The 71593-nt window shown below is 45.1% G+C and overlaps 4 protein-coding genes and 1 non-coding gene across 14 annotated transcripts in view; all 5 read right to left on the bottom strand.

Annotated features, from left to right (window-relative positions):
• Positions 1 to 9398, bottom strand: part of LOC106595044 (conserved oligomeric Golgi complex subunit 1) — a 56027-nt gene extending 46629 nt beyond the window's left edge. Inside the window, exons 1-6 of one of the 2 annotated variants that reach the window (XM_082976262.1) lie at positions 9014 to 9398; positions 8235 to 8345; positions 7775 to 7908; positions 6439 to 6620; positions 2326 to 2502; positions 1524 to 1680 (exon numbers count right to left, since the gene is read on the bottom strand). In XM_082976262.1, the coding sequence (XP_082832388.1) occupies positions 1524 to 1680; positions 2326 to 2502; positions 6439 to 6620; positions 7775 to 7908; positions 8235 to 8345; positions 9014 to 9322 (1070 nt within the window). In that variant the 5' untranslated portion in view covers positions 9323 to 9398. The remainder of the gene's footprint in view (positions 1 to 1523; positions 1681 to 2325; positions 2503 to 6438; positions 6621 to 7774; positions 7909 to 8234; positions 8346 to 9013) is intronic. The other variant, XM_082976261.1, reaches the window with a different exon arrangement.
• Positions 9399 to 14181: 4783 nt separating this feature from the next.
• Positions 14182 to 35766, bottom strand: LOC106606241 (rogdi atypical leucine zipper). Its single transcript, XM_082976266.1, has 11 exons — positions 35566 to 35766; positions 34287 to 34358; positions 31194 to 31276; positions 27221 to 27275; positions 24392 to 24472; positions 21297 to 21392; positions 19659 to 19757; positions 19414 to 19527; positions 19224 to 19273; positions 18669 to 18795; positions 14182 to 18238 (listed from the first exon to the last, which is right to left on the bottom strand). Exons 1-11 carry the CDS (start codon positions 35638 to 35640, stop codon positions 18197 to 18199), a joined length of 894 nt encoding a protein of 297 aa, XP_082832392.1. The 5' UTR covers positions 35641 to 35766; the 3' UTR covers positions 14182 to 18196.
• A 3618-nt stretch (positions 35767 to 39384) lies between these two features.
• On the bottom strand, positions 39385 to 61956 carry LOC106606187 (cytokine-like nuclear factor N-PAC). Of its 7 annotated transcripts, none has more exons than XM_082976254.1 (16): positions 61851 to 61956; positions 61228 to 61264; positions 61019 to 61098; positions 60682 to 60829; positions 58097 to 58207; positions 56483 to 56578; positions 47517 to 47570; positions 45094 to 45144; positions 43764 to 43837; positions 42978 to 43098; positions 42643 to 42753; positions 42285 to 42386; positions 41928 to 42090; positions 41603 to 41782; positions 40519 to 40643; positions 39385 to 39558 (listed from the first exon to the last, which is right to left on the bottom strand). In XM_082976254.1, exons 1-16 carry the CDS (start codon positions 61886 to 61888, stop codon positions 39484 to 39486), a joined length of 1566 nt encoding a protein of 521 aa, XP_082832380.1. In that variant the 5' UTR covers positions 61889 to 61956; the 3' UTR covers positions 39385 to 39483. The 7 variants fall into 7 exon arrangements, with proteins under 7 accessions (XP_082832380.1, XP_082832381.1, XP_082832382.1 ...); XM_082976255.1 differs by having other exon boundaries at positions 39386 to 39558; positions 42999 to 43098; XM_082976256.1 differs by lacking the exon at positions 47517 to 47570 and having other exon boundaries at positions 39386 to 39558.
• LOC123743610 (small nucleolar RNA SNORD35) lies at positions 43516 to 43597 on the bottom strand. The gene has a single exon (XR_006770466.1). It is a non-coding gene; the product is annotated as a small nucleolar RNA SNORD35 (small nucleolar RNA).
• Positions 61957 to 68264: 6308 nt separating the features above from the next.
• Positions 68265 to 71593, bottom strand: part of LOC106606188 (periplakin) — a 51871-nt gene continuing 48542 nt past the window's right edge. For all 3 annotated transcript variants that reach the window (XM_045719570.2, XM_045719571.2, XM_082976253.1), the window contains one exon: positions 68265 to 71454. In XM_045719570.2, coding sequence (XP_045575526.1) covers positions 68788 to 71454 — 2667 coding nt within the window. In that variant the 3' untranslated portion in view covers positions 68265 to 68787. The remainder of the gene's footprint in view (positions 71455 to 71593) is intronic.

Below are 71593 nucleotides of genomic sequence, written 5' to 3'. Positions count from 1 at the left end.
ATGTGTAGCATGTTACTGTACAGCCACTGAGCTCTGACGTCATGTATAGCATGTTACTGTACAGCCACTGAGCTCTGACATCATGTGTAGCATGTTACTGTACAGCCACTGAGCTCTGACGTCATGTATAGCATGTTACTGTACAGCCACTGAGCTCTGACATCATGTATAGCATGTTACTGTACAACCACTGAGCTCTGACGTCATGTATAGCATGTTACTGTACAGCCACTGAGCTCTGACGTCATGTATAACATGTTACTGTACAGCCACTGAGCTCTGACGTCATGTATAGCATGTTACTGTACAGCCACTGAGCTCTGACATCATGTATAGCATGTTACTGTACAGCCACTGAGCTCTGACGTCATGTATAGCATGTTACTGTACAGCCACTGAGCTCTGACGTCATGTATAACATGTTACTGTACAGCCACTGAGCTCTGACGTCATGTATAGCATGTTACTGTACAGCCACTGAGCTCTGACGTCATGTATAACATGTTACTGTACAGCCACTGAGCTCTGACATCATGTATAGCATGTTACTGTACAGCCACTGAGCTCTGACGTCATGTATAGCATGTAACTGTACAGCCACTGAGCTCTGACATCATGTATAACATGTTACTGTACAGCCACTGAGCTCTGACATCATGTATAGCATGTTACTGTACAGCCACTGAGCTCTGACGTCATGTATAACATGTTACTGTACAGCCACTGAGCTCTGACATCATGTATAGCATGTTACTGTACAGCCACTGAGCTCTGACATCATGTATAGCATGTAACTGTACAGCCACTGAGCTCTGACGTCATGTATAACATGTTACTGTACAGCCACTGAGCTCTGACGTCATGTATAGCATGTTACTGTACAGCCACTGAGCTCTGACGTCATGTATAACATGTTACTGTACAGCCACTGAGCTCTGACGTCATGTATAGCATGTTACAGCCACTGTGTTCCAGTTTAGGGGTTATTCAGTGTTGAAATCTGCCATGTTCAACCCCCTATACGGGTAGGAGTGTAAAGCGCTACCTGTTACTGAGGTTTATAATGACAGGTTGTTGTTCATTTGACTTCAGGCTTGTTTTATTGAAACATGAAGTGAAACATGAATGACATCATTCAAGTCAGGAGCGTGTCCCCAAGTTGAAGGGTTTACCAACTCCCTAACCACTCTCTGGAAGTCACATATTTCAACCTGTGTGCCCTGATCGCGTCTGGTGTGGATGGACAAACATCAACATGCAGACCCACACGCGCGCGCCCCCCTTCTAGTCAGCATGGGAGAGTTCCATTTTAGTTCATTTGGTCCCCAGAGCAGATAGTTCCTGAAGAACCTGGATATTTTCTGGTCCCAGATCAGACTCTCCTTACTAATGGTATTCTAATTCTACAGCTGACTATGATCGATATTGAATATCAGTCGTTGAAATTAAGGGCATTGATTGGCTGAAATATGGCAGCTGTTTCTGTATGCAAAGTAAAGGGCATTGATTGGATGATGTCTTACGTGTTTATCCACTGCTGTAGGGTGTCTCTGAGCTGCTCTCTCTGGATTGGCTGAGCCAGGGTTCTGAGGGCGGGCTGGAACTCAGCAATGGAGGAGGGGAGGTACTTGAACCAGCTTCCTGTACTCACCTCCTCCTGAAGGACACGCCTCCCTTTACCTGGACAACAGGGGACAGACAACAGGGGACACAGGTGGGACCGGAAGGACAGATTACCAGAGATGTCAACAGTTCTATAATTAAGCAATAAGGCACAAGGGGGTGTGGTGTATTGGCCATATACCACAAACCCCCAAGGTGCCTTAATGCTATTATAAACTGGTTACCAACAAACATCTAACAGTAAACAAGTATTTTTGTGTCTTTACAATATACCCATGGTATATTGTTGGATATACACACAGCTGAAACACTGATTCAGATCATCAGCATCCAGGACCCAAACTCCTCGGTTTATAATTGGTATTAAATTCTCCTGTGTTGAAAGTCAATATCCCTCAGAGAGGATTTGATAGGTGTATGTAACATGGTGAAAATTCTACCCGGCCAATCAAAAGGTCAAAGTAGAGCTGTTACCATGTTGCTTATACAATCTTATATAACACGTCTATATAATCTTATCAAAGTTAGGGGCTCCAGATCAGTTTGGGACTAACATGGGATGAAACTAGGTTAGGCCGTCATTGTAAATAAGAATTTGTTCTTAACTGACTTGCCTAGTTAAATAAAGGTTAAATAAAAAGTAAATAAATAAAAAGTACTTTTTCTTCAAGCATTTCTTGCAAGGTATCATAGGTAATGTACCTGTAGGGGTGGTGGAGGTGACGTTCTCCAGAGTGGTGAAGAGGAGGCCGGAGCTCAGCCCTCCGTCCCCCAGCCTGGGACTCCCTTCTGGGGCTACGTAGAAGACAGCGTAGGCCTGGTACAGAGTGGTCACCAGCAGCTCTACCAGGCTACACACCTGGGCCTTAATACCAGCACCTGGGACACACAGACATGGCTGTTAACCTGAACCACACATCAAAACAGCACACCAGTCCACTGAACAGAGATGAGGAAATTAAATGGTTCTCCAAACAATCCCAGCATGATGAAAGTGTGATAACATGGCATGTTGACTTAGAGTACAAGTGTCAAGGCTGTAATATGTTGTAGAATGTTTGGTTTAACACCATGTCGAGGCTGTTGACTAGCTGAGATTATCTTGTGTTACGTAAGATGAGACGTTGTGTAGGATGAGATGTGTGTTGTATTGTGTAGGATGTTGTGTATTGTGTTGTATAGTGTAGGATGTTGTGTATTGTGTAGGATGTTGTGTATTGTGTTGTATAGTGTAGGATGTTGTGTATTGTGTTGTATAGTGTAGGATGTTGTGTATTGTGTAGGATGTTGTGTATTGTGTTGTATAGTGTAGGATGTTGTGTATTGTGTAGGATGTTGTGTAGTGTGTGTGTATTGTGTAGGATGTTGTGTATTGTGTTGTATAGTGTAGGATGTTGTGTATTGTGTTGTATTGTGTAGGATGTTGTGTATTGTGTAGGATGTTGTGTATTGTGTTGTATAGTGTAGGATGTTGTGTATTGTGTTGTATTGTGTAGGATGTTGTGTATTGTGTAGGATGTTGTGTATTGTGTTGTATAGTGTAGGATGTTGTGTATTGTGTTGTATTGTGTAGGATGTTGTGTATTGTGTAGGATGTTGTGTATTGTGTTGTATTGTGTAGGATGTTGTGTATTGTGTAGGATGTTGTGTATTGTGTTGTATAGTGTAGGATGTTGTGTATTGTGTAGGATGTTGTGTATTGTGTTGTATAGTGTAGGATGTTGTGTATAGTGTAGGATGTTGTGTATTGTGTGGGTGTAGTGGATGTGTAGGATGTTGTGTATTGTGTTGTATAGTGTAGGATGTTGTGTATTGTGTAGGATGTTGTGTATTGTGTTGTATAGTGTAGGATGTTGTGTATTGTGTTGTATTGTGTAGGATGTTGTGTATTGTGTAGGATGTTGTGTATTGTGTTGTATAGTGTAGGATGTTGTGTATTGTGTTGTATAGTGTAGGATGTTGTGTATTGTGTAGGATGTTGTGTATTGTGTTGTATAGTGTAGGATGTTGTGTATTGTGTTGTATTGTGTAGGATGTTGTGTATTGTGTAGGATGTTGTGTATTGTGTTGTATAGTGTAGGATGTTGTGTATTGTGTAGGATGTTGTGTATTGTGTTGTATAGTGTAGGATGTTGTGTATTGTGTAGGATGTTGTGTATTGTGTTGTATTGTGTAGGATGTTGTGTATTGTGTAGGATGTTGTGTATTGTGTTGTATAGTGTAGGATGTTGTGTATTGTGTTGTATTGTGTAGGATGTTGTGTATTGTGTAGGATGTTGTGTATTGTGTAGGATGTTGTGTATTGTGTAGGATGTTGTGTATTGTGTAGGATGTTGTGTATTGTGTTGTATTGTGTTGGATGTTGTGTATTGTGTAGGATGTTGTGTATTGTGTAGGATGTTGTGTATTGTGTAGGATGTTGTGTATTGTGTTGTATTGTGTTGGATGTTGTGTATTGTGTTGTATAGTGTAGGATGTTGTGTATTGTGTTGTATAGTGTAGGATGTTGTGTATTGTGTTGTATAGTGTAGGATGTTGTGTATTGTGTTGTATAGTGTAGGATGTTGTGTATTGTGTTGTATAGTGTAGGATGTTGTGTATTGTGTTGTATAGTGTAGGATAGGTGTATTGTGTTGTATAGTGTAGGATGAGGTGTATTGTGTAGGATGTTGTGTATTGTGTAGGATGTTGTGTATTGTGTTGGATTGTGTAGGATGTTGTGTATTGTGTAGGATGTTGTGTATTGTGTTGTATAGTGTAGGATGTTGTGTATTGTGTAGGATGTTGTGTATTGTGTAGGATGTTGTGTATTGTGTTGTATAGTGTAGGATGTTGTGTATTGTGTAGGATGTTGTGTATTGTGTTGTATAGTGTAGGATGTTGTGTATTGTGTTGTATAGTGTAGGATGTTGTGTAGGATGTTGTGTATTGTGTAGGATGTTGTGTATTGTGTAGGATGTTGTGTATTGTGTAGGATGTTGTGTATTGTGTAGGATGTTGTGTATTGTGTAGGATGTTGTGTATTGTGTTGTATTGTGTTGGATGTTGTGTATTGTGTTGTATAGTGTAGGATGTTGTGTATTGTGTTGTATAGTGTAGGATGTTGTGTATTGTGTTGTATAGTGTAGGATGTTGTGTATTGTGTTGTATAGTGTAGGATGTTGTGTATTGTGTTGTATAGTGTAGGATGTTGTGTAGTGTGGTGTGTGTATTGTGTAGGATAAGTTGTGTATTGTGTTGTATAGTGTAGGATAAGTTGTGTATTGTGTAGGATGTTGTGTATTGTGTAGGATGTTGTGTATTGTGTTGTATAGTGTAGGATGTTGTGTATTGTGTAGGATGTTGTGTATTGTGTTGTATAGTGTAGGATGTTGTGTATTGTGTAGGATGTTGTGTATTGTGTAGGATGTTGTGTATTGTGTTGTATAGTGTAGGATGTTGTGTATAGTGTAGGATGTTGTGTATTGTGTTGTATAGTGTAGGATGTTGTGTATTGTGTTGTATAGTGTAGGATGTTGTGTATTGTGTAGGATGTTGTGTATTGTGTAGGATGTTGTGTATTGTGTAGGATGTTGTGTATTGTGTAGGATGTTGTGTATTGTGTAGGATGTTGTGTATTGTGTAGGATGTTGTGTATTGTGTAGGATGTTGTGTATTGTGTAGGATGTTGTGTATTGTGTTGTATTGTGTAGGATGTTGTGTATAGTGTAGGATGTTGTGTATTGTGTTGTATAGTGTAGGATGTTGTGTATTGTGTAGGATGTTGTGTATTGTGTTGTATTGTGTAGGATTTTGTGTATTGTGTAGGATGTTGTGTATTGTGTTGTATAGTGTAGGATGTTGTGTATAGTGTAGGATGTTGTGTATTGTGTTGTATTGTGTAGGATGTTGTGTATTGTGTAGGATGTTGTGTATTGCGTAGGATGTTGTGTATTGCGTAGGATGTTGTGTATTGTGTTGTATTGTGTAGGATGTTGTGTATTGTGTAGGATGTTGTGTATTGTGTTGTATAGTGTAGGATGTTGTGTATAGTGTAGGATGTTGTGTATTGTGTTGTATTGTGTAGGATGTTGTGTATTGTGTTGTATAGTGTAGGATGTTGTGTATTGTGTAGGATGTTGTGTATTGTGTTGTATAGTGTAGGATGTTGTGTATTGTGTTGTATAGTGTAGGATGTTGTGTATTGTGTAGGATGTTGTGTATTGTGTAGGATGTTGTGTATTGTGTAGGATGTTGTGTATTGTGTTGGATTGTGTATGGATGTTGTGTATTGTGTAGGATGTTGTGTATTGTGTAGGATGTTGTGTATTGTGTTGTATAGTGTAGGATGTTGTGTATAGTGTAGGATGTTGTGTATTGTGTTGTATTGTGTAGGATGTTGTGTATTGTGTAGGATGTTGTGTATTGTGTTGTATTGTGTAGGATGTTGTGTATTGTGTAGGATGTTGTGTATTGTGTTGTATAGTGTAGGATGTTGTGTATTGTGTAGGATGTTGTGTATTGTGTTGTATAGTGTAGGATGTTGTGTATAGTGTAGGATGTTGTGTATAGTGTAGGATGGTATGTATTGTGTTGTATAGTGTTGGATGTTGTGTATTGTGTTATATAGTGTAGGATGTTGTGTATTGTGTTGTATTGTGTAGGATGTTGTGTATTGTGTTGTATAGTGTAGGATGTTGTGTATTGTGTTGTATAGTGTAGGATGTTGTGTATTGTGTAGGATGTTGTGTATTGTGTTGGATGTTGTGTATTGTGTTGTATTGTGTAGGATGTATGTGTGGTATTGTATTGTGGTACAGTGGTATATACTAGTACCATGTTGTGGCTGGTTGAGCAGCTGTTGGATAGAGGCCTTCCTAGCCAGGAGGAAGTCAGCCAGAGCCTGACGTGGAGAGCTGTCCTCTAGGAGCATGGTGGACACTAGGGCCTCAGCGATGGCTTGGTCGGACACCGCCCGACCACGCAGGACTGACTTACTGTCCAGCAAAATGGTGGACCTGGGAGGGGGGTAAAAGAGAGAGAGACATGCATTATTTTTTTGTTTTAGCTCAGCAGGATTTTGGGAGCACTGTGCAACTAGGAAAATAATTTCCCAGATAATAACTGTTGTAATGAAAAAAGCTTCAGTGTTTCAGAGTGCCCTGGAGAAGAAAGTGAAGATTCATTAGGGTCATGGTGGCACCATTACTACAGAGAAAACATCTCGCTTCTAACCCAACCAGGTCAAAAGATCTGACCCATTACTACAGAGAAAACATCTCGGTTCTAACCCAACCAGGTCAAAAGATCTGACCCATTACTACAGAGAAAACGGCTTGGTTCTAACCCAACCAGGTCAAAAGATCTGACCCATTACTACAGAGAAAACATCTTGGTTCATACCCAACCAGGTCAAAAGATCTGACCCATTACTACAGAGAAAACGGCTTGGTTCTAACCCAACCAGGTCAAAATATCTGACCATATTACCAGGGCAATATTTTTATCTTCCTATAGCGGATGCCATTTTACATTCATAAACCATGTCGTGGGCCGATCTAAAACGACTGGCGCATCATTAACCATTTGTTTACACTTTGTTCAGTCATGTTACCTCATTGGCCAGCTAGCTAACAACCTGGTAACTTTACCAGTGTATCCAAACATTTGGGGGACAGAAAGAGAGGAACAGCTTTTTTAGGAGATCAATGAACAAAGCAGCAATGAATGAATGACAGATCTCTTGCCTCTGACATCATCAAAAACCTGACGTTTTTAAAGAGACAGTGGACCATTTTCAATGCAATGCATCTCAATACAAAAATAGTTATTTTACACAATGAAGAAAGGTAATATTCAAAAAATGACTAATTTCAATGACGGGTATTTGTATAAATATTTTAGCTTTTATAATAAACTGTCTTTACAGTGTTACATATTTGTTTATAGGACTCAACATGGGCTTCAGAAGTAGATAGAATGAATATAGACCCAATATAGGCTGTATCTGAATCAATTTAAAACATATTTTCTGGTGCTCCTAAATTGATTGTGGTGCTCCTAAATTGATTGTGGTGCTCCTAGCCATGCTCGGTAGGCTCTTCAATTTCACAGAAAATCTAGATTTGATAATCGGCTCCCTCATCCAAAATTACATCACGAAGACATTCACCTGAAGTGTCCAGCAGCAGCCACCTGCCTGACCAGAATGGGGAAGCGAGCGAGGACGGGGCTGTACTGTGGTCCTCCAGCCTCCAGGTGGAGCTGTCTGTGCAGGTGGCAGCAGAGCAGGTAGAGCTGGGTGGCCTGCAGCAAAGAGGGTGGTGAAACCAGGGAGAGGCTATAAGGGCTTTTCTGACCCGCATCCCATTGACAGCCTGACTACCCAAACTCTAAAACTGACCCTAACCTAATTTTAACCAATTCTGAAATTAAATATTGGTTGGCTGGCCAGGAATGTCCGTTAAACCAAGAGTTAGCTCGTTAGCATTAGCCATGCCCTATGATGTGGGTTTACATACATCATTGATCATTGGCCATGCCCAGCTAGTATTAGCAATGACGGCTAAGTATGCCATGTCTTCCTATGGGAAATGCTAACAGTCCACTGTCTTAGTAATAAGTGTCTTTGCCTGCAGGTACTGAGAGGCCTCCATGGAACTCCAGATCCTCTCTGGGATCTCCAGCAGCAGCTTGATCTGAGAAGCCATGGTGTAGAACTTCTCCTGGGACTGCCTCTGGACCTGGTGTGGAGAGAGAGAGAGAGAGATTATAAACACATACAGACAGAGAGTATCACAGGGATAGACCGTGGTGTGGGACTGCCTCTGGACCTGGTGTGGAGAGAGAGAGAGAGAGATTATAAACACATACAGACAGAGAGTATCACAGAGATACACCATGGTGTGGGACTGCCTCTGGACCTGGTGTGGAGAGAGAGAGAGAGAGAGTTTCTAAACACACACAGACAGAGAGTACCACAGAGATACACCATGGTGTGGGACTGCCTCTGGACCTGGTGTGAAGAGAGAGAGAGAGAGAGAGAGAGTTTCTAAACACACACAGACAGAGAGTACCACAGGGATACACCATGGTGTAGAACTTCTCCTGGGACTTGATGGGAGAGCTGGCCTAAGACAGGCCTACATTACATACATAAGTAAAGGGACAGGCAGAGAGACAATCACACAGAGATATAGGGTGTAGATATTGAAACCCACACAGATATACCCATCATTGACATATACCATTCATCTCACAATGGGTGGAACCTGTCGGAGTCTAATCAAACATCATAAACTGTCCAGAAGGGATCGGGGAATGGTATTCTGCAGAACAGTTTGCTATCTAAAATCAACTGAACTAGTTAGCCATCACCACCGCTCGTTAGCTTCACAATGGAGCCACAAACCTCTTCTTTGCTGTTGCTTTGGGGGACGCTTTTCCCCTGTTTCAGCTTGTGGCAAAAGCGGTGCATGTCCTGGATGGAGGTAACTACGCTCTCCGAACACTGACGCATCTCTCCGATGGTGTCGGCGGCGTCGATCAAATCGCGGTACCGCTCGCCCACCATCTGACGAAGTTCCTCCTTCTTGTGCTCGATCTCTCCGCGGACTTTCCGCTCGATGCCGCGTATCTCCTCGGTGTTGTACCGCTCGAACAGAACCGTCGGGTCTCGGATATCCGAAACCCGGAGAGATTGAGCAGGAACCACGGCCATCGCAGCTGAGCTTCAGAGTAAGCGAAGTGCCAACCTGAAGGATCTACAACCCGGAAGACGGAGCGAAACTCACTTCCACGTAAACAATGAATCAGAGGTGAAAAACAGAAAATGAGGAGCCGGGAAAGTAACAGCGCCTCATATGGAACTAATATGTTACTACAATACATCATATGACCGCAACTCAACCTGACAAAATATTGCTATTCCTTGAATTATGTAAATCAGCTGGTTTACTATAGAAAAATACATTTATCATTTATCTATGCAATGAAAACACAAATGTAGCTATGACAAATCCTAGTTTTATATACATGCGTCACACATATGAATTGTTCTGACTTTATTTCCTCCAGTCACATTAAAAGTTTCCTTTGAAAAGACATTGGAAATGTGGAAATGACTGGTAATATCTCACATCCGGTAAGTCCATGGTCACAATTCTCCTTTAGACCTGCTTGAAGAAAATTAAGCAGAATTTAAACGACCTATCCTTGTCCCATGCAAATCATTATAAATAAGAATTTGTTCTTAACTGACTTGCCAAGTTAAATAAAGGTTACATAAAAAAAATTTAAAAATCAGTGTACAGTGACTCACACAGCGACAGGTGCGTCAGTCGGGCAGGTACCCGGAAGAAGAGACAGGTACCCGGAAGAACAGCCTTCCCTGTAGCTCAGTTGGTAGAGCATGGTGTTTGCAACACCAGGGTTGTGGGTTCGATTCCCACGGGGGGCCAGCACAGAAAAAAAAATGTATGAAATTGTATGAAATGTATGCATTCACTACTGTAAGTCGCTCTGGATAAGAGCGTCTGCTAAATGACTAAAATGTAATGTAAAATGTAGAAAAAACAGGAGCTTGTTCGAGTTACAGGTACAATGAACTTCGGAAAAACATATAGAAACTTGTTTGATTACTACCGAAAATATGAGTTTATTGTAATTGTTTATGTTCAAGTGAAGTCAGATATATAGGTAATCTTGGAATATTCTTTAAAAGTGAAAGTCTGAGGCTGTAATTCATCAAGATGTTAGTGTTAAAGTTAAAAGCAAATATAGTCATTTTTAGATGTAAAATAGAGTCTGTATTTGGCTAGTTGATCTATATCTCATCATAGTAGTCTATGTAAAAGTGATCAGGAGAAAAGTACTATGTCTAGGTCAGAGCAGGTACGCTGAACTCTGATCCATTTTATGAGGTACATTTAAAATGCAGCATGATCTCCTTTACAATGAAATAACATTGTTTCGTATATTTTAGGCCTACTTTATAGACCGACATAGTCTGCCAGTCAGGTGCATTGTAATTGTCTATAGAGAATTACCACAGTCTCTTCTCCCAGTGTGTCCTGTATTAACCCTGACTGCTCCAGTTATGGACCAGAGAAACCTTGTAGTCTATATTAGAACCATGTCTCTTCTCCCAGTGTGTCCTGTATTTTATCATCATAATAAACCCTATATTGTTCTTCTCCAGTGTGTTAACCCTTACAGAGACTAATTCTAGCCCAGCTATAGCCATGGACCAGAGGAACCTACAGGAAGAGTTTAAGGATCCGTTTACAGACGTGGTGTCCAGGCTGCAGTCTAAACAGCTGTTCCAGTCTGACTGGGACATCGCCTCCTTCGCTGTCTTCTTCATCTTCATCGGTAGGAACACACACACACACACACACACACACACACACACACACACACACACACACACAATTACTGTCCATCTTGATCCTTTCAGGCATGGTTCTGCTGCTTGTTGTCCTGGTTCTGATCCGCTGCTGCTGCTGCTGCTGCTGTGATGAACAGGTAATGTAGCAATCAATCAATAAAATGTAATGGCCTGTTTCTGTGAGAAATGTGTGGTGTGTATATAGTTTGGTCCCAGATCTGTTGGTATCTATAGCCTGGTCCCAGATCTGTTGGTATCTATAGCCTGGTCCCAGATCTGTTGGTATCTATAGCCTGGTCCCAGATCTGTTGGTATCTATAGCCTGGTCCCAGATCTGTTGGTATCTATAGCCTGGTCCCAGATCTGTTGGTATCAGATCTGTTGGTATCTATAGCCTGGTCCCAGATCTGTTGGTATCTATAGCCTGGTCCCAGATCTGTTGGTATCTATAGCCTGGTCCCAGATCTGTTGGTATCTATAGTCTGGTCCTAGATCTGTTGGTATCTATAGCCTGGTCCCAGATCTGTTGGTATCTATAGCCTGGTCCCAGATCTGTTGGTATCAGATCTGTTGGTATCTATAGCCTGGTCCCAGATCTGTTGGTATCTATAGCCCGGTCCCAGATCTGTTGGTATCTATAGCCTGGTCCCAGATCTGTTGGTATCTATAGCCTGGTCCCAGATCTGTTGGTATCTATAGCCTGGTCCTAGATCTGTTGGTATCTATAGCCCGGTCCCAGATCTGTTGGTATCTATAGCCTGGTCCCAGATCTGTTGGTATCTATAGCCTGGTCCCAGATCTGTTGGTATCTATAGCCTGGTCCCAGATCTGTTGGTATCTATAGCCTGGTCCTAGATCTGTTGGTATCTATAGCCCGGTCTCAGATCTGTTGGTATGTATAGCCTGGTCCCAGATCTGTTGGTATGTATAGCCTGATCTGTTGGTATCTGTAGCCTGGTCTCAGATCTGGTGCTCTTGTTAACCATGTTTGGTGTGAGTTGGCATGATAGCACACAGGCCCACATTTCTGATATGTCACCACCCATAGTGTTAATGAGGGAGTTGTATTTATTTGTTGTATATTCCAAGTCAATTCAAAATGAAGCCGTGTCATTCAGACTCTATCCTGTCATGTATCATGGTCATTCAGACTCTATCCTGTCTTGTATCATGGTCATTCAGACTCTATCCTGTCTTGTATCATGGTCATTCAGACTCTATCCTGTCTTGTGTCATGGTCATTCAGACTCTATCCTGTCTTGTGTCATGGTCATTCAGACTATCCCGTCTTGTGTCATGGTCATTCAGACTATCCCGTCTTGTGTCATGGTCATTCAGACTCTATCCTGTCTTGTATCATGGTCATTCAGACTCTATCCTGTCTTGTATCATGGTCATTCAGACTCTATCCTGTCTTGTATCATGGTCATTCAGACTCTATCCTGTCTTGTATCATGGTCATTCAGACTCTATCCTGTCTTGTATCATGGTCATTCAGACTCTATCCTGTCATGTATAATGGTGAAGACCCATCAGTTTGAGTCAGTCACATGATCACATCCTACAATAGAGGGTCTGTTTTAGACCAGATTTAGCATGGCTGTATCAAGGAGTCTGTGGTGAAGACCCATCAGTTTGAGTCATTCACATCCTACAATAGAGGGTCTGTTTTAGACCAGATTTAGCATGGCTGTATCAAGGAGTCTGTGTCAGACAAGAGTTCACTGTTTTTCCTCTGAATAAAGATGTCTTGAAAGATACATGATTTTCCCTCCTCTCTCTCTGTGTTTCCCAACAGCCTGGAAGACACAAAGTGGGTCATGAAAACTTTGGAATGGAGACCTGAAAGAAACTTGGAACAGAATTGAAGATTCCACAATGACGACACTTAGAAAATTGATTACCGCAATTTCCGGACTATTAAGCCCACCTGAATATAAGCCGCACCCACTGAATTTAACCAAAAAGTATTATTTTGAACATAAATAAGCCGCACATGTCTATAAGCCGCAGGTGCCTACCGGTACATTGAAACAAATTAACTTTACACAGGCTTTAACGAAACACGTCTTGTAACAAAAATAAATAGGCTTTAACGAAACACGGCTTGTAAAAAAATGAGCAGTAAGCTTTAGTTGTCTTTTTGCACTGAGTCAATTCCTCACGCTGCTGTTTCCAACGTCTTATCATCGACTCATTAAGACCAAGCTCCCGTGCAGCAGCTCTATTTCCTTTTCCAACAGCCAGATCAATCGCCTTCAACTTGAAAGCTGCATCATATGCATTTCTCCGTGTCTTTGCCATGATGAGGGTGACAAAATGACTACCGTAATCAGAATGATGGGAAGTTTGAGAGCGCTCGATTTAATCTAAACAAAAAAGTTGTTTGACCTTAACCCGTTCGGCAATTTCATTGGTCTAATGAAAGCTTCATGCCGCCCAAAAACTGAGCACGTCACAGAATGTGTTTTTTTTTGAGAAAAAAAAATTGAAAGCGGGAAAAATCCATATATTAGCCACGTCATTGTTTAAGCTGCGAGGTTCAAAGCCTGGGAAAAAAGTTGCGGTTTATAGTCCGGAATATTCACCTTTATCTGTGTGTCAAACCAAGAGTTGTATAACTCGTTTTCATTCTGGTTCTATTTACTCTGACTGGTGGAAAATGTTGCACTCCCTGTGGTAACCCGTTTTAGCTGCCGTCTAATGGTGGAAAGTCATATGAATCAGTTTGTTTACTTGTTCTCTGCACGGCTAGCGGTTGTTGCTAGGACGCCAGAAAGGAGAGCTCGGTGAAAACAGTCACTGAGTGTCACAACCAGAAGATAAAAGGGCTTTCACTAACGGTTCATGAAAAACTGGGCACCACTCTTTACGTAGTAGAATCAACGCGAGTTCACAAAGCCAAAGTTTTGTACTTCGTTTAACGTGTACTTTAAACGTAACTTCTTAAGCGTATGTAATGAGGAATCATAGATATTGTAGTAGTATTGATTCAATGTTGAAACATGTACATTGTATCATTCAAATGATTCAATAATATTTTGTATTGAATCTGTCCTGATTGACTGAGCGAACACTCCTATATAACATCTCTTCACTGCACAGATAATAGATCATATGGTCCACAACATATATATGTATAACATCTCTTTACTGCACAGATAATAGATCATATGGTCCATAACATATACATGTATAACATATCTTTACTGCACAGATAATAGATCATATGGTCCATAACATATACACGTATAACATATCTTTACTGCACAGATAATAGATCATATGGTCCACAACATATACATGTATACATCTCAAAATAAATTAAAACACTTGCAGTAATAATTATTTTTGTTCAGCATTGGAATGGATATTCACTTCACAGGGAATCATCAAGTAACAAGTGCAAAAATAAACAATTGAATAAATAAAAACATTAGCTAACAACACATACATTGAAATTAACTGATACAATGACGAATAATAGCTTATCGTTGAGGAGGCATGAAGGTTTACCCTTCAAAGCTGGGAATGTCCGTTTTCCTTTATACTTGACATAAAGCATAATTCCAAGGAATATAGAGTCACGGTAACACTGTTTCATGTCACAAACATATACTTCTGATGAGTAGCGTAGTCTACACAAAATAACAGTATTATTTACCACAGTATGACAATCTGCTTGACAAATGTTTCCAATACCTTTTCACACTGCTGAACAAACCAAGCTGATCTGGTTACTCATTAACCATAGATGCTGGAACCGTGTTTGTATCGGTCCCTACCCAAATAAACCATCAAATAAAACATATCTGAGCTAGTACAGCACATTTTTGGTCGCTATTATAGTGTGAAAAGGGTATAACTATGTGGAGAGGAGGAACGTTAGTATTCCGTAACAAGAGAAGTGTTTCAGACTAAAACAACAACACAAGCTGATTCATAACGAGGTCCAAGTTAGTACTATACAACAGGGAGGTCCAAGTTAGTTAGTACTATACAACAGGGAGGTCCAAGTCAGTTAGTACTATACAACAGGGAGGTCCAAGTCAGTTAGTACTATACAACAGGGAGGTCCAAGTCAGTTAGTACTATACAACAGGGAGGTCCAAGTTAGTTAGTACTATACAACAGGGAGGTCCAAGTTAGTTAGTACTATACAACAGGGAGGTCCAAGTCAGTTAGTACTATACAACAGGGAGGTCCAAGTTAGTTAGTACTATACAACAGGGAGGTCCAAGTTAGTTAGTACTATACAACAGGGAGGTCCAAGTCAGTACTATACAACAGGGAGGTCCAAGTTAGTTAGTACTATACAACAGGGAGGTCCAAGTTAGTTAGTACTATACAACAGGGAGGTCCAAGTTAGTTAGTACTATACAACAGGGAGGTCCAACCTAGTTAGTACTATCCAACAGGGAGGTCCAACCAAGTTAGTACTATCCAACAGGGAGGTCCAACCAAGTTAGTACTATCCAACAGGGAGGTCCAACCAAGTTAGTACTATACAACAGGGAGGTCCAAGTTAGTTAGTACTATACAACAGGGAGGTCCAAGTTAGTTAGTACTATACAACAGGGAGGTCCAAGTCAGTTAGTACTATACAACAGGGAGGTCCAAGTTAGTTAGTACTATACAACAGGGAGGTCCAAGTTAGTTAGTACTATCCAACAGGGAGGTCCAAGTTAGTTAGTACTATCCAACAGGGAGGTCCAAGTTAGTTAGTACTATCCAACAGGGAGGTCCAAGTTAGTTAGTACTATCCAACAGGGAGGTCCAAGTTAGTTAGTACTATCCAACAGGGAGGTCCAAGTTAGTTAGTACTATCCAACAGGGAGGTCCAAGTTAGTTAGTACTATCCAACAGGGAGGTCCAAGTTAGTTAGTACTATCCAACAGGGAGGTCCAAGTTAGTTAGTACTATACAACAGGGAGGTCCAAGTTAGTTAGTACTATCCAACAGGGAGGTCCAAGTTAGTTAGTACTATCCAACAGGGAGGTCCAAGTTAGTTAGTACTATACAACAGGGAGGTCCAAGTTAGTTAGTACTATCCAACAGGGAGGTCCAAGTTAGTTAGTACTATACAACAGGGAGGTCCAAGTTAGTTAGTACTATCCAACAGGGAGGTCCAAGTTAGTTAGTACTATCCAACAGGGAGGTTCAAGTTAGTTAGTACTATACAACAGGGAGGTCCAAGTTAGTACTATCCAACAAAATACAACAGATGACGCACAGAGAGATACATGCACCCAATCCTAAATCAACCCCTAGTCCCTACTTGTCTAGATCAGAATGCAGTGTTTCCCCTATATTCATTCCCATAGACTTCCAGTCATGCAGCATTTCCCCTATATTCATTCCCATAGACTTCCAGTCATGCAGTGTTGCCCCTATATTCATTCCCATAGACTTCCAGTCATGCAGCGTTTCCCCTATATTCATTCCCATAGACTTCCAGTCATGCAGTGTTTCCCCTATATTCATTCCCATAGACTTCCAGTCATGCAGCGTTTCCCCTATATTCATTCCCATAGACTTCCAGTCATGCAGTGTTTCCCCTATATTCATTCCCATAGACTTCCAGTCATGCAGCGTTTCCCCTATATTCATTCCCATAGACTTCCAGTCATGCAGTGTTGCCCCTATATTCATTCCCATAGACTTCCAGTCATGCAGTGTTTCCCCTATATTCATTCCCATAGACTTCCAGTCATGCAGTGTTTCCCCTATATTCATTCCCATAGACTTCCAGTCATTGTGCTAACGACCCCCAACTAGGGGAAACACTGAATGTATTGGATAGATATACCAATATGGTAGTAGCTCCACCATATTGCTTAGTCCTATACTTTCTTCACAAGTAGGGAGTGTAGTCTAGAGGTTAGGGCCTAGGGGTTGATTTGGGACTGAATTAAAGCAGCTGTAACACACAGATGGGCCCTAAACCCTGGAATACTAAACACTGGTAATATATATGGACTTTGATCCGGCTGTTCTCCTGTAAATTATACAAACAAAACCCACTTCAAATCAGACAATATTTTCAAGACATCCCTTTTATCTGGGTTGGTTGGTGTGAAGGATTTGGACAGAACACCTAGGCATTCTGACGGTCAGCTAGCGGCAGGAGGTTAGAACACCTAGGCATTCTGACGGTCAGCTAGCTGCAGGAGGTTAGAACACCTAGGCATTCTGACGGTCAGCTAGCTGCAGGAGGTTAGAACACCTAGGCATTCTGACGGTCAGCTAGCTGCAGGAAGTTAGAACACCTAGGCATTCTGACGGTCAGCTAGCTGCAGGAGGTTAGAACACCTAGGCATTCTGACGGTCAGCTAGCTGCAGGAGGTTAGAACACCTAGGCATTCTGACGGTCAGCTAGCTGCAGGAGGTTAGAACACCTAGGCATTCTGACGGTCAGCTAGCTGCAGGAGGTTAGAACACCTAGGCATTCTGACGGTCAGCTAGCTGCAGGAGGTTAGAACACCTAGGCATTCTGACGGTCAGCTAGCTGCAGGAGGTTAGAACACCTAGGCATTCTGACGGTCAGCTAGCTGCAGGAGGTTAGAACACCTAGGCATTCTGACGGTCAGCTAGCTGCAGGAGGTTAGAACACCTAGGCATTCTGACGGTCAGCTAGCGGCAGGAGGTTAGAACACCTAGGCATTCTGACGGTCAGCTAGCTGCAGGAGGTTAGAACACCTAGGCATTCTGACGGTCAGCTAGCTGCAGGAGGTTAGAACACCTAGGCATTCTGACGGTCAGCTAGCTGCAGGAGGTTAGAACACCTAGGCATTCTGACGGTCAGCTAGCGGCAGGAGGTTAGAACACCTAGGCATTCTGACGGTCAGCTAGCTGCAGGAGGTTAGAACACCTAGGCATTCTGACGGTCAGCTAGCTGCAGGAGGTTAGAACACCTAGGCATTCTGACGGTCAGCTAGCTGCAGGAGGTTAGAACACCTAGGCATTCTGACGGTCAGCTAGCTGCAGGAGGTTAGAACACCTAGGCATTCTGACGGTCAGCTAGCTGCAGGAGGTTAGAACACCTAGGCATTCTGACGGTCAGCTAGCTGCAGGAGGTTAGAACACCTAGGCATTCTGACGGTCAGCTAGCTGCAGGAGGTTAGAACACCTAGGCATTCTGACGGTCAGCTAGCTGCAGGAGGTTAGAACACCTAGGCATTCTGACGGTCAGCTAGCTGCAGGAGGTTAGAACGGTCGGTAGTTCCAGAAACTAGAGAAGACGGAAATCTAGAAGGAGGAGGAGAAAAATCCAGTTAATGTGTCATGGTAAGCCAATATAATAAAGACTTTATAATATAGGTCACAAAACAAGTGTCTTGGCTTGGTGTTGTACGTAAGCTTTCAGTTTGACAGTTTTCTGGGACATATGCCACAACTTCTCTGCTTCTCAGTCGATTTAGACTCTTGTTTCCAATGACCACCTATTCATACCATTTAGAACTTTTTCACAGAAGCAAAACAGCTCTCCCCGTCTTCTCTTTTCTGAGTCTGACATTTCTTTAGTTACGGACACACTTGAACAAGGTGAATCATCTACTTCATACCAACGGACCCAGCCTGAATCTATGCCAATATCACAGCTACTCATTCACTTCAGTGTATTCTGTGGACCAATGGAGTGTTGAAAAAGTGTCCTGCTGCCACACACGTCACCCACCTTGTCCTTGAGCTGCTGACAGAGCTGCAGGGAGATGGTGAAGAAGACCAGGGTGTTGTTGAGCCAGGGGACAACACACTCCACCTTGTGAACCTGGCTCACCTCAAACTTAGCATTGTTCAGCTCACTGGGGGAGACAGCAGGGAAAGAGTTCAACAATAAAACAGCAAAATAAAACAGTTGGGTGTATTGGAAATGGCACTGTATGTGTTAAAACAGTTGGGTGTATTGGAAATGGCACTGTATGTGTTAAAACAGTTGGGTGTATTGGAAATGGCACTGTATGCGTTAAAACAGTTGGGAACTGTGTGTGTGAAAGTATTCAGAAATGAGAGGACCCGTGGTAGACCCAACAAGCATCATTTACTATGCTGCTGACTAGTGACAGAAAATATATTTTTAAAACGGTAGTTAGTATTGTTAGAGGCACACTAATATCTTCACATCAATAAGATATGAATGGACATGAAAAGATCCTGTGTGTACTGACCACAGACAGCCCATCTAAAGTGTTAGTGACTGACACGATGTGAACCGTTATCAAACAGAACTTACAACATGGCTCCAGGGTTGTGTAACACAGAGCTTCCAGAAGGCCTGAAGTTCTGTTGAAACACCAGAGGTAGACAAACTGATGCATCTGCACAATACCACATGTGATTACAGAACTAACAGCTGTGATCTTGTTGTCTCAGGGCTGGATTTGATCCGCAGACTGTATCTGCAGGAGAGTGTGAGTGTGTACCTTGGTGGTGTTGGGCTGCATTGCGTGCAGCTGGTAGACAGTCAGACACAGCTTACTCAGGTTGATATAGAAGTTCACCATCACATCGCCTGGCATTGGAGGAGTGAACATTTTCTGGAGAAAGAGAGAGAGAGAAAGAGAAAGAGAAAGAGAGAGAGAGAGAGAGAGAGAGAGACATTGTGATGTAAATTGCATACAGTAGACGGCGAGACCAGTTTCTCTGCTATGACCTATGACAGACTCACCATGAGGCCGCTGGTGGCCAGCTCCGGCAGGGTCATGGCTGCTGGAGTGGTGAGGCGGTTACGAGCCCTGGTCAGCTGGAGCATCACCGCGTCCATCAGCTACAACAACGACATCATCAGTCATCATCAACTACAGTGATCAACTAGGAACAAATACAACCTGAGATATAGAGGAAATGATCTGGTGAAGAGATGCACTCTGGGATGGAAAAGTTGTTCTAGGTAATGAACAGGTACATGGTGGAGCAAAGTTGTAGTCTAATGATGTGTAGAGCAGTATAATGTGTAGCGTAGTCCAATGATGTGTAGCGTAGTCCAATGATGTGCAGCGTAGTCCAATGATGTGTAGCGTAGTCCAATGATGTGTAGCGTAGCGTAGTCCAATGATGTGTAGCGTAGCGTAGTCCAATGATGTGTAGCGTAGCGTAGTCCAATGATGTGTAGCGTAGTCCAATGATGTGTAGCGTAGTCCAATGATGTGTAGCGTAGTCCAATGATGTGTAGCGTAGTCCAATGATGTGTAGCGTAGTCCAATGACGTGTAGCGTAGTCCAATGACGTGTAGCGTAGTCCAATGACGTGTAGCGTAGTCCAATGACGTGTAGCGTAGTCCAATGACGTGTAGCGTAGTCCAATGACGTGTAGTCTAATGATGTGTAGCGTAGTCCAATGATGTGTAGTCTAATGATGTGCAGTGTAGTCTAATGATGTGCAGCGTAGTCTAGTCTAATGATGTGTAGCGTAGTCTAGTCTAATGATGTGTAGCGTAGTCTAGTCTAATGATGTGTAGCGTAGTCTAGTCCAATGATGTGTAGCGTAGTCTAGTCCAATGATGTGTAGCGTAGTCTAGTCCAATGATGTGTAGCGTAGTCTAGTCCAATGATGTGTAGCGTAGTCTAGTCCAATGATGTGTAGTGTAGTCCAATGATGTGTAGTCTAATGATGTGCAGTGTAGTCCAATGATGTGCGGCGTAGTCCAATGGCGTGCGGCGTAGTCCAATGATGTGCAGCGTAGTCCAATGATGTGCAGCGTAGTCTAGTCAATGATGTGCAGCGTAGTCCAATGATGTGCAGCGTAGTCCAATGATGTGCAGCGTAGTCCAATGATGTGCAGCGTAGTCCAATGATGTGCAGCGTAGTCCAATGATGTGCAGCGTAGTCCAATGATGTGCAGCGTAGTCCAATGATGTGCAGCGTAGTCCAATGATGTGCAGCGTAGTCCAATGATGTGCAGCGTAGTCCAATGATGTGCAGCGTAGTCCAATGATGTGTAGTCCAATGATGTGTAGTCCAATGATGTGTAGCGTAGTCCAATGATGTGTAGTCCAATGATGTGTAGCGTAGTCCAATGATGTGTAGTGTAGACTAATGAGGTGTAGTGTAGACTAATGAGGTGTAGTGTAGACTAAGGATGTGTAGCGTAGACTAAGGATGTGTAGCGTAGACTAAGGATGTGTAGTGTTGACATAGAAAATAGAGGAAAACCACTTCCCTGATAGCTCTGTTATATCTGTTAGCTCCGCTATGACACAGAAATCAGTTTATTTCTGACAGTAATTATCAGTGTTTTCCCTGGTGGAAACTAACCTCATTACCCTCAGCCCCAGTCTTAAAGTGGTAGCTGTGTGTGTGTTCCTACCTTGTTGACCTCAGCCCCAGTCTTAAAGTGGTAGCTCTCATCTCTACCACTCAGCAGCTGCAGAGCCTGATTCACATGGTTCCTAGCATCCTGGATCTGAGGGAGAAACGAGGACAGAGTCAGTATTATTAGATCTGAGACGGGGACAGTATTATTAGATCTGAGACAGAGTCAGTATTATTAGATCTGAGACAGAGTCAGTATTATTAGATCTGAGACGGGGACAGAGTCAGTATTATTAGATCTGAGACAGGGACAGGGTCAGTATTATTAGATCTGAGACGGGGACAGGGTCAGTATTATTAGATCTGAGACGGGGACAGAGTCAGTATTATTAGATCTGAGACGGGGTCAGAGTCAGTATTATTAGATCTGAGACGGGGACAGAGTCAGTATTATTAGATCTGAGACGGGGTCAGAGTCAGTATTATTAGATCTGAGACGGGGACAGAGTCAGTATTATTGTCAGTATTATTAGATCTGAGACGGGGTCAGAGTCAGTATTATTAGATCTGAGACGGGGTCAGAGTCAGTATTATTAGATCTGAGACGGGGACAGAGTCAGTATTATTAGATCTGAGACGGGGACAGAGTCAGTATTATTAGATCTGAGACGGGGACAGAGTCAGTATTATTAGATCTGAGACGGGGACAGAGTCAGTATTATTAGATCTGAGACGGGGACAGAGTCAGTATTATTAGATCTGAGACGGGGTCAGAGTCAGTATTATTAGATCTGAGACGGGGTCAGAGTCAGTATTATTAGATCTGAGACGGGGACAGAGTCAGTATTATTAGATCTGAGACGGGGACAGAGTCAGTATTATTAGATCTGAGACGGGGTCAGAGTCAGTATTATTAGATCTGAGACGGGGACAGAGTCAGTATTATTAGATCTGAGACGGGGACAGAGTCAGTATTATTAGATCTGAGACAGAGTCAGAGTCAGTATTATTAGATCTGAGACGGGGACAGAGTCAGTATTATTAGATCTGAGACGGGGTCAGTATTATTAGATCTGAGACGGGGTCAGTATTATTAGATCTGAGACGGAGTCAGTATTATTAGATCTGAGACAGAGTCAGTATTATTAGATCTGAGACAGGGTCAGAGTCAGTATTATTAGATCTGAGACGGGGACAGAGTCAGTATTATTAGATCTGAGACGGAGAGTCAGTATTATTAGATCTGAGACAGGGTCAGTATTATTAGATCTGAGACGGAGTCAGTATTATTAGATCTGAGACAGAGTCAGTATTATTAGATCTGAGACGGGGACAGAGTCAGTATTATTAGATCTGAGACGGGGACAGAGTCAGTATTATTAGATCTGAGACAGAGTCAGAGTCAGTATTATTAGATCTGAGACGGGGACAGAGTCAGTATTATTAGATCTGAGACAGGGTCAGTATTATTAGATCTGAGACGGGGACAGAGTCAGTATTATTAGATCTGAGACGGGGACAGAGTCAGTATTATTAGATCTGAGACGGGGACAGAGTCAGTATTATTAGATCTGAGACAGAGTCAGTATTATTAGATCTGAGACGGGGACAGAGTCAGTATTATTAGATCTGAGACGGGGACAGAGTCAGTATTATTAGATCTGAGACGGGGACAGAGTCAGTATTATTAGATCTGAGACGGGGACAGAGTCAGTATTATTAGATCTGAGACGGGGACAGAGTCAGTATTATTAGATCTGAGACGGGGACAGAGTCAGTATTATTAGATCTGAGACGGGGACAGAGTCAGTATTATTAGATCTGAGACGGGGACAGAGTCAGTATTATTAGATCTGAGACGGGGACAGAGTCAGTATTATTAGATCTAAGACGGGGTCAGAGTCAGTATTATTAGATCTGAGACAGAGTCAGTATTATTAGATCTGAGACGGAGTCAGTATTATTAGATCTGAGACGGGGACAGAGTCAGTATTATTAGATCTGAGACGGGGACAGAGTCAGTATTATTAGATCTGAGACGGGGACAGAGTCAGTATTATTAGATCTGAGACGGGGACAGAGTCAGTATTATTAGATCTGAGACAGAGTCAGAGTCAGTATTATTAGATCTGAGACGGGGACAGAGTCAGTATTATTAGATCAGAGACGGGGACAGAGTCAGTATTATTAGATCTGAGACGGGGACAGAGTCAGTATTATTAGATCTGAGACGGGGACAGAGTCAGTATTATTAGATCTGAGACAGAGTCAGTATTATTAGATCTGAGACGGGGACAGAGTCAGTATTATTAGATCTGAGACGGGGACAGAGTCAGTATTATTAGATCTGAGACGGGGACAGAGTCAGTATTATTAGATCTGAGACAGAGTCAGTATTATTAGATCTGAGACAGAGTCAGTATTATTAGATCTGAGACGGGGACAGAGTCAGTATTATTAGATCTGAGACGGGGACAGAGTCAGTATTATTAGATCTGAGACGGGGACAGAGTCAGTATTATTAGATCTGAGACGGGGACAGAGTCAGTATTATTAGATCTGAGACGGGGACAGAGTCAGTATTATTAGATCTGAGACGGGGACAGAGTCAGTATTATTAGATCTGAGACGGGGACAGAGTCAGTATTATTAGATCTGAGACGGGGACAGAGTCAGTATTATTAGATCTGAGACGGGGACAGAGTCAGTATTATTAGATCTGAGACGGGGACAGAGTCAGTATTATTAGATCTGAGACGGGGACAGAGTCAGTATTATTAGATCTGAGACAGGGACAGTATTATTAGAGTCAGGACACCCGTTTTAACGTCCCATCTGGAAGACGGCACCCGACGCAGGGCAATGTCCCCAAATGTAATCAAGGTTTGAAATGATTATGTTTTAGTCTAATATTATATCTGTTTAGGCTTCTTGTGGTCAATTCACAATCTATAAATATTTGTTTTATTTTGTTCTGAATCCTGACCCTCCTCTCAACAAAAAGTAGTGACTGAATCTAGATCCTTGGTTTAGAGGCTGCAACAAAGGCATTTCACTGTCCTTGTGCACATGACTTTACAACTTGAACCACCACACACACACACACACACACACACACACACACACACACACACACACACACACACCTACCTGTTGTAATTTCCAGTGCTTATCATCCCTGAATGTGAAATGCATCACTTGGTTGCTTTTAGCAGTTTTCAGATTGATGTCCTGTGAAGACAAAAGGTGAACATTACAGAAAGAACCTGACATAGTAACATGTTCTCTCTACTAAAACACATTACAGAAAGAACCTGACATAGTAACATGTTCTCTACTAAAACACATTACAGAAAGAACCTGACATAGTAACATGTTCTCTCTACTAAAACACATTACAGAAAGAACCTGACATAGTAACATGTTCTCTCTACTAAAACACATTACAGAAAGAACCTGACATAGTAACATGTTCTCTCTACTAAAACACATTACAGAAAGAACCTGACATAGTAACATGTTCTCTCTACTAAAACACATTACAGAAAGAACCTGACATAGTAACATGTTCTCTCACTAAAACACATTACAGAAAGAACCTGACATAGTAACATGTTCTCTCTACTAAAACACATTACAGAAAGAACCTGACATAGTAACATGTTCTCTCTACTAAAACACATTACAGAAAGAACCTGACATAGTAACATGTTCTCTCTACTAAAACACATTACAGAAAGAACCTGACATAGTAACATGTTCTCTCTACTAAAACACATTACAGAAAGAACCTGACATAGTAACATGTTCTCTCTACTAAAACACATTACAGAAAGAACCTGACATAGTAACATGTTCTCTACTAAAACACATTACAGAAAGAACCTGACATAGTAACATGTTCTCTACTAAAACACATTACAGAAAGAACCTGACATAGTAACATGTTCTCTCTACTAAAACACATTACAGAAAGAACCTGACATAGTAACATGTTCTCTCTACTAAAACACATTACAGAAAGAACCTGACATAGTAACATGTTCTCTCTACTAAAACACATTACAGAAAGAACCTGACATAGTAACATGTTCTCTCTACTAAAACACATTACAGAAAGAACCTGACATAGTAACATGTTCTCTCTACTAAAACACATTACAGAAAGAACCTGACATAGTAACATGTTCTCTCTACTAAAACACATTACAGAAAGAACCTGACATAGTAACATGTTCTCTCTACTAAAACACATTACAGAAAGAACCTGACATAGTAACATGTTCTCTCTACTAAAACACATTACAGAAAGAACCTGACATAGTAAAATGTTCTCTCTACTAAAACACATTACAGAAAGAACCTGACATAGTAACATGTTCTCTCTACTAAAACACATTACAGAAAGAACCTGACATAGTAACATGTTCTCTCTACTAAAACACATTACAGAAAGAACCTGACATAGTAACATGTTCTCTCTACTAAAACACATTACAGAAAGAACCTGACATAGTAACATGTTCTCTCTACTAAAACACATTACAGAAAGAACCTGACATAGTAACATGTTCTCTCTACTAAAACACATTACAGAAAGAACCTGACATAGTAACATGTTCTCTCTACTAAAACACATTACAGAAAGAACCTGACATAGTAACATGTTCTCTACTAAAACACATTACAGAAAGAACCTGACATAGTAACATGTTCTCTCTACTAAAACACATTACAGAAAGAACCTGACATAGTAACATGTTCTCTCTACTAAAACACATTACAGAAAGAACCTGACATAGTAACATGTTCTCTACTAAAACACATTACAGAAAGAACCTGACATAGTAACATGTTCTCTCTACTAAAACACATTACAGAAAGAACCTGACATAGTAACATGTTCTCTCTACTAAAACACATTACAGAAAGAACCTGACATAGTAACATGTTCTCTCTACTAAAACACATTACAGAAAGAACCTGACATAGTAACATGTTCTCTCTACTAAAACACATTACAGAAAGAACCTGACATAGTAACATGTTCTCTCTACTAAAACACATTACAGAAAGAACCTGACATAGTAACATGTTCTCTCTACTAAAACACATTACAGAAAGAACCTGACATAGTAACATGTTCTCTACTAAAACACATTACAGAAAGAACCTGACATAGTAACATGTTCTCTCTACTAAAACACATTACAGAAAGAACCTGACATAGTAACATGTTCTCTACTAAAACACATTACAGAAAGAACCTGACATAGTAACATGTTCTCTCTACTAAAACACATTACAGAAAGAACCTGACATAGTAACATGTTCTCTCTACTAAAACACATTACAGAAAGAACCTGACATAGTAACATGTTCTCTCTACTAAAACACATTACAGAAAGAACCTGACATAGTAACATGTTCTCTCTACTAAAACACATTACAGAAAGAACCTGACATAGTAACATGTTCTCTCTACTAAAACACATTACAGAAAGAACCTGACATAGTAACATGTTCTCTACTAAAACACATTACAGAAAGAACCTGACATAGTAACATGTTCTCTCTACTAAAACACATTACAGAAAGAACCTGACATAGTAACATGTTCTCTCTACTAAAACACATTACAGAAAGAACCTGACATAGTAACATGTTCTCTACTAAAACACATTACAGAAAGAACCTGACATAGTAACATGTTCTCTACTAAAACACATTACAGAAAGAACCTGACATAGTAACATGTTCTCTCTACTAAAACACATTACAGAAAGAACCTGACATAGTAACATGTTCTCTCTACTAAAACACATTACAGAAAGAACCTGACATAGTAACATGTTCTCTACTAAAACACATTACAGAAAGAACCTGACATAGTAACATGTTCTCTACTAAAACACAGCCAAACACTGCCAGTGAGACTGTTTACAGAGAATAGTGTACAACCAGAGAAAGGAGACTCACAGCTTGAGTCAGGGCTTCTCCCTGTAGAGTCAGTACTCCTTTCACCTGGTCCATGCTGCGAAGACAAGACAGCAGGACTCACAAGACTGTAATAATGACACTGTGGAAGTCCCAGATAGAACCCTATCCCCTACACACTACACTACTGTTGACCTGAGTCCTATGTCATAATGTCACCTTGTCATAGACTCAAGTCCCGGCAGATTAGAAACTTGTTGTTGATGTCTGTAAACAGAAGGTTGTGTAATGTATAAACAAGCCCTCCACTATAACAAATATTAACAGACTGGGGTTTCCCCTCAACCAAGACACATACAGTATGTACAGCCATGGACCTGAAGCACACACACACACACACACACACACACACACACACACACACACACACACACACACACACACACACACACACACACACACACACACACACACACACACACACACACACACACACACACACACACACACACACACACACACACACACACACACACGTGAGATGTTGGGACTGGCTTCTGAACTTTAAATAGGTGCAGCAAGGCATGAATAATAAGCCTATTTTCATGCTCTATAGATTGTATCACATTACCCCCCCCAAAAAATACCATTAGAAAATAACTTGCTTTGGTTATGCATGTTGTGTGAGAATTTTTAAATATATTTTTTAATTTTACCTTTATAGGCAAGGCAGTTAAGAACAAATTGTTATTTACAATGACGGTCTAGGAACAGTGGGTTAACTGCCTTGTTCAGGGGCAGAACGACAGATTTTGACCTTGTCAGCTCAGGGATTTGATCTTGCAACCTTTCGGTTACTGGCCCAACGCTCTAACCACTAGGCTACCTGCCGCCCCTCTAACCACTAGGCTACCTGCCGCCCCTCTAACCACTAGGCTACCTGCCGCCCCTCTAACCACTAGGCTACCTGCCGCCCCTCTAACCACTAGGCTACCTGCCTCTTCTAACCACTAGGCTACCTGCCGCCCCTCTAACCACTAGGCTACCTGCCGCCCCTCTAACCACTAGGCTACCTGCCGCCCCTCTAACCACTAGGCTACCTGCCGCCCCTCTAACCACTAGGCTACCTGCCGCCCCTCTAACCACTAGGCTACCTGCCGCCCCTCTAACCACTAGGCTACCTGCCGCCCCTCTAACCACTAGGCTACCTGCCGCCCCTCTAACCACTAGGCTACCTGCCGCCCCTCTAACCACTAGGCTACCTGCCGCCCCTCTAACCACTAGGCTACCTGCCGCCCCTCTAACCACTAGGCTACCTGCCACCCCTCTAACCACTAGGCTACCTGCCACCCCTCTAACCACTAGGCTACCTGCCACCCCTCTAACCACTAGGCTACCTGCCACCCCTCTAACCACTAGGCTACCTGCCGCCCCTCTAACCACTAGGCTACCTGCCGCCCCTCTAACCACTAGGCTACCTGCCGCCCCTCTAACCACTAGGCTACCTGCCACCCCTCTAACCACTAGGCTACCTGCCACCCCTCTAACCACTAGGCTACCTGCCGCCCCTCTAACCACTAGGCTACCTGCCGCCCCTCTAACCACTAGGCTACCTGCCGCCCCTCTAACCACTAGGCTACCTGCCGCCCCTCTAACCACTAGGCTACCTGCCGCCCCTCTAACCACTAGGCTACCTGCCGCCCCTCTAACCACTAGGCTACCTGCCGCCCCTCTAACCACTAGGCTACCTGCCGCCCCTCTAACCACTAGGCTACCTGCCGCCCCTCTAACCACTAGGCTACCTGCCGCCCCTCTAACCACTAGGCTACCTGCCGCCCCTCTAACCACTAGGCTACCTGCCGCCCCTCTGACCACTAGGCTACCTGCCGCCCCTCTAACCACTAGGCTACCTGCCACCCCTCTGACCACTAGGCTACCTGCCACCCCTCTAACCACTAGGCTACCTGCCACCCCTCTAACCACTAGGCTACCTGCCACCCCTCTGACCACTAGGCTACCTGCCACCCCTCTAACCACTAGGCTACCTGCCACCCCTCTAACCACTAGGCTACCTGCCGCCCCTCTAACCACTAGGCTACCTGCCGCCCCTCTAACCACTAGGCTACCTGCCGCCCCTCTAACCACTAGGCTACCTGCCGCCCCTCTAACCACTAGGCTACCTGCCGCCCCTCTAACCACTAGGCTACCTGCCGCCCCTCTAACCACTAGGCTACCTGCCGCCCCTCTAACCACTAGGCTACCTGCCACCCCTCTAACCACTAGGCTACCTGCCACCCCTCTAACCACTAGGCTACCTGCCACCCCTCTAACCACTAGGCTACCTGCCACCCCTCTAACCACTAGGCTACCTGCCACCCCTCTAACCACTAGGCTACCTGCCACCCCTCTAACCACTAGGCTACCTGCCACCCCTCTAACCACTAGGCTACCTGCCGCCCCTCTAACCACTAGGCTACCTGCCGCCCCTCTAACCACTAGGCTACCTGCCGCCCCTCTAACCACTAGGCTACCTGCCACCCCTCTAACCACTAGGCTACCTGCCACCCCTCTAACCACTAGGCTACCTGCCGCCCCTCTAACCACTAGGCTACCTGCCGCCCCTCTAACCACTAGGCTACCTGCCGCCCCTCTAACCACTAGGCTACCTGCCACCCCTCTAACCACTAGGCTACCTGCCGCCCCTCTAACCACTAGGCTACCTGCCGCCCCTCTAACCACTAGGCTACCTGCCGCCCCTCTAACCACTAGGCTACCTGCCGCCCCTCTAACCACTAGGCTACCTGCCGCCCCTCTAACCACTAGGCTACCTGCCGCCCCTCTAACCACTAGGCTACCTGCCGCCCCTCTGACCACTAGGCTACCTGCCGCCCCTCTAACCACTAGGCTACCTGCCACCCCTCTGACCACTAGGCTACCTGCCACCCCTCTAACCACTAGGCTACCTGCCACCCCTCTAACCACTAGGCTACCTGCCACCCCTCTGACCACTAGGCTACCTGCCACCCCTCTAACCACTAGGCTACCTGCCACCCCTCTAACCACTAGGCTACCTGCCGCCCCTCTAACCACTAGGCTACCTGCCGCCCCTCTAACCACTAGGCTACCTGCCGCCCCTCTAACCACTAGGCTACCTGCCGCCCCTCTAACCACTAGGCTACCTGCCGCCCCTCTAACCACTAGGCTACCTGCCGCCCCTCTAACCACTAGGCTACCTGCCGCCCCTCTAACCACTAGGCTACCTGCCACCCCTCTAACCACTAGGCTACCTGCCGCCCCTCTAACCACTAGGCTACCTGCCGCCCCTCTAACCACTAGGCTACCTGCCACCCCTCTAACCACTAGGCTACCTGCCACCCCTCTAACCACTAGGCTACCTGCCACCCCTCTAACCACTAGGCTACCTGCCACCCCTCTAACCACTAGGCTACCTGCCACCCCTCTAACCACTAGGCTACCTGCCACCCCTCTAACCACTAGGCTACCTGCCACCCCTCTAACCACTAGGCTACCTGCCACCCCTCTAACCACTAGGCTACCTGCCACCCCTCTAACCACTAGGCTACCTGCCGCCCCTCTAACCACTAGGCTACCTGCCACCCCTCTAACCACTAGGCTACCTGCCACCCCTCTAACCACTAGGCTACCTGCCGCCCCTCTAACCACTAGGCTACCTGCCACCCCTCTAACCACTAGGCTACCTGCCGCCCCCAGAAGGAATGTAAAGGTAAATAACATAACCCAACATGCGTTTCTAATCTATGTCATGTGTTAACAACAGGTCTTCATTAGGCTGGACGAGACGGGGTTTCTTATAATGTACATTATATTCATGTTTTCTGTCTTACATTGTCTATTGTATTGCTATGAATCAAGGAGACACATTTAATGTTTTTAAAATGGCTAATAAAGAATCAAAGTCACTAACTCAACCAATCAATCACCCAACTGATCAATTAACCAATCAAATCAAGGAATGAATCCCTCCAAGTCTTACGTTGAGCTGCCCAGGATGAAGTTCTCCTGTTTCAGTTGGCTCTCCAGTCCTGGGGTGGGAATGAAGAACCTCCTGGATGCCTCCTGGTGACATAAACATAGTACACAATCTAGTTATATAGACACAATCTGCACTGAACAAAAATATAAACTCAACATGTAAAGTGTTGGTCCCATGTTTCATGAGCTGAAATAAAAGATCCCAGAAATGTTCTATATGCACAAAAAGCTTATTGCTCTCATTCTGTGCACAAATTTGTTTCCATCCCTGTTAGTGAGCGTTTCTCCTTTGCCAAGATAATCCATCCACCTGACAGGTGTGGTATATCAAGAAGCTGATTAAACAGCATAACCATTACACAGATGCACCTTGTGCTGGGGACAATAAAAGGACACTCTAAAATGTGCAGTTCTGTCACACAACACAACGCCACAGATGTCTCAAGTTGAGGAAGCGTGCAATTGGCATGCTGACTGCAGGAATGTCCACCAGAGATGTTGCCAGAAAAGTGAATGTTCATTTCTCTATTATTAGCCACCTCCAACCTCGTTTTAGAGTATTTGGCAGTGCGTCCAACCGGCCTCACAACCGCAGACCACGTGTATGGTGTCGTGTGGGCGAGCGGTTTGTTGATATCAACATTGTGAACAGAGTGCCCCATGGTGACAGTGGGGTTGTGGTATGGGCAGGCATAAGCTACGGACAACACACACAACTGCATTTTAATCAATGGTCATTTGAATGCACAAAAATACCATGATGAGATCCTGAGGCCCAATGTTTTGCAAGGTATGTGTGACCAACAGATGCATATCTGTATTCCCAGTCATGTGAATTCCATAGATTAGGGCCTAATGAATTCATTTAATTTGACTTATTTCCTCATATGAACTGTAACTCAGTAAAATCAATGAAATTGCTGCATGTTGCGTTTATATTTTGGTTCAGTATAGTAAACCTGTACACAATCTAGTTACAGCATTGTAAATATCTCCATCAATAACTCAATAAAATGTCTTGAGAAGCGTGAATACAAATAGCAATCAACTCTGACAACAGTACACCGAAATCAAACATTTGAAGAATTTAGTTACACAACAACCTAGCCAAAGTTGAAATGTCTTGAAGTGCATTTGTTCTACATGGTTTATCATTAGTCATGATAATCTCCTGTTAAAGGATCCTCCTCTATGGCTATGGGGTCAGTGTACCTCCTCTATGGCTATGGGGTCAGTGTACCTCCTCTATGGCTATGGGGTCAGTGTACCTCCTCTATGGCTATGGGGTCAGTGTACCACAGCTAGGTCCAACCCAATATTGACAACTCAGCAGTGTTAAGTCACCTCAGTGACACCATTGTCTTGTGATCGGAGCTCTTTGATCCTATGGAGCCAATAGTTAGTTGTTGGGTGAGGTTGATCCTACAGTCGTGGCCATAGTTTTGAGAATTACATAAATATTAATTTCCACAAAGTTTGCTGCTTCAGTGTCTTTAGATATTTTTGTCAGATGTTACTATGGAATACTGAAGTATAATTACAAGCATTTCATAAGTGTCAAAGGCTTTTATTGACAATTACATGAAGTTGATGCAGAGTGAAAATCTGCAGTGTTGACCCTTCTTTTTCAAGACCTCTGCAATCCGCCCTGGCATGCTGTCAATTAACTTCTGGGCCACATCCTGACTGATGGCAGCCCATTCTTGCATAATCAATGCTTGGAGTTTGTCAGAATTTGTGGGGTTTTGTTTGTCCACCCGCCTCTTGAGGATTGACCACAAGTTCTCAATGGGATTAAGGTCTGGGGAGTTTCCTGGCCATGGACCCAAAATATCCATGTTTTGTTCCCCGAGCCACTTAGTTATCACTTTTGCCTTATGGCAAGGTGTTCCATCATGCTGGAAAAGGCATTGTTCGTCACCAAACTGTTCCTGGATGGTTGGGAGAAGTTGCTCTCGGAGGATGTGTTGGTACCATTCTTCATTCATGGCTGTGTTCTTAGGCAAAATTGTGAGTGAGCCCACTCCCTTGGCTGAGAAGCAACCCCACACATGAATGGTCTCAGGATGCTTTACTGTTGGCATGACACAGGACTGATGGTAGCGCTCACCTTGTCTTCTCCGGACAAGCTTTTTTCCGGATGCCCCAAACAATCGGAAAGGGGATTCATCAGAGAAAATGACTTTACCCCAGTCCTCAGCAGTCCAATCCCTGTACCTTTTGCAGAATATCAGTCTGTCCCTGATGTTTTTCCTGGAGAGAAGTGGCTTCTTTGCTGCCCTTCTTGACACCAGGCCATCCTCCGAAAGTCTTCGCCTCACTGTGCGTGCAGATGCACTCACACCTGCCTGCTGCCATTTATGAGCAAGCTCTGTACTGGTGGTGCCCCGATCCCACAGCTGAATCAACTTTAGGAGATGGTCCTGGTGCTTGCTGGACTTTCTTGGGCGACCTGAAGCCTTCTTCACAACAATTGAACCCCTCTCCTTGAAGTTCTTGATGATCCGATAATTGGTTGATTTAGGTGCAATCTTACTGGAAGCAATATCCTTGCCTGTGAAGCCCTTTTTGTGCAAAGCAATGATGACGGCACGTGTTTCCTTGCAGGTAACCATGGTTGACAGAGGAAGAACAATGATTCCAAGCACCACCCTCCTTTTGAAGCTTCCAGTCTGTTATTCAAACTCAATCAGCATGACAGAGTGATCTCCAGCCTTGTCCTCATCAACACTCACACCTGTGTTAACGAGAGAGTCACTGACATGATGTCAGCTGGTCCTTTTGTGGCAGGGCAGAAATGTAGTGGAAATGTTTTTGGGGGATTCAGTTCATTTGCATGACAAAGAGGGACTTTGCAATTAATTGCAATTCATCTGATCACTCTTCATAACATTCTGGAGTATATGCAAATTGCCATCATACAAACTGAGGCAGCAGACTTTGTGAAAATTAATATTTGTGACATTCTCAAAACTTTTGGCCACAACTGTAGATGCTGATCTTGGATCAGTTCCGGGTTTTTCCCCACTAACGGTAAGGTTAGGATAGGGAGAGAGGAAGCTGATCTTAGATCTGTACCAAAGAGAAACATCACCTTCAGTATATCCTGGAGCTGCTTCAAAACAGCATGGACCTCCTCTTTCAGCAACCAGTTAAACTCCTCCTCCTGAAGGGAAGGAAGGGAGGGAGGGAGAGAACGAGAGAGGGTTGGGGAGAATGAGAGAGGGGCGAAAGAGAGGAGACAAACAAGATAGTTATTGTGGTGGTCAGCAGAGATAGGGATAGATAGATAGGCTTATTCTGTTCTAGAATGATAACATTATCATGGTTCCAATTAGAATTCCACTGGTGTTCTGAGAATGCTGTGCTTGTGGTTCTACTTCCCTGAATGCAGGAATCATAGCATTACAATGATTCCTTCTAATTCTATGGTATAAATGTCATCTGACAGGAAGCAACAGAGACATGTTGCTCTTGTGCCTGTGTATCTACATACATACCAGTAGCTTTAAGAGACCTGCTTCTGTATACTAGCTAGCTATATAGAAAGCCCTGCATATATCTTCTCTCACTGGGGAGTTCTTGGATGAAGCCCACCCCTGAGGACTGAATGTGACGCTTGACACCTATGGATCTATAGGTGGAGCGGTGTACAGAAGGCTAGATATATGGCAGGGCAGCAGTGATCTCACCCATCGAAGGCGGTAAATGTGACAATCATTCAATGTGACTATTATGAGGACTTGGATCATACTGTATATCACGTTGTCATTGACAACCAGCAGAACAGAGCTTGCCGACGCAAGGCAGCAGAGCAGTTTTATTCTTGGCACTGTCAGGCGCTACGGCAGTGAGTGTACAAAACATTAAGGACGCCTCCCTAATATTGAGTCGTACAGGGATGCTGACTCCCATGCTTCCCACAGTGTGGAAAAACCCAGCAGCTTTGCAGTTCTTGACACAAACCGGTGCACCTGGTACCTACTACTACCATATGCGTTCAAAAGGCACTTCAATCTTTTGTCTTGCCCATTCACCCTCTGAATGGCACACATACACAATCCATCTCTCAAGTCTTAAAAATCCTTATTTAACTTGCCTCCCCTTCGTCTACACTGGTTGAAGAGGATTTAACAAGTGACAAGATATATCTTTCACCTGGTCAGTCTGTCATGGACAGAGTAGGTGTCCTTAATGTCCCTTTTAATCACGCAAGAAGATCGCATGAGAAAATATACACTCATAACAATAACAATCAATAGTTGGCTAGCAAAATAGCTAGCTAGACGTCGGTGAATAACTAGCGAGCCAAGGTTAACCCATTTATTAGTGAGCTAGTTTGTCATGATCCCGACCCTTCCAGTTCTGCTTACCAAAACAGCCCTCTCGGCTTGGCTTGGACCCGACATCTTTGGTAGTTCAGATAAAGATCTTTGAGGATTGAGCATTCCCGCAGGCAGACTGGTCCACCAAGTATGTAAACCAGAAGATCTTCAACCCGTCTTCTTCTAGGGTTGTGTTTACGTTCAGCAAGATAATTTAGTCACACATTAACAATTAATCCTGGCCACGCCCCCTAATCCCTTCTTTGGGAATGCACTTCCGGTTTGCGTCACATTAAACCATTTTCCGCAGCAGGCCAAGAAAAGCGGAAGAGAGAGGTTGGAGCAGGCAGTTCTTACTATACCTCAGTGAAAGGCAGCAGGCCCCTAAGCTTTTCTCCCTCGGTCGACCTCAAAACACAACAGTACTGTTTAATCAAGTACCGATTGCAATCTATATCAACTGAATTAGATCTGTGTTCCCTTGTGAAAACAATATGTTCACTACTGTGTGTGTGAGTTTCATGATAACACACAATTTAAATCAGGAGAGGATTTAATAAACTGCACAAAAAGCCTTGATGTTTCACATAAATATCCCAAATCCATACAGTTTCACCGTCCCTGCACAGAAAGGGCCCAACAGTCATTTCAACATCACCTGTATAAGCCACATAAAGACGAGGTTTACAACAGATTCATTTAAAACAGCTAACACTGAACAGAACAATCTACAGTATTAAGACAGTGTTTCATACGGTACCCTATTCCCTATGTAGTGCACTACTTTACACCAGGGTCCATAGGGTAGTGTACTACATTAGACCGCGGGCCATAGGATAGTGCACTACTTTAGTCCAGGGTCACTATATAGGGAATATGATGCCAATTGGGACACATCAGATGATTGACAGTCAGTAGAGGAGTCTAACCAAAAGTATTTTTAGATTACCCTTTATTTATAAAGCGTACATCCACTCAACCAATATGGGCTATTTACAAGTCATTTGTTTGAATGTTTCCTACTAAAAACATACTTCTTAAATCTTTAAACTATTTCTGTGATTAAACAAATTAAACCTAAAACTTAATTTACATCTTGTTTGGCAAAAGGAAAATCTACCTCTACCAATTGGATGATCAAGACCTTGCGACATAAAAATTATATTAAACCAAAATCAGTTATACATGTTCAATTGTGTTTTACAATGAGTTGAATAGTTTCACATTTTTCCAAATCAAAATGAACTAAAACAGAAAGGGATAAAATCATTATTGAAAGTGAGCAATATTTTATTTTGCCAGGACAATAACCCATCTCAAGCAGGTTACAAGGTCTTTCGATGGTGACTAATTCTCTTTAAAGTAAATTATTTTGTTATGTTTTATGTGGCCTAAATTCCCCCACTGCCATTCAGGTAACAATTGCCTGTCTTCTCATGGCCCTGCCAGGTAACCCTTTGAAGGAGAACGTAAAAGGTTGTAGTTTGGGCCCTGAATCTCAAGGAGCGGTTATGATTCAACTGAAATTCACATTCTGTAGTTAGACAGTTTCCTATATGGTGATTGATCTGGTAATAAATACATCTTTCCTCCTTAGTCTGATCTGTTTGTGGTCTTGGCCAACTTCCTTGCTGTACTTGTCAAGCCCAACGTGTTTGATATGACAATGAGTGACAAGGAGTTGGCATGACGGCACAAACAGACTGGGACCCAGGCTAATCTATCCCCACTGTAAAGGGCAACTGTTGGCATGACGGCACAAACAGACTGAGACCCAGGCTAATCTATCCCCACTGTAAAGGGCAACTGTTGAGGTGCAATAACCCAAGTCATCAAGCCAAGAGATCTATAGTCATGTTAAAATACAAACAGGTCGCTAAGCAACGTGGCTCCAAAACATACATGTACAATAAAAAGTGATCAACGTGCCTGTTTTTAATAATGTTAGACCACTGCATGGGTTTTAAACATGATCACCTTAATGTCCTGGGATCTGTCCAAATGGAACCCTATTCCCTATCTAGCGCAATACTTTTGACCACAGTTCTGGTCTAAAGTAGTTCACTATAAAAGGGAGTAGGGTGCCATTTGGGATGAATCCCAGTTAGAAGAAGGATTAAGTCATTACTGTATTACAAGGCATCAGAATAACCTTATTAATATAACCTTATTAATATAACCTTAAGGGGGCAGGTTCTCTAACAGGCTAACACAACAAACAAAACACTGTTCAGATTCAGACAACTACGGAAACAACTCAAGGCCAAACTGCACCAAAAGAGAAGTAGAATAGAGAGATCTAGAGCGTCTAAAAATAAATAAATACATGTCAGAAGATTTCAAATGGTTCCAATATTAAGGCAATGCAGTGGCATTATTCCTCTTGGTGCTTCTCAAGCCTTTGCCCTCTTTTTAAAAGATAATATCAACAGCTTTATACGTTTATATGAAATTCTGGACATTCTAATTAAAGATGACATTTTCACACATAGAATTAAATAAAATGCAAAGAAAGAAAAAGTGATAAATTAATCCATGGCCCGTGCAGCTTCAAAACCCACCCGACAGCAACAGGCAATGTGTCGCGTTCCAAATCACTACTGAACATCTTACCTTGCGTCAGCAATGGGGCCGTATCCCAAAATCTGTTCTGAACACCCTGCAGTACTTTACCATCAGAAACTTGACCAACACTATCGACAACAAAACGCAAAGATGTGGGGGGAAAAAGCTACCTTCTGTGGACCATTCTACTAGCATTATTAGAAACCTCAGTCAGTGCAATGTTCCAGGTGGACTAGTTAGAGGTTCCCATCACGTTAGCGGGAAGGAATAGCTGCCTCCCAGATGACATACTATTCCCCATGTAGTGCACTACTTCTGACCAGAGCCCTATGGGCCCGGATTCTGCAGAGATGGGTATTCAGCTTCACTCACCAGGAAATCATGGACCCTGGTCAAAAGTATTGTACTATATAGGAAATAGGATGCCATTTGGGAAGTACACCAATATCTCTGGTGCCAGGCAAAAATAATTAATAAAATGGGAATAAAAATGTATAAAAGATGATTGTGGTCCAGAGGAGAGGAGGTCGGGGGGGGGGGGGGAACGAGGACAGGTCGGGAGGGGGGGGGAACGAGGACAGGTCGGGGGGGGGGGGGGAACGAGGACAGGTCGGGGGGGGGGGGAACGAGGACAGGTCGGGGGGGGGGGGGAACGAGGACAGGTCGGGGGGGGGGGGAACGAGGACAGGTCGGGGGGGGGGGGAACGAGGACAGGTCGGGGGGGGGGGGGGGAACGAGGACAGGTCGGGGGGGGGGGGGGGAACGAGGACAGGTCGGGGGGGGGGGGGGGAACGAGGACAGGTCGGGGGGGGGGGAACGAGGACAGGTCGGGGGGGGGGGGAACGAGGACAGGTCGGGGGGGGGGGAACGAGGACAGGTCGGGGGGGGGGGGAACGAGGACAGGTCGGGGGGGGGAACGAGGACAGGTCGGGGGGGGGGAACGAGGACAGGTCGGGGGGGGGAACGAGGACAGGTCGGGGGGGGGGAACGAGGACAGGTCGGGGGGGGGGAAAGAGGACAGGTCGGGGGGGGGAAAGAGGACAGGTCGGGGGGGGAAAGAGGACAGGTCGGGGGGGGGAAAGAGGACAGGTCGGGGGGGGGAAAGAGGACAGGTCGGGGGGGGGGAAAGAGGACAGGTCGGGGGGGGGGGAAAGAGGACAGGTCGGGGGGGGGGGGGAACGAGGACAGGTCGGGGGGGGGGGGGAACGAGGACAGGTCGGGGGGGGGGGAACGAGGACAGGTCGGGGGGGGGGGGGAAAGAGGACAGGTCGGGGGGGGGGGAAAGAGGACAGGTCGGGGGGGGGGAAGAGGACAGGTCGGGGGGGGAGAGGACAGGTCGGGGGGGGAGAGGACAGGTCGGGGGGGGAAGAGGACAGGTCGGGGAGAGGCTCTTCAGGAGGTTTAGTGAATGTAGGCTCTGTAGACAGCCGACATGTCGTTGTCTGACTGGTCCAGTGCTTTAGCCCTCTTGTAGACCTACAGATGACACAGACAGAAAGACATGGTTAGTATGTATCAAAAAGTAACGTTGTCATAAAGTGAGACTAAACATACAACTTTATTGTTCACGGAAACAGAATTTGGTCCAAAGAAAAGGAGAGGTGTTCCAAAAGAAACAATCTCACTGGGTTAGAAAACATGAGATGCTCTTGTAGCATGTCTGATTCTTCTCTGGTAACTATGAGGTTTCAATCAGCGTCTGTATGTTCCCACCGCGACAGGTTAGGAACCCGTGTTCCCACCGCGACAGGATAGGAACCCGTGTTCCCACCGCGACAGGATAGGAACCCGTGTTCCCACCGCGACAGGATAGGAACCCGTGTTCCCACAGCGACAGGATAGGAACCCGTGTTCCCACAGCGACAGGATAGGAACCCGTGTTCCCACAGCGACAGGATAGGAACCCGTGTTCCCACAGCGACAGGATAGGAACCCGTGTTCCCACAGCGACAGGATAGGAACCCGTGTTCCCACCGCGACAGGTTATTATATATCAGTTAGTAATGTTGACATATGTACACATTTACATTTTAGTCATTTAGCAGACGCTCTTATCCAGAGCGGCTTACAGTAGTGAATGCATACATTTAATTTTTTTAATTTATTTTTTGTACTGGCCCACCATGCTGGCGTTGCACACACCATGCTGGCGTTGCACACACCATGCTGGCGTTGCACACACCATGCTGGCGTTGCACACACCATGCTGGCGTTGCACACACCATGCTGGCGTTGCACACACCATGCTCTACCAACTGAGCCACAGGGCCTTATGTAGAATACTTATATCCCATTGTATATACTGTAGGTGCGGGGCTAACAATATGGGTAAAATGTCTATGGGTATGTGGACATTTATTCCATTTGAAATGGCTAAGATCTACCCCCAATGTCATTGGCGGCCATTTTGTGTGTGTCAATCCAACAACGTCTTACCTCATTGGCTGCTGCAGCCATAGGGGTCGGGTGATTGGCTGTGTCGCCCATGGAGATGGCTAGCCTCAAATCCTTCTGAATGTGTTTCAAATAGTAGTCTGGTTTGAAGTTTCCCTGTAGGATATCTGGAAAGATCGGGGGGAAAGACCTCATTACCAGTGGAGAGATGTAATGAAACAAAAGTACCATTTTGAATAGTTAAAATCATAGACGAGGAAGGTATTACAACATGAACATGTAACAATCAGGGGAACTTCTGTAACCATCAATACTGGGACATCTTTTACTAAACCAGTCATGCTTTCAAGGATAACACTGGCCCCAAACAGGACACGTTTTAAAAAATGTATTTCACCTTTATTTAACTAGGCAAGTCAGTTAAGAACAAATTCTTATTTTCAATGACGGCCTACCCTGACCAAACCCTCCCCTAACCCGGACAACGCTGGGCCAAATTGTGCACCACCCTATGGGACTACTTGATCACGGCCGGTTGTGATACAGTCCAGGATTGAACCAGGGTCTGTAGTGATGCCTCTAGCACGTTGCTTGTGCAAGTGTTGAATTCACTATGCTCCGAGTTTTCAATTTGCCCCTGGTCTAAAGCAGTGCACTATATAGGGAATAGGGCCCTGGTCTAAAGCAGTGCACTATATAGGGAATAGGGCCCTGGTCTAAAGCAGTGCACTATATAGGGAATAGGGCCCTGGTCTAAAGCAGTGCACTATATAGGGAATAGGGCCCTGGTCTAAAGCAGTGCACTATATAGGGAATAGGGCCCTGGTCAAAAGCAGTGCACTATATAGGGAATAGGGTGCCATTTGGAAGACAGTATTTTCTGCTGACTGACTCAGCAGTGCTTCTGTTTCTGACTCAGCAGTGCTTCTGTTTCTGACTCAGCAGTGCTTCTGTTTCTGACTCAGCAGTGCTTCTGTTTCTGACTCAGCAGTGCTTCTGTTTCTGACTCAGCAGTGCTTCTGTTTCTGACTCAGCAGTGCTTCTGTTTCTGACTCAGCAGTGCTTCTGTTTCTGACTCAGCAGTGCTTCCGTTTCTGACTCAGCAGTGCTTCCGTTTCTGACTCACTCTGGCATTTTTGGTCCACGAAGGTGCTGGCCATCTGACCCTGAGACAGGATGTCCAGGAAGGTATGCTGTGATTGGCCTGTGGCCTGGGCTAGGGTCAGCCCCTCGGCGATGGTTGCCATGAAGCTTCCCTGTACCATGTTGAGGATCAGCATCATCCTCGCTGCGTTACCCACCTCACCTGATAACACACACACACACACACACACACACACACACACACACACACACACACACACACACACGCGTTAGCCTGCTTCACCTGATAACACACAGGAAATTGGATAGTCCTGGGATAAGACACTGGTAAAACTCAGACCATCTACCTAGGAAGAATGAGGTCTTGCCCATGGCCTGGAAACAGGAGCTGCAGTCTTCGTAGACCGTCCTGTCTCCGGCCGCTAGGATGACCAGCATGCCTTCGTTAGATACCTGCTGGCTCCCAGCCACAGGAGCCTCCAGGAAGCGCCCGCCCCGCGACGATATCACCTAATGACAGACAGAGACAGGAGCCAATCAGACAGTGGTGTGGCAGTAGAGGAGCCAATGAGAGAGCATAGGATAAGATGATTGATGTAACGACAGTACCCAATGGGAGAGTGATGACCTAGCGACAGTGGGAGAAGCATACACCTGGAATCACAAGCTGTGTGTGTGTGTGTGTGTGTGTGTGTGTGTGATACCTGTGAGAGCTCTGTGATGGTCTCTGGGTCCACGGTAGACATCTCTACGTAACATTTCCCTGGCCTGATGCCCTGGAGCACTCCACTGGGACCCAGCACCAACTGGCAGAGAGAGAGAACGACAGAAAGAGAGGGAGGGGTACTAAGAGTCATATGTAGTGAGATAAATGAGTCACTGCAGTCAGAACTAAAAAGGCATTACAATACTTATCACACCAAGCTTACTAACTGCAGCAACATGGCAGCCAGTCTGTTTGTGCTAACATTTCACTCTTTTTCATCTGCCTGTAAATCTGGCCTGACTACACACATACAAACATCGTCTGTTGAGATGTGTCCCCGTTTCCTTAGTACTTACATCCCTGGCAGCCTTGGGGTCTGAGACGCAGGAGAAGGTGATGTCACACAGGGAGACCACCTCTGCTGGCGTCCGCCCTAACCTGGCCCCCTCCTGGATGAACAGGTCACACTGCAGCGGGAAGACAACAGGAAAAAGACAGGAAGTGAGCTCACAGGAAGCGATGTCACAACAGGACGTAGGTCAAAATCAGCACCAAACCCAAACGTAGCTACATTACATTATAAATAAATGATTTATTGCATAGAATAAAATACTGTACCAAATAACTGTGGTTTTAATAATAATAGTTATGATGGAATCACAGGAGTAAATTCTGTATCATATTTTCTCACATGTTGGTTGTCTTGCGGTACCTTTTCTACTGTGCGATTCCACACTGTGACGACGTGACCCATCTTTAACAGGTTGGACACTATTCCGCTACCCATAAGCCCCAGCCCTAGGAACCCTATCCTGTAAAGGAAAGATACAAGTTTACATTTTTATTCCTTTTCCTGATGGACAAAAAGAAACTGGGGCCAGTATTCAGAGTCATAGAGTAGGAGTGCTGGTCTAGGATCAGGTCCCCCCTGTCTATGTAATCTAAAAGGACCAGTATTCAGTCATAGAGCTGGTCTAGGATCAGGTCCCCCCTGTCCATGTAATCTAAAAGGACCAGTATTCAGTCATAGAGCTGGTCTAGGATCAGGTCCCCCTGTCCATGTAATGTAAAAGGACCAGTATTCAGTCATAGAGCTGGTCTAGGATCAGGTCCCCCTGTCCATGTAATGTAAAAGGGAAATCTGAGCCCTTATCAGCAGTGTGTAAATACAGACCCTGGTCTACTATATAGGTGCAGCCAGTGACCAACACGTCGCTCCATCATCAAGTTACACTGCATCAGAGTTGCCTACAGGCAGTTTCATCAAAGCCACAACGGCTTGGAAGACCATCGTGAGAAACATCACTTGCAGGAGAGCTTATTTTATTCCATGACCTGTTATTACACGTAGAGTGAACAGCCTGTACTACTGATGAACTATAGGAGAGACATGGTGATAATACAGTTACATGCATACTGTAATAATATATATATATATATATATATATAATAAATATATAATTACAGTATCTCCTACCGTTTGTCTGTGGGAGTAATACTGCCGTTGATGGCGGTGCTGTCTGCAGCTTGGATAGACGGTGACCTTGTGTCCTGTACAGACCAAAAAACAAAACACCATCATCATTTTAACACGTGCATCGAGAGTTCCCGACCACAGAGGAGTACAAACATACTGTATCTACTGGGGCTTATTTGTTTTTGGAATATTTGATCGAGTACTTGCTGTTAGTATGAAAATAAATGCCATTCAGTAATGTGTGTCATGTAGGAAGCACCTTGGGGCTCTGTGGTACAAATAGAGTCTTCCTCAGAGTTAAGACTGAAACCAATAACATGCGCCTCCAGCTGTCCCCCTGCATAACATACGCCTCCAGCTGTCCCCCTGCATAACATACGCCTCCAGCTGTCCCCCTGCATAACATACGCCTCCAGCTGTCCCCCTGCATAACATACGCCTCCAGCTGTCCCCCTGCATAACATACGCCTCCAGCTGTCCCCCTGCATAACATACGCCTCCAGCTGTCCCCCTGCATAACATACGCCTCCAGCTGTCCCCCTGCATAACATACGCCTCCAGCTGTCCCCCTGCATAACATACGCCTCCAGCTGTCCCCCTGCATAACATACGCCTCCAGCTGTCCCCCTGCATAACATACGCCTCCAGCTGTCCCCCTGCATAACATACGCCTCCAGCTGTCCCCCTGCATAACATACGCCTCCAGCTGTCCCCCTGCATAACATACGCCTCCAGCTGTCCCCCTGCATAACATACGCCTCCAGCTGTCCCCCTGCATAACATACGCCTCCAGCTGTCCCCCTGCATAACATACGCCTCCAGCTGTCCCCCTGCATAACATACGCCTCCAGCTGTCCCCCTGCATAACATACGCCTCCAGCTGTCCCCCTGCATAACATACGCCTCCAGCTGTCCCCCTGCATAACATACGCCTCCAGCTGTCCCCCTACATAACATACGCCTCCAGCTGTCCCCCTACATAACATACGCCTCCAGCTGTCCCCCTACATAACATACGCCTCCAGCTGTCCCCCTACATAACATACGCCTCCAGCGGCCGCTTATTGGTTTCAAGTCACTGCTTCATAAGGCGAGCCAAAGTAGACTCAGACAGCAAATAGAGAAAGGTACTGAGGGTGAGTGAGTGAAGAGGTCAAGCATTAAGACTATCACAAATGGCACGCTATTCCCTATATAGTGAACTACTTTTGACCAGAATGACCAGAGGTTAAAGCAGTGCCTCAATTCGGTCAGAATGTGAGGTGGAAAAGTCGTGCCAAACACAGGGCCCTAGTTACAGGGAGCCGTTTGAGACAGACTGCTTGCTCACCTCCTCAACGATCTTCAGGCGTTTACTGATAGGCTCCATGGACGAGGCAGGCTGAGGAGGGAGAGAAAAGGTTAAAGGACATTAGTTTACACAGACAGTGCTGCTAACATCCTCCAAAAACCATCACACTGGATGCATCCCAAAACAGCACTGTATTCCCTTTATAGTGCACTACTGGTGACCAGGGCCCAGATAGGGCTTTGGCCAAAAGTAGCCATTTGGGATTCACTCACTGAACAGAGACACGGCTAAGCTAATGCTAGCTAGGGTTTGTAGCATGCTGCTAGACTTGCTTTGGTAACACTGACGAGGACTGTGTGATTGCACAAATTCAGTGTCGAGTTGATTCATCCAATTCTAGGAGGAAGTAGAAAACGAGAGGGGGATTTATATTAAAAATATATATTTTTAAATTGTTTGATCCACATACAGAGTCACTAACTTTCCACTGAAGCTGTGTTATGGAGTTTGTGTATATTCACTCTGAATCTCCCTCAGACAATATACATAGTGTGTGTGTGACTAGAGCAGCGGTGTCAAACTCACTTTGCCAAGGGGCCGCATTCAATCTTCCACGAGTTCCGGAGGGCCACAATGAAAATGTATTAATTATCCTCTGTCAAAATGTGCCAAAATAATCCTCTATCCATCGTTTTTTGGGGAATTTGATGCTTCCTGACAGTCTAGCTTTTATTTAAAATGATTATTAGCAACAAGGACACAGTCAATAAACTGTATTAATGTAGGTCCATTATCACGTTTCTATTTGGTTTTATTCATTGGAAAGTATATTCAGTTTGTTCCGTATGTTTGACACCCTGGACTGGACTTTGGCGGTTTGTGCTGTACAATTAGATAACTGTCTGTAACATGCAGGTAATACCAGTTACAACTGTACTGCTGGAGTTATCAGACTGACCACGTGGTGCTACAGTTTAACAGTTACACCTTCAGGGCTGTGGCTTGCCATGTGTCCAAGGCAAGGAATTATGGAACTCAGAGTGCATAGTGTTGCCTGAGGAGGGGGAGATTCAGAGTGCATAGTGTTGCCTGAAAAAGTAGTGAACTATATAGGGAATAGGGTTTTGGACTTTTGGTAAAAAGTAGTGCACTATACAGGGAATAGGATGCCATCTGGGATGCAGGAAGGATTCAGAGGGAAATTCATGCAAAAGCAGCAGGATAGGGAGAAGGGAGGGGGAAGGGAGAAGGGAGGGGGGGGGAGGTGGGAGGGGAAGGGAGAAGGGAGGGGGGAAGGGAGGTGGGAGGGGAAGGGAGAAAGGGAGGTGGGAGGGGAAGGGAGAAGGGGAGGGAGGTGGGAGGGGAAGGGAGAAGGGAGGGGGGAAGGGAGGTGGGAGGGGAAGGGAGAAGGGAGGGAAGGGAGGTGGGAGGGGAAGGGAGAAGGGAGGGGGGAAGGGAGGTGGGAGGGGAAGGGAGAAGGGAGGGAGGGGAGGGAGGTGGGGAGGGGGGAAGGGAGGAAAGGGAGGGGGGGAAGGGAGGGGGGAGGGGAAGGGAGAAGGGAGGGGGGAAGGGGGGGGAGGGAGGGAGGGAGGGAAGGGAGGTGGGAGGGGAAGGGAGAAGGGAGGGGGGAAGGGAGGTGGGAGGGGAGGGGAAGGGAGAAGGGGAGGGGGGGAAGGGGAGGTGGGAGGGGAAGGGAGAAGGGAGGGAAGGGAGGTGGGAGGGGAAGGGAGAAGGGAGGGAAGGGAGGTGGGAGGGGAAGGGAGCTCTACAAACAATAGATTTCACATGCTTCCAGATGAAATAAACCATCTAATTGATCTTTCATTAAAAACTGTGCCCCATAGAAGTACCAGTGAAATGTAAAAGGAAATCGCCACAGTAGAGTGCAGATAAACATTTACATTGAATTAACTACCTAATAAAGCATCACACTGAACTACACCACACAGAAAAAGGTAGGGGAAGAAAGGGTTAATTAATGATCAATGGAGAAAACAGTTACAAGCAAAAAAAGGTCTCCAAACTCTCTGCTTCCTGATTCTATACCCTTCTCCTGAAGTGTGCACTTGCACCCTCCCCATCGTGGATTTAAAAAGCATCGGCTGGACGAAGTCATGTTTCCACCATTCTGAAATCCATGATGGGGAGAGTAAGAGTCTTCAAGAGAAGGATAGACAATTGGAACACAGACTTTATTCCTATGAAGCTCATACACACTGCTATGTTATTCTCCCACCTAACAGAGTAGGGTGAAGTTGCCCATAGACGCTGATCTTGGGTCAGTTTAGAATGGGGGAGGGGAAGCTGCTTCTAGATCTGTAGCTAGGGGGAACCTCACCCCCTGAGCCCTTAAACCCCAACAGTGTGCAGTCACAGTGCAACAGCTGCAAAACCAACCAGGCCCCCCCCCCCCAAACCAAGCAAAAATGTTGAACAAACGTTCAGCAAACTTTCCCTCTTACCTTCTCAGTCTGGCTGAGCAGAAAGTGGTGGAAATGGGGATCATCCTGTACTGGCTACAATGGAAGAGAGTTCAACTGTTGAAATGGGAATCATCCTGTACTGGCTACAATGGAAGAGAATTCAGTATTCTCTAAACTGGTAGTACCACGACCAGTATTCTCTACCCTCCCACCACTACCAGTATTCTCTACCCTCCCACCACTACCAGTATTCTCTACCCTCCCACCACTACCAGTATTCTCTACCCTCCCACCACTACCAGTATTCTCTACCCTCCCACCACGACCAGTATTCTCTACCCTCCCACCACGACCAGTATTCTCTACCCTCCCACCACGACCAGTATTCTCTACCCTCCCACCACTACCAGTATTCTCTACCCTCCCACCACTACCAGTATTCTCTACCCTCCCACCACTACCAGTATTCTCTACCCTCCCACCACTACCAGTATTCTCTACCCTCCCACCACTACCAGTATTCTCTACCCTCCCACCACTACCAGTATTCTCTACCCTCCCACCACTACCAGTATTCTCTACCCTCCCACCACTACCAGTATTCTCTACCCTCCCACCACTACCAGTATTCTCTACCCTCCCACCACTACCAGTATTCTCTACCCTCCCACCACTACCAGTATTCTCTACCCTCCCACCACTACCAGTATTCTCTACCCTCCCACCACTACCAGTATTCTCTACCCTCCCACCACTACCAGTATTCTCTACCCTCCCACCACTACCAGTATTCTCTACCCTCCCACCACTACCAGTATTCTCTACCCTCCCACCACTACCAGTATTCTCTACCCTCCCACCACTACCAGTATTCTCTACCCTCCCACCACTACCAGTATTCTCTACCCTCCCACCACTACCAGTATTCTCTACCCTCCCACCACTACCAGTATTCTCTACCCTCCCACCACTACCAGTATTCTCTACCCTCCCACCACTACCAGTATTCTCTACCCTCCCACCACTACCAGTATTCTCTACCCTCCCACCACTACCAGTATTCTCTACCCTCCCACCACTACCAGTATTCTCTACCCTCCCACCACTACCAGTATTCTCTACCCTCCCACCACTACCAGTATTCTCTACCCTCCCACCACTACCAGTATTCTCTACCCTCCCACCACTACCAGTATTCTCTACCCTCCCACCACTACCAGTATTCTCTACCCTCCCACCACTACCAGTATTCTCTACCCTCCCACCACTACCAGTATTCTCTACCCTCCCACCACTACCAGTATTCTCTACCCTCCCACCACTACCAGTATTCTCTACCCTCCCACCACTACCAGTATTCTCTACCCTCCCACCACTACCAGTATTCTCTACCCTCCCACCACTACCAGTATTCTCTACCCTCCCACCACTACCAGTATTCTCTACCCTCCCACCACTACCAGTATTCTCTACCCTCCCACCACTACCAGTATTCTCTACCCTCCCACCACTACCAGTATTCTCTACCCTCCCACCACTACCAGTATTCTCTACCCTCCCACCACTACCAGTATTCTCTACCCTCCCACCACTACCAGTATTCTCTACCCTCCCACCACTACCAGTATTCTCTACCCTCCCACCACTACCAGTATTCTCTACCCTCCCACCACTACCAGTATTCTCTACCCTCCCACCACTACCAGTATTCTCTACCCTCCCACCACTACCAGTATTCTCTACCCTCCCACCACTACCAGTATTCTCTACCCTCCCACCACTACCAGTATTCTCTACCCTCCCACCACTACCAGTATTCTCTACCCTCCCACCACTACCAGTATTCTCTACCCTCCCACCACTACCAGTATTCTCTACCCTCCCACCACTACCAGTATTCTCTACCCTCCCACCACTACCAGTATTCTCTACCCTCCCACCACTACCAGTATTCTCTACCCTCCCACCACTACCAGTATTCTCTACCCTCCCACCACTACCAGTATTCTCTACCCTCCCACCACTACCAGTATTCTCTACCCTCCCACCACTACCAGTATTCTCTACCCTCCCACCACTACCAGTATTCTCTACCCTCCCACCACTACCAGTATTCTCTACCCTCCCACCACTACCAGTATTCTCTACCCTCCCACCACTACCAGTATTCTCTACCCTCCCACCACTACCAGTATTCTCTACCCTCCCACCACTACCAGTATTCTCTACCCTCCCACCACTACCAGTATTCTCTACCCTCCCACCACTACCAGTATTCTCTACCCTCCCACCACTACCAGTATTCTCTACCCTCCCACCACTACCAGTATTCTCTACCCTCCCACCACTACCAGTATTCTCTACCCTCCCACCACTACCAGTATTCTCTACCCTCCCACCACTACCAGTATTCTCTACCCTCCCACCACTACCAGTATTCTCTACCCTCCCACCACTACCAGTATTCTCTACCCTCCCACCACTACCAGTATTCTCTACCCTCCCACCACTACCAGTATTCTCTACCCTCCCACCACTACCAGTATTCTCTACCCTCCCACCACTACCAGTATTCTCTACCCTCCCACCACTACCAGTATTCTCTACCCTCCCACCACTACCAGTATTCTCTACCCTCCCACCACTACCAGTATTCTCTACCCTCCCACCACTACCAGTATTCTCTACCCTCCCACCACTACCAGTATTCTCTACCCTCCCACCACTACCAGTATTCTCTACCCTCCCACCACTACCAGTATTCTCTACCCTCCCACCACTACCAGTATTCTCTACCCTCCCACCACTACCAGTATTCTCTACCCTCCCACCACTACCAGTATTCTCTACCCTCCCACCACTACCAGTATTCTCTACCCTCCCACCACTACCAGTATTCTCTACCCTCCCACCACTACCAGTATTCTCTACCCTCCCACCACTACCAGTATTCTCTACCCTCCCACCACTACCAGTATTCTCTACCCTCCCACCACTACCAGTATTCTCTACCCTCCCACCACTACCAGTATTCTCTACCCTCCCACCACTACCAGTATTCTCTACCCTCCCACCACTACCAGTATTCTCTACCCTCCCACCACTACCAGTATTCTCTACCCTCCCACCACTACCAGTATTCTCTACCCTCCCACCACTACCAGTATTCTCTACCCTCCCACCACTACCAGTATTCTCTACCCTCCCACCACTACCAGTATTCTCTACCCTCCCACCACTACCAGTATTCTCTACCCTCCCACCACTACCAGTATTCTCTACCCTCCCACCACTACCAGTATTCTCTACCCTCCCACCACTACCAGTATTCTCTACCCTCCCACCACTACCAGTATTCTCTACCCTCCCACCACTACCAGTATTCTCTACCCTCCCACCACTACCAGTATTCTCTACCCTCCCACCACTACCAGTATTCTCTACCCTCCCACCACTACCAGTATTCTCTACCCTCCCACCACTACCAGTATTCTCTACCCTCCCACCACTACCAGTATTCTCTACCCTCCCACCACTACCAGTATTCTCTACCCTCCCACCACTACCAGTATTCTCTACCCTCCCACCACTACCAGTATTCTCTACCCTCCCACCACTACCAGTATTCTCTACCCTCCCACTACTCTCTGACAACATGCAACAATTTCAAAGAATTTACTGAGTTACAGTGTTAAGGAAATCAGTCAATTTAAATAAATGAATTCCACATGACTGGGAATACAGATATACAGCTGCTGGTCACAGACACCTTTTAAAAAAAGTAGGGGCATGGATCAGAAAACCATTCAGTATCTGGTGTGACCAACATTTTCCTGAAACATGAGGTGATGGTGGTGGATGAATGGGGCCGTGCATTATCATGCTGAAACATGAGGTGATGGTGGTGGATGAATGGGGCCGTGCATTATCATGCTGAAACATGAGGTGATGGCAGCGGATGAATGGCAGGACAACGTCACGGTATGCCTGTGCATTCAAATTGCCATCGATAAAATGGTGTCTGTTGTCCATAGCTTATGCCTGCCCATCCCACCATGGGGCACAATGCACAACGCTGACATCAGCAAACCACACGGCCACACACGTGGTCTGCAGTTGTGAGGCGAGTTGGACGTACTGCCAAATTCTCTATGGTAGAGAAATGAACATTCAATTATCTGGCAACCGCTCTGGTGGACATTCCTGTAGTCAGCATGCCAATTGCACGCTCCCTCAAAATTGGAGACATTTGTGGCATTGTGTTGTGTGACGAAACTGCACATTCTAGAGTGGCCTTTTATCGTTCCCAGCACAAGGTGCACCTGTGTAATGATCATGCTGTGTAATCAGCTTCTTGATACATACACACAAAAGTATGTGGACACCCCTTCAAATGAGTGGAGTCGGCTATTTCAGTCACACCCGTTGCTGACAGGTGTATAAAATCAAGCACACAGCCATGCAATCTCCATAGGAAAACATTGGCAGTAGAATGGCCTTACTGAAGAGCTCAGTGACTTTCAACGTGGCACCATCATAGGATGCTACCTTTCCAACAAGCCAGTTTGTCAAATTCCTGCCCTGGTCAACTGTAAATGCTGTTATTGTGAAGTGGAAACATCTAGGAGCAACAAAGGCTCAGCCACGAACTGGTAGGCCACACAAGCTCACAGAAGGGGACTGCCGAGCGCTGAGAAATAAGCCTTTTGTGCGTATGGAACATTTCTGGGATCTTTTATTTCAGCTCATGAAACCAACACTTTACATGTTGCCTTTATATTTTTGCTCCATGTAGCAGCAGCAGCAGTAGTAACAGCAGTAGAAGTAGTAGTAGCAGCGGTAGTAGTAGCAGTAGAAGTAGCAGCAGTAGTAGTAGTAGCAGCATTAGTAGAAGTAGTAGCAGCAGCAGTAGTAGTAGTAGCAGAAGCAGCAGTAGTAGCAGCAGTAGTAGTAGTAGCAGCAGTAGCAGCAGCAGCAGCAGTAGTAGTAGTAGAAGTAGCAGCAGTAGTAGCAGCAGCAGTAGTAGTAGTAGCAGTAGTAGTAGTAATAGCAGCAGCAGCAGTAGAAGAAGTAGAAGAAGTAGCAGCAGCAGTAGAGGTAGCAGCAGCAGTAGTAGAAGTAGCAGCAGCAGCAGTAGCAGCAGCAGTAGTAGTAGTAATAGCAGCAGCAGCAGTAGAAGTAGCAGCAGTAGTAGAAGTAGTAGTAGTAGCAGCAGCAGCAGCAGCAGCAGCAGCAGTAGCAGCAGCAGCAGTAGTAGCAGCAGTAGAAGTAGTAGCAGCAGTAGAAGTAGAAGTAGCAGCAGTAGTAGTAGTAGTAGTAGTAACAGCAGCAGTAGTAGCAGCAGCAGTAGTAGTAGTAGCAGCAGCAGTAGAAGTAGCAGCAGCAGCAGTAAAAGCAGTAGTAGTAGCAGCAGCAGTAGCAGAAGTAGCAGCAGTAGTAGTAGTAGCAGTAGTAGTAGTAATAGCAGCAGTAGTAGTAGCAGTAGCAGTAGAAGCAGTAGTAAAGTAGTAGTAGCAGCAGTAGCAGTAGAAGTAGCAGTAGTAGTAGTAGCAGCAGTAGTAGTAGTAGTAGCAGCAGTAGTAGTAGAAGTAGTAGTAGAAGTAGCAGTAGAAGTAGTAGCAGAAGTAGCAGCAGTAGAAGTAGCAGCAGCAGCAGTAAGAGCAGTAGTAGCAGTAGTAGTAGCAGCAGTAAAAGCAGTAGTAGCAGTAGTAGTAGCAGCAGCAGTAGTAGAAGTAGCAGCAGTAGTAGTAGAAGTAGCAGCAGTAGTAGTAGAAGTAGCAGTAGAAGTAGTAGCAGCAGTAGAAGTAGTAGCAGAAGTAGCAGTAGTAGTAGTAGTAGTAACAGCAGCAGTAGTAGCAGCAGTAGTAGTAGTAGCAGCAGCAGTAGAAGTAGCAGCAGCAGCAGCAGTAAAAGCAGTAGTAGTAGCAGTAAAAGCAGTAGTAGTAGCAGTAAAAGCAGTAGTAGCAGTAGTAGTAGTAGTAGCAGCAGCAGTAGTAGAAGTAGCAGCAGTAGTAGCAGCAGTAGCAGTAGTAGTAGAAGTAGCAGCAGTAGTAGTAGAAGTAGTAGTAGTAGTAGAAGTAGCAGTAGAAGTAGCAGTAGTAGCAGAAGTAGCAGCAGTAGAAGTAGTAGCAGAAGTAGCAGCAGTAGTAGTAGTAGTAGCAGTAGTAGTAGTAGCAGCAGTAGAAGTAGCGGCAGCAGCAGTAAAAGCAGTAGTAGCAGTAGTAGTAGCAGCAGCAGTAAAAGCAGTAGTAGCAGTAGTAGTAGCAGCAGCAGTAGTAGAAGTAGCAGCAGCAGTAGTAGAAGTAGCAGTAGTAGTAGTAGCAGCAGTAGTAGTAGTAGCAGTAGTAGTAACAGCAGCAGTAGTAGTAGCAGCAGTAAAAGCAGTAGTAGTAGCAGTAAAAACAGTAAAAGCAGTAGTAGCAGTATTAGTAGTAGTAGCAGCAGCAGTAGTAGAAGTAGCAGCAGTAGAAGTAGTAGTAGAAGTAGCAGCAGTAGTAGTAGTAGCAGTAGTAGAAGTAGCAGCAGTAGTAGTAGAAGAAGTAGCAGCAGTAGAAGTAGTAGCAGAAGTAGCAGCAGTAGTAGTAGTAGCAGTAGTAGTAGTAGTAGCAGCAGTAGTAGTAGCAGCAGCAGTAAAAGCAGTAGTAGCAGCAGTAGAAGTAGCAGCAGTAGTAGTAGAAGTAGCAGTAGTAGTAGTAGCAGTAGTAGTAGTAGTAGTAGCAGTAGTAGTAGTAGTAGTAGTAGTAGCAGCAGTAGAAGTAGTAGCAGAAGTAGCAGCAGTAGTAGTAGTAACAGCAGCAGTAAAAGCAGTAGTAGTAGCAGCAGCAGTAGTAGAAGTAGCAGCAGTAGTAGTAGTAGTAGTAGTAGCAGCAGTAGAAGTAGCAGCAGCAGCAGTAAAAGCAGTAGTAGCAGCAGCAGCAGTAAAAGCAGTAGTAGTAGCAGCAGCAGTAAAAGCAGTAGTAGTAGCAGCAGCAGTAAAAGCAGTAGTAGCAGTAGTAGAAGTAGAAGTAGCAGCAGTAAAAGCAGTAGTAGTAGTAGTAGCAGCAGAAGCAGTAGCAGCAGTAGTAAAAGCAGTAGTAGCAGCAGTAAAAGCAGTAGCAATAAAAGCAGTAGTAGCAGCAGCAGAAGTAGCAGCAGTAAAAGCAGCAGCAGCAGCAGCAGTAGCAGCAGCAGCAGTAGTAAAAGCAGTAGTAGCAGCAGCAGAAGTAGCAGCAGTAAAAGTAGTAGTAGTAGTAGCAGCAGCAGCAGTAGAAGCAGCAGCAGTATTTGCTAAACTAGTAGTAGTATTCTCTCAAGAGACTCCCTGGCCTGATTGAGGTTGCATCATATTCCCTAGGCAATATAGTGCACTTCTTTTAACACGAGTCCTATGGGCCCTTAGTAATACACTATACAGGAAATAGGCTGGCATTTGGGACATCCATAGAGGTATTGTTCCAGAAATACCTTCTACACAGGTCTACTCTGCACAGATGATCAGATATTGTTGGATGCCTGGTAACATGTTTTAACATGTCAGGGACCAGATTAAACTGAGACTCAGCGATGTGACTGCCATGAGCAGCAGGATGAACCACAGATCTTGTAGACGAGCATGATGCAAGATGTTTCACTTGCGGAAAATATCAGAGAAGTTTAGCGTCAGGATTCATACTCAGTCATTGCTGAAGTCCATCTGATATCGCTGTTAACTTTGTCACTGACTCCCATCTTTAATATGGTGTAAGAATCTATTATAATCATATACTGAATTTGTGTTTCTGGAATGCGCAAATGTTGCTGTATAGCAAAAGCTACAAAATATGATTTGTGTCCATTTTCATTAAAATGCCTGATATTTTTTTAGGCAGATATGTTAACTTAAAATCATAAAAAGCAAGTATTTATCTCCAATATGAAACTCTAGCTTTTCTTCTGACATGTTGGAATGACTGGGATTACACCTCATCACATTGTTTCCTTTGACTAATCATGATGAAGAGGACTCCCACCCAGCATTGTTTCCTTTGACTAATCATGATGAAGAGGACTCCCACCCAGCATTGTTTCCTTTGACTAATCATGATGAAGAGGACTCCCACCCAGCATTGTTTCCTTTGACTAATCATGATGAAGAGGACTCCCACCCAGCATTGTTTCCTTCTGACTAATCATGATGAAGAGGACTCCCACCCAGCATTGTTTCCTTCTGACTAATCATGATGAAGAGGACTCCCACCCAGCATTGTTTCCTTTGACTAATCATGATGAAGAGGACTCCCACCCAGCATTGTTTCCTTTGACTAATCATGATGAAGAGGACTCCCACCCAGCATTGTTTCCTTTGACTAATCATGATGAAGAGGACTCCCCCTCAGCATTGTTTCCTTTGACTAATCATGATGAAGAGGACTCCCACCCAGCATTGTTTCCTTTGACTAATCATGATGAAGAGGACTCCCACCCAGCATTGTTTCCTTTGACTAATCATGATGAAGAGGACTCCCACCCAGCATTGTTTCCTTTGACTAATCATGATGAAGAGGACTCCCACCCAGCATTGTTTCCTTCTGACTAATCATGATGAAGAGGACTCCCACTCAGCCATGAGCATCTCTACCACAGTGGTCACCAACCCTGGTCCTGGATGAGTAACCAGAGGATACAGGCTTTTGTTCCAGCCCAGCACTAAAACTTGATTAGAAAGGTCCCATTTGTATGTGCTTTAGCAAATCCTGGCAAACGTCAAGTCAAACAACTTTACAGCGGGGTTCCCCAACACAGACTAAGTCTAGTCCTGGACTAAAAATATTTCCTCTGAGTTAGGATTAGGATAAAGCACAGACAAATCTCAGATAACCAAGCTAATCAGATCTTAGTGCTGGGCTGGGACAAAACCCTGCATCCTCTACCTCTCCAGGTCCAGTGGTCAGTCACTACCCACTGCGTTCTGGAGCGTGCAGAGGTAAAGGGAGCTGAAGAGAAGGGGTAAGTTAAGGCAGGCGGGCTGTGTGAAGGGTTCCACCTACACTGCTCTCCCATTTGAATCCTGAGACAGGTCCAGTAGTTCCCAGGCCCCCTAGTCGCTCAACACTGGACGGCTCTGGGTCAGAGTCAGTTAGGTCCTTCAGGGAGAGAGACACACATTACCCTGGAAGTCACTTTAAAGACAGACACTACACGCCTAATACTGGGGAGTGGGGTTGATCAGATAAACTCTACTCCCTGGTAGTTCATCTATGGAAGCAACAATAGATCTGGTCGTCAGGGAGACATTACCCTGGTGGTTCACTCAGTCACACTGTAGACTACATTACCTATACATCTACAGGGGTGTGACGTTGACTACAGTCACTTTGTTGAGACTAGATAAACTATAATAACTGTCCTATACATCTCATGTGGAGTGTCAGTCAGGTCTGTCAGGGAGAGAGACATTACCCTTGGAGTCACTTTAAAGACTAGATACACTATGATAATGTGGAGTGGGGTGTCAGGTCTGTCAGGGAGAGAGACATTATCCTTGGAGTCACTTTAAAGACTAGATACACTATGATAATGTGCAGTGGGGTGTCAGGTCTGTCAGGGAGAGACACATTATCCTTGGAGTCACTTTAAAGACTAGATACACTATGATAATGTGGAGTGGGGTTGACTACAGTAACTTATAGATGTAGAGGTGCTTTCCCAGACTCAGGGTTTAGTCTAGTGCTGGACTACAAAACAAGCTCAATAGAGAATCTACATTGAAAATGATTTTTTTTTTTTATTATTAAGCTTCACCTGTGTCCGGAAAACAGTCCCCTAGTGTGTAGTGAGACGTCACCCAGGGCTTCCAGGGAGACACACATTACCCTGTGGGTTCAGTCACTACGGTAGATAGACTTCACCTATTGGGGTGTGGGGTTGACTAGATAGTCACTTTGTAGACTAGACAGTCTATACATCTACCAGGGAGTGAGATGTCAGTCACTTTGTAGACTAGATAGTCTATACATCTACCAGGGAGTGAGATGTCAGTCACTTTGTAGACTAGACAGTCTATACATCTACCAGGGAGTGAGATGCCAGTCACTTTGTAGACTAGATAGTCTATACATCTACCAGGGAGTGAGATGCCAGTCACTTTGTAGACTAGATAGTCTATACATCTACCAGGGAGTGAGATGCCAGTCACTTTGTAGACTAGACAGTCTATACATCTACCAGGGAGTGAGATGTGAGCTAGAGCCTTCAGGGAGAGAGAGGCTGTGGGTTCACAGTTACCCTGTAGAACCTACTAGGGCTGATCAGAGAGCCTATATCTAGTGAGATGTATGTATTTACCTGGCTGTGGGTTCACAGTCACCCTGTAGAACCTACTAGGGCTGATCAGAGAGTCTATATCTAGTGAGATGTATTTATTTACCTGGCTGTGGGTTCACAGTTACCCTGTAGAATCTACTAGGGATGTATATCAGTGAGATCTTCAGTGGTCTCTGTGTGAGTTCAAGCCAATCAGTGGGACTGAGGATGCTGAAAAGGGAGTGGGACCAACACCTAGCTGTAACCTGATGCCACAGCAGGTGTTGGACAACTGGCCCTTTTTAAATGATATCAGCTTCTGTAAGTCTGAGTGTCCACCACACTAGTCCACTACTAACCTTCTCAGAGGGGTCTTTCAGGGCACTGAGGTCTTCATCATCTTCCTCTAGGATCTTCAGAGGTTTAGTTGGTGTCTTCTTTCCTTTAGAGTCTCCTTTCCCCTCAGAGCTCTGTGGGAATAACAGAGCCATACATTAACCCTTTCCCCTCAGAGCTCTGTGGGAATAACAGAGCCATACATTAACCCTTTCCCCTCAGAGCTCTGTGGGAATAACAGAGCCATACATTAACCCTTTCCCCTCAGAGCTCTGTGGGAATAACAGAGCCATACATTAACCCTTTCCCCTCAGAGCTCTGTGGGAATAACAGAGCCATACATTAACCCTTTCCCCTCAGAGCTCTGTGGGAATAACAGAGCCATACATTAACCCTTTCCCCTCAGAGCTCTGTGGGAATAACAGAGCCATACATTAACCCTTTCCCCTCAGAGCTCTGTGGGAATAACAGAGCCATACATTAACCCTTTCCCCTCAGAGCTCTGTGGGAATAACAGAGCCATACATTAACCCTTTCCCCTCAGAGCTCTGTGGGAATAACAGAGCCATACATTAACCCTTTCCCCTCAGAGCTCTGTGGGAATAACAGAGCCATACATTAACCATTTCCCCTCAGAGCTCTGTGGGAATAACAGAGCCATACATTAACCCTTTCCCCTCAGAGCTCTGTGGGAATAACAGAGCCATACATTAACCCTTTCCCCTCAGAGCTCTGTGGGAATAACAGAGCCATACATTAACCCTTTCCCCTCAGAGCTCTGTGGGAATAACAGAGCCATACATTAACCCTTTCCCCTCAGAGCTCTGTGGGAATAACAGAGCCATACATTAACCCTTTCCCCTCAGAGCTCTGTGGGAATAACAGAGCCATACATTAACCATTTCCCCTCAGAGCTCTGTGGGAATAACAGAGCCATACATTAACCCTTTCCCCTCAGAGCTCTGTGGGAATAACAGAGCCATACATTAACCCTTTCCCCTCAGAGCTCTGTGGGAATAACAGAGCCATACATTAACCATTTCCCCTCAGAGCTCTGTGGGAATAACAGAGCCATACATTAACCCCTTTCACCCCAAACCCAGTTGTAACTAACCTGGTTCAGTTTATCAAACAGCTAATTATTAGAATCAGGTGTGCTAGATTAGGATTTGAGTGTAAACCTACAGGAGGGTAGTACTCCAGGAACAGGGTTAGAGTGAAAACCTACAGGAGGGTAGTACTCCAGGAACAGGGTTAGAGTGAAAACCTACAGGAGGGTAGCTCTCCAGGAACAGGGTTGGAAAGCCCTGGTCTAACCTATGAATGTATAGACAAGGCACGTGGGTATCCCTACTTCTCCACTTCAGTATTACAGTGACATAGTCCAACTGTTGTTGAACTCATTTAGATGAACAGTTAAGAGTGTTGACCTGAGGTCAATTTTTTGATGGTTGGACAAATCCCATCTGTCTGGTGGCAATGTGACAGACATCACATCGCTTGCTTAGCCATACCACTTGCTCCCGCTTACACCGAGACTAGAACCCATACCACTTCCTCCCGCTTACACCGAGACTAGAACCCATACCACTTCCTCCCGCTTAGACCGAGACTAGAACCCATACCACTTCCTCCAGCTTACACCGAGACTAGAACCCATACCACTTCCTCCAGCTTACACCGAGACTAGAACCCATACCACTTCCTCCAGCTTACACCGAGACTAGAACCCATTCCACTTCCTCCAGCTTACACCGAGACTAGAACCCATACCACTTCCTCCAGCTTACACCGAGACTAGAACCCATACCACTTCCTCCAGCTTACACCGAGACTAGAACCCATAGCACTTCCTCCAGCTTACACCGAGACTAGAACCCATACCACTTCCTCCAGCTTACACCGAGACTAGAACCCATACCACTTCCTCCAGCTTAGACCGAGACTAGAACCCATACCACTTCCTCCAGCTTACACCGAGACTAGAACCCATACCACTTCCCCCAGCTTAGACCGAGACTAGAACCCATACCACTTCCTCCAGCTTAGACCGAGACTAGAACCCATACCACTTCCTCCAGCTTACACCGAGACTAGAACCCATACCACTTCCTCCCGCTTACACTGAGACTAGAACCCTGGACATCTGCCTCGCAAACTCACATAACCGCCCTCCTGAAACGGTCTTTCCAGCGGCGTCACAGAAAAGCTAGCAATTCAGCAACGCAAGTGGAGACATTTCACGCTGAGGAGGGAGGTTACGGAAAGCGGCAGGTAGCCTAGCGGTTAAGAGCGTTGGGCCAGTAACTAATAGGTCACTGGTGCGAATCACAGAGCCGACTAGGTGAAAAAAAACTGTCAATGTGCCCTTGAGCAAGGCACTTAACCCTAGTTGCTCTGGGTAAGAGCGTCTGCTAAATGACTAAAGTGTGTCTGGGTTATCCAGGTGATATCACCTGTTGACTACAACATTATACCCTCCTCACCTGTTCTCTACCTGTGGCATTTGGACTAACAGTCATGTTCACTAGGTATGAAACGGAAGAAAACGGTCTAGAAATGACTTTTCCGGCTACTTTCTGCCTGTCTGGGGGTACAACTACCTCACCTGTTCTTTACCCCCCTGTTTCTCTTTCTTCTTCAGGAAGTCTTCCACCGCATCCACAGCCTGTTGAAAACGTTTGCCCTTATTGATCTTGATCATCTCCTCTTTGTGGGGGTGGTATGGCTTCAGCTGCTCCACCTTTATCCAGGCACTGCGCGTGCGTGCGTGCACACACACACACACACACACACACACACACACACACACACACACACACACACACACACACACACACACACACACACACACACACACACTTGGATAAGTGATGGAAGCAAGCTAGATATGGATATTAGTGACAAGTGATAGCTACTGTAGTAAGTTTTGTTTGTTTACTTACTGGTCTTCAGTTCCAAAGAATTTGACAAAATGACATTTCTTCCCTCTTGGCTTTTTCAGGTCCTTTGGAGGACTGACGACCTGGAAAGACAAAGAAAGTTAATCACAATATCACTTACGCGTTGTTAGTCAGTTTAGCATACAATACAATTCTTAGTCACAACGACCATGGTGTTCAGATTTCGCTAGCTTGAATTCGTCAGATCTTACCTTGCCTGGCCACGGAGGATAGCGCCCGAGCTTTCCCCTAAAACAAGAACATTGCCATTTGATTGATGATTAAACGTTGCATTATCGAGATAACGTTTAGATGTTCAGAATATAAATTCCACTACCCCTTGTATTCGCCGTCGCAGTAAACATTGGCTTCGAACAAGATGTCCCGGGTGGCACAGTCACCAGATTATTATCTAGTCAGCTAGCTAAACTGGCTAATTTAAGAATGTTGTTTCTCAAACATCACAGTACACACTTTTCAGATGTCATCAGTAAACATGTAGAGATAGCTAAACTAACCAGGGTATAGATATAGTTAGTATATAGATTGAGCAATATTTACATGCAGATGCGTCCGGTATCACTTCTCTGGGTGCGGCAAGGCTAAGTAGTTTACTAGCTAGCTAATGGCTATGCTGACTCGAGCTAAACAGGCAGTAACGTATTTGTTTTGAGTTCGATCGACAACTACCATTAGTAAACGGATATTTCGTCACATCTATCTGATCAAATGTAACGAAAATGCACGAATTGAGTTGATCCGACACGGATTCAATGTAAACAATGAAATTCGAATGGAATAAGACGATTCAAGTAAGTTAAAATGCATATCTCACCAAACTAGGTCCCCGATTCTCAGATGCACCGTCGCCATCTTAGAACTATACTGAAACGTCGCACTGAACACCGTGAAAGAACACACCCACCAGAAAACACATGCGTCACCCCAAACCACAGAGTTTCTAATCCAGAGGTGCAGCATCGCGAGACTTCCGGGGACGCTAACGAAAAAGAACAAACGTACCAGGTCGGGGTTTGGGGTATAAGAAGTCAATGAGAGAAGTGAAAAATTCGTCCTTAGTTGTTAATGTTCTCAAAATCTAAAGGCACAACCTAGATTGGAGCCAATGCCTTAAGTAGCTGAACATGCTATTACTCCAACCACGTGAAAGTGACAAACTGACACGTTTTCATTTTTCTGAAAAACTACTTTATATCGAAGGAGTTCCTTTGACTGCATGCACATGCGCAGTTTGGCGCAAGACGAACGTTAGTCCCGATGATGTGTTTCTACGCAGAGCTTTGCTTGCCAACGTTGTCATGACATCGCCTAAATGCGTGATCTGGGATTTCAGTTTAAGCCAATCTTCATACTGTCTGTCCAAATCCCGTAGTTACCACATACACAAAGTCAAAATTGGCTACATCATTTTTATTTTTTAGTTCAGCTTTATTTAACCAGGTAGGCCAGTTGAGAACAAGTTCTCATTTACAACTGCGACCTGGCCAAGATAAAGCAAAGCAGTGCGACAAAAACAACACAGAGTCACACATGGAATAAACAAACGTACAGTCAATAATACAGTAGAAAAATCTATGTACAGTGTATGCAAATGTAGAAGAGTAGGGGGGTAAGGCAATAAATAGGCCATAGAGGCGAAATAATTACAATTTAGCATTAACACTGGAGTGATAGATGTGCAGATGATGATGTGCAAATAGAGATACTGGGGTGAAAAAGAGCAAGAGGATAAATAATATGGGGATGAGGTAGTTGGGTGTGCTGTTTACAGATTGGCTGTGTACAGGTAGAGTGATTGGTAAGCTGCTCTGACAGCTGATGCTTAGAGTTAGAGAGGGAGATATAAGACTCCAGCTTCAGAGATTTTTGCAATTCGTTCCAGTCATTAGCAGCAGAGAACTGGAAGGAAAAGTGGCCAAAGGAGGTGTTGGCTTTGGGGGTGACCAGTGAAATATACCTGCTGGAGCGCGTGCTACGGGTGGATGTTGCTGTGGTGACCAGTGAGCTGAGATAAGGTGGGGCTTTACCTAGCAAAGACTTATAGATGACCTGGAGCCAGTGGGTTTGGCGACGAATATGTCGTGAGGACCAGCCAACGAGAGCATACAGGTCGCAGTGGTGGGTAGTAAATGGGGCTTTGGTGACAAAACGGATGGCACTGTGATAGACTACATCCAGTTTGCTGAGTAGAGTGTTGGAGGCTATTTTGTAAATGACATCGCCGAAGTCAAGGATCGGTAGGCTGGTCAGTTTTACGAAGGTATGTTTGGCAGCATGAGTGAAGGAGGCTTTGTTGCAAAATAGGTATTTGTAGTTGTCCACATATTGTCCACATAGTCAGAACCATCCAGAGTAGTGATGCTAGTCGGGCGGGCGGGTGTGGGCAGCAATCGGTTGAAGAGCATGCATTTAGTTTTATTAGCATGTAAAAGCAGTTGGAGGCCACGGAAGGAATGTTGTATGGCTACATCATACAAATTCATGAAACCAAAAATGTGCCTTTTGGTCATAATTTAAGGTCATGGTTAGACATACGGTTAGTAGAGCAGTGTGGTTAAGGTTACATTTTTAAATCAGATTTTAAGACAATAAATTGTAGAAATAGGAGGGGTTTAGCCAGAATTATGACTTTGTGGCTGTGGTAACTAGTGACAACCCAAACAGTTAACAAAGCAACTTGAAAGCGTGAATAAAACATTTTCTAAATTCTATTAAATATACTGTATCCCTAGGCAAGAGTAGAAGGCAGTTTCAATCAGATACTTTCATTCATCAGACTAGAGATTCAGTTGCTCTTCAGTTCCTCGTGCAACAAGAGGGTGGGGCGGTGACCTGACCTTTTTAACTCTGCATTGTTGGGAAAGGGTTTGTAAATAAGCATTTGACGGTCCACACCTGTTGTATTCGGAGCATGTGACAAATAAAACACAGATTCCAACATGAATGGATGAGATGAAGGTAATATTCACAGCCCCAGACAACCCCTTTTATCTGTAGGCCTAAGCAATGCTAAATCTGTTTCTAAAAGTCTTTATGAAGGATAGGCGTGTCTGATTGCTGTGTAGCATGTTGCCACCAATTAACCTTTTTTACAGTGTGCCTATTTAACCTTTCCCCCATGCGCCACTGAATAAATGTTTTTATTAGTTTGATCTCTCACAATAGGGACTACAATAAGGTGAGTTTCTCTCTTAATTGTAAACCATCACCTCACAATACAGTGGTATAAAGACAGCTACAGTTGTTCATATTTGACTGTAAATCACCTGTGTTACAAACAGCCCACGTTTTACTAATCTAGTTAAACCAAAACAATGCATATTACATCATTATCCTAATGAGTGTTTTATAAATCAGACACCTTCTAAACTCTTTGTTTTCCCCGAATGACATCTGAACATGGAACATTTGGCATGTTCCGGAATAGAAGCCCAGAACAAGAGGAATATTTTATTCAAGGGTTTAATTCATAAAAGCAGATTGAAAATAGAAATCCTCCTAGTGGTGAAATCATTTCCTCACAACATTATCCTGACAATGCAATAAACACAGACACTGAATTTAAATCAGATGACATAAGGTATTTCTGGATAAGACATCTCTTAGGTCTGAGTTTGCATCACAGATGGCACCCTATTCCATATATAGTGCACTACTTTAGACAAGGGGCCATAAGGAGCTGGTCAAAAGTAGTGCGTTATATAGGGGGCAGGTTGCCATTTCAGAGGCACCCATTTTTAATAAATTGGTGAATTGTGTTTCTTACATAACACAAGATTACATTGTCTGTCTAGACCGGATTTAATCATTTCATCAAAATCCCAGGATTAATTATTCTAATTATATTTTTGTGTATTTCCTATCATAAGCCCCATCGGGACGGTCTGTCCAGTCCACTGTGTCCGAGGTGTTATCCCAAATGGCACCCTATTCCCTTTTGAACAGCCCTATTGGCTCTGGTTAAAATAAGGTCACTATGTAGGGAATATGCTTCCATTTGGGACACATATCCAGGGTGAATAGCATGTATACCCACATAAACAAAATACTACAGTTTACAATACTGCCCTACCAAGCAAAAAGGCAGTAACTGCTCATAGTGTGGAACTGAGAAAAATTGCTTTTATTTACCTTGGTTTCACAGTAACTTTATGCAGTTACTGCTAATATTACCCCCATTTTCTCCAAAATACAATACAATAGAGGCAGGATACTTATCCACATGATTAAGCATGTATTTAATGTAGCAGAAATTACATTAACTCATTTTTCGACCAAATGAGCAGTTACTGTCTTTTTGCTTGGTAGGGCAGAATAGTATACTATATACTACTTACAACGGGTCGATTGTTCTGAATGGTATGTGTTGAGTTTGATCATTAGTGAGTCTATTCATGTGTGACAATATTCAAGATGGTCATTATGTAAAGCCACTGTAATAACGTCCATTTTGTTTTCAGTTGGTTTGTTTGGAGAGGCTTTGCTGGTTTGAGGTCCAGGCAGTGTATTGGCAGTACCCTCTTTAAGTAAAATTATTTTGTATTTCTAAAATATCTATTGTGTATGTAACTGCAGTGGTTCACTGTTCTTTCTTTCCTACCATCTGAAGTACAGTATTGTCTGTCACAGTTCTTTGGTCTTCTTGTGAACTTTGGTCAGCTGGTTCTCTGTGAAGCACTGTCGTATTTCAGAAAGCTATCTAGCGGAAGTAACAGATCTAAGAAGTGATTTTGGAGTACTCTTGTTAATGTCCATTATCTGTGTCAAACAAGCAAACCTCGAAGCTTTAATAAACTTTGCTCGTTCTTCACATCTGATTCTGTACCGTTTCCCTTTAATGGGACCAGGACCGGTCTAACGTTTAGAAGTGACAGTTGTAATACAGTAACTGGTTGAGGTGTTCTCCTCATTAAACAGTAACTGGTGTAGTCTGGTAGTTGTGCCATTTTATCACTAGTCGGCAGGTGTTACTTCAATATACTACAGTGATGTCCGCAAAAACACTACAGTAAATACTAGTCATGTCTGCAAAAACACTTGAGTTAATACTACTGTCATGTCCTCAAAAACACTACAGTAAATTCTGCAGGTTACTACAGTAATGTTCGCAAAAACACTACAGTGAATACTATAGTATACTACAGTCATGTCTGCAAAAACACTACAGTGAATACTACAATAAACTACAGTAATGCCCACAAAAACACTACAGTGAATACTATAGCATATAAATATAGTAACACTACAGTATTTAGACCATAGTATAATATACACTGCTCAAAAAAATAAAGGGAACACTTAAACAACACACCCTAGATCTGAATGAAAGAAATAATCTTATGAAATATTTTTTTCTTTACATAGTTGAATGTGCTGACAACAAAATCACACAAAATAATCAATGGAAATCTAATTTATCAACCCATGGAGGTCTGGATTTGGAGTCACACTCAAAATTAAAGTGGAAAACCACACTACAGGCTGATCCAACTTTGATTTAATGTCCTTAAAACAAGTCAAAATGAGGCTCAGTAGTGTGTGTGGCCTCCACGTGCCTGTATGACCTCCCTACAACGCCTGGGCATGCTCCTGATGAGGTGGCGGATGGTCTCCTGAGGGATCTCCTCCCAGACCTGGACTAAAGCATCCGCCAACTCCTGGACAGTCTGTGGTGCAACGTGGCGTTGGTGGATGGAGCGAGACATGATGTCCCAGATGTGCTCAATTGGATTCAGGTCTGGGGAACGGGCGGGCCAGTCCATAGCATCAATGCCTTACTCTTGCAGGAACTGCTGACACACTCCAGCCACATGAGGTCTAGCATTGTCTTGCATTAGGAGGAACCCAGGGCCGACCGCACCAGCATATGGTCTCACAAGGGGTCTGAGGATCTCTTCTCGGTACCTAATGGCAGTCAGGCTACCTCTGGCGAGCACATGGAGGGCTGTGCGGCCCCCCAAAGAAATGCCACCCCACACCATGACTGACCCACCACCAAACCGGTCATGCTGGAGGATGTTGCAGGCAGCAGAACGTTCTCCACGGCGTCCCCAGACTCTGTCACGTCTGTCACGTGCTCAGTGTGAACCTGCTTTCATCTGTGAAGAGCACAGGGCGCCAGTGGCGAATTTGCCAATCTTGGTGCTCTCTGGAAAATGCCAAACGTCCTGCACGGTGTTGGGCTGTAAGCACAGCCCCCACCTGTGGACGTTGGGCCCTCATACCACCCTCATGGAGTCTGTTTCTGACCGTTTGAGCAGACACATGCACATTTGTGGCCTGCTGGAGGTCATTTTGCAGGGCTCTGGCAGTGCTCCTCCTGCTCCTCCTTGCACAAAGGCGGAGGTAGCGGTCCTGCTGCTGGATTGTTGCCCTCCTACGGCCTCCTCCACGTCTCCTGATGTACTGGCCTGTCTCCTGGTAGCGCCTCCATGCTCTGGACACTACACTGACAGACACAGCAAACCTTCTTGCCACAGCTCGCATTGATGTGCCATCCTGGATGAGCTGCACTACCTGAGCCACTTGTGTGGGTTGTAGACTCCGTCTCATGCTACCACTAGAGTGAAAGCACCGCCAGCAGTCAAATGTGACCAAAACATCAGCCAGGAAGCATAGGAACTGAGAAGTGGTCTGTGGTCACCACCTGCAGAACCACTCCTTTATTGGGGGTGTCTTGCTAATTGCCTATAATTTCCACCTGTTGTCTATTCCATTTGCACAACAGCATGTGACATTTATTGTCAATCAGTGTTGCTTCCTAAGTGGACAGTTTGATTTCACAGAAGTGTGATTGACTTGGAGTTACATTGTGTTGTTTAAGTGTTCCCTTTATTTTTTTGAGCAGTGTAGTATGTTTTTATATGGGTAACGATGACCTTCATGTAGCCTAATGTTATTGTAGCCTAGTGTAGCCTACTGTGATAAAGCCGTGGATGGTTTTGGCTGGTTTGGTTGGTGGGAGGACTGTTCTTTCACCATTACAAACATACAAACAAATTGCTGAAGATAAGAGGGTAACTTATTGTTTCGATGACCAGATCTGTCCTTGAGATTAGCAGGAATACGGTGGTTTTCAAGAAAAGCTGTACAGTTATATTTCTTTTAATAAATACAAGCTTCATGTGTGGACCATATGCCTAAAGATTACTTATCTTGCTTATCTATATCTTTGTAAATCTATTTGTGTTTAAAACTGGCCTTTAAAGAACCACACAACAAACAAGTGTACCATTTGACTGTTTTATTTCTTATGTAAGACATGTAAAACAGCTGAGAGACCAGACCGTTTTACAGTAGTACACCACAGACCGATATTACCAATATCCGTTCATATCCTTGTGTATGTAAATTCAATCCCACGTTCAAAACAAAATAAAGATATTTAAAGTACCTCTAACCCTGTACCCAGTGTAAGTAGTTTAACAAGCTTATTCCAGGGACAGACAGAAAACCCTTCTACAACCATTTGACTGGCTATAAACACCAGTTTGTGTATTTATAGTGTATTATGCGTTTGAAAATAAATATAACAGTGCAATGTAGAGAGAGAGAGAGAGAGAGACAGAGAGGAGGAAGTATACATATAAAACTAACATATTGTTTAATGTTAGATCAAGAATGTCAGAATTAAAACATTTTGGAAGATTCAAATCTAGTGAAATCCAAAATCAAGAAACGGCACACATTTCAAACTCATGGTAGTCAGAAACATAGACCGTTAAAGTAGTTTTGTTTCAGATGTTTCTGTTTCACTTGGTCTTTCCCGACACCATGACTCCGAACTCCTGGATGGTGATCTCCTTGTCATGGTACTGCTGCAGCTGGCGGTTGGTGATGTTCCCAGCCCTCAGGGCGTCTTCAATGGAGAACCTCTTCCCAGACTTCCTGTCGTGGAGAACAGAGGACTCCCCCTTGGGGCCCTTGACACTGATCTCCTCCCAGTCGCACTCCTGGCTCTGGAGGTTCACAAACATCTTCCAGTCGATCAGCCCCAGCTTGTAGGCCTCCTCCGGCCTCATCTCCTTACCCGAGTCGGGGTCGATGACCACGATGGATCTCCTCAGGTGGCTCTCCCTCTGCTCCCTCTTGATCTGGATAGCCGACAGGCTCTTCTGTAGCTTCTCGATCTCCTCATCCTTCTGGCTGGTGATGGCCCTCAGTTCGGCCAGCTCCCTCTGCAGTGAGTCCAACCTCAGCTCTAGGTTCTTCCCGCTCTCCATGGGGGCCGAGTTGGAGATGCTCCGGGTCTCCGTGGAGGTGATCTGGATCTCGGACTGCAGCCTGCGGATGTCATTCTGTAGCCTCTGGTTCTCCTGCTGGAGGCGACTGCTCTCGTCGCGGATGTAGTCCAGCTCCTTGGACGACTTGGTGTTGGTGAACTCCATGTCGGACAGGCGGGACTTGAGGCTGCCCAGCTCCTGGTCCAGCTCGAGCCTCCTCCTCTTCTCCTGTTCCAGCGTCCTCGTCATCGTCTCGATCTCCAGCTCAGCCTCCGGGTCTTTCTCTACCTGGATGGTCTCGGTGCGCACCACCTTCTCCTTCACCACCATCCTCTCCAGGGTGACCTGCTGCTGGAGCAGGATGTTCAGCTCCTTCTCCAGCAGGGTGCGCTTGTGTCTCTCCTCCTCCACCTGCAGCTTGAGGATGGAGTGCTCTTTCTCTTGCTGGGGGTCCTGCTGGAGAACCACCATCTGTTTCACTGTGACCCTCTCCCTGTTCTCCTTGTCCCTGACCTCCATCTCGTTCAGCCTGACCCTCAGCCTCTGGATCTCCAGCTCTGCATCACGCCTAGCTCGGCGTTCTCGCTCCAGCTCCTCCAGCTGTGCGTCCAGGTTGGCCTTCCTACTCTGAAGTTGGTAGAGCTCCTCTTTCAGGGTCTCCCTCTGCCTCTGTTCATTGTTGATGTTCTGTATGAAGGTGGTGCACTCTGACCTCAGTAATGGGTCCTCCTCCATCTTAACCACCTCCTGCTGAACCACCTTCTCCCTGACCTGGGACAGGTCGATCTTCCTTAGCCGGATCTTCTCCTCATTAGCTGATCGCTCCCTCTCCAGGTCCAGGCGTTTCTTCTGCTCGTCCGCCAGCTTCCTCTTCAGGATCTCAATCTCCTCCTTGGTCTTGGGGTTTTCTTTGTACTCCAGCACCTCATTAACCACCTCTTTAATTTGCACCTGGGGCTTGGTGTCCTTCCACCGCTGAATCTCGTCCCTCAGCTGCCTGATCTCCATCTCTGACTTCTCCGTCTGGTGCGTCTTGTCCACAATCTCGTTGCGGAGTTTCTCCAGCTCCCTCTCGGTCTGCGGGTCTGTCTTGTACTTGATGACTTCCTTGATGATCTCCTTGATCTCGATCTGCGGACCTCTGTTTCTCAGCATCTTCAGCTCGTCCTGGTGGGACTTCAGCTGCTGGTCGGCGTCTCTGTACCTCCTCTGGTGCTCCACCAGTTCCATGCGTAGGTTGGCCACTTCAGCCTCAGCCTTGGGGTCGGGCCTGACGATCTCCCTCACCTTCTCCTGAACTATGACCCTTGTCTTTTCCTCCTCTAGGCTGGAGATCTTCCTCTGGAGGTCGGCACGCTCCCTTTGTGAAGACCGGTGCTTGGCCTTCTCATCCTCATGTTGCATCCTGAGATTCTCTACCTCCCTCTCAAAGGCGATATCCTTCTCTACCTTCAGCACCTCCTTGATGGAGATCTTCTCCTCAGCCATGGACTTCTCCTTCTCCAGCCTGCGGAGCTTGTCCTGGAGGAAGCGCAGCTCGTCCTCAAGTTGCTTCCTGGCCTCCTGCTCCTTCTGCTTCCTGTCCAAGAGGATGCGGTACTCGTTCTCCAGTTGCGGGTCATTCTGCACTTTAATCACCTCCTCCTCTGTGATCACCTCCTGCTCCTTGGACTTCTGCTGTGCCAGGAGCGTCACCTGCTTGGTGATCTGAATCACCTCATTGTCCTTGATGGTCTTCTTCCTCCTCAGCTCTTCCAGCTCCTCCCTGAGCCTCCTCACCTCCTCCTCCTGGCCACGGTCCCTCTCGATACGCAGCACCTCCTTCACGGTGTACTGCTGTGCTCCTTCTTTGATCTCTGTTTCGATGCCGCGCAGCTTCAGCCTCAGCGCCTCCAGCTCGTTGTCCATGGCCCGGGTGACCCGGGTTTCGTCTGATAGTTTCTGACGGACATTGTGAACCTCGTCGACCAGAGTAGGATCCGGAACCTTCTTGATGATCTCCTTCTTGACGACGGTGTCCTCCGGCTTCTGGCCCTCCAACATGTAGATGTCCGTCTGGATTTTCTCTAGATCCTTCTCCAGCTGCTCCCTCCTCTGGATCTCGTCTTTCAGTTGACTCTCGATCCTCCAGGCTTCTTCTCCGGGAGCGGCAGATTTGACTTGCTGGACATTGTTTGCAACGATCACGTCTGATTGCTGAGAGAGAGGGAGAGGAGGCTGGGGTTATTTTTTTAGAAGTAATGGCAATGATGTTTATTTAGAATGATGTGACATTTAAATTCTATTTTGGATCTATATAAAGATGTGCAACATTGATTGTTAAACATTCAGGAGT

The sequence above is a fragment of the Salmo salar genome, chromosome 06 (assembly GCF_965601325.2).
Source record: "Salmo salar chromosome 06, fSalSal1, whole genome shotgun sequence".
Classification (NCBI taxonomy): domain Eukaryota; kingdom Metazoa; phylum Chordata; class Actinopteri; order Salmoniformes; family Salmonidae; genus Salmo; species Salmo salar.
The sequence above is the reverse complement of the archived record's forward strand: the minus strand, read 5'-3'. Positions and strand labels throughout refer to the sequence as shown.

What these genes read in the sequence shown, in the direction of transcription:
- LOC106606241 (XM_082976266.1), bottom strand. Translation starts at nt 35,640, where the DNA reads ATGCTCAATCCTCAAAGATCTTTATCTGAACTACCAAAGATGTCGGGT. An exon ending in AAGCCGAGAGGGCTGTTTTG is followed by an intron (nt 34,359 to 35,565) that starts GTAAGCAGAACT and finishes CCTTCCCTTCAG; the next exon opens with GAGGAGGAGTTTAACTGGTT. An exon ending in CACAACCCTGGAGCCATGTT is followed by an intron (nt 18,796 to 19,223) that starts GTAAGTTCTGTT and finishes TGTCTCCCCCAG; the next exon opens with TGAGCTGAACAATGCTAAGT.
- LOC106606187 (XM_082976254.1), bottom strand. Translation starts at nt 61,888, where the DNA reads ATGGCGACGGTGCATCTGAGAATCGGGGACCTAGTTTG. An exon ending in GCCTGAAGATCGTTGAGGAG is followed by an intron (nt 43,838 to 45,093) that starts GTGAGCAAGCAG and finishes TGGTCTGTACAG; the next exon opens with GACACAAGGTCACCGTCTAT. An exon ending in ATTACTCCCACAGACAAACG is followed by an intron (nt 43,099 to 43,763) that starts GTAGGAGATACT and finishes TTTCCTTTACAG; the next exon opens with GATAGGGTTCCTAGGGCTGG.